A 72,089-nucleotide genomic window follows, 5' to 3' on the forward strand; every position below is an offset into this window, starting at 1 on the left:
AGAGACCATCTTCATCCTACGCCTCCTACGGATTGATAAACCTTAGGTCATCCACTTGAGGGAAATTTGCTACTGTCCTACAAACCTCTGCACTTGGAGGCCCAACAACGTCTACAAGAAGAAGGTTGTGTAGTAGACATCACAGGCCATATTAGAGGTATCACCCCCACCTAACTGGGGGTGTTGGCATCTTCCTGCTCCAGTACGCTGACGACACCATTATCATGGTCGAAGGCTCGGATACGGACATCGCTAGCCTTAAATTCCTCCTCCTCTGCTTCCAACAAATGTCTGGCCTTAAGATCAACTTCGACAAGAGTGATGTGATGGTGATGGGCTATTCTCCGGTTGAGGCCCTTGACATTGCCAACCGCTTCAACTGCCGCCTGGGCTCCTTCCCAACGACCTACCTGGGAACGCCCATTAGTGACTCTCGGCTTACTGTGGCGGACCTTCGTCCTGCGATGACCAAGTTGCAAACGCGCATTGAGCCTTGGCAAGGTCGGTGGCTTTCGAAGGCGGCCCGGATGATTCTCATCAATTCCTCGCTCTCTAGTCTCCTTCTATTCCTTATGAGCTTCTACAGCCTCCACAAGACCCTCCATCACGAGATCGCCAAAATCCAGTCGCACTTCTATTGGGTTGGGGACAATAACAAACAGAAGTATCATATGGTTAGTTGGCCCGACATCTGCAAGCCCCGGGAGCAGGGAGGCCTTGGCATCATGTGCTCGAAGAGCATGAACATTGCCCTCCTCTCCCGCTGGCTCTGGCGTATTTCACAAGGGAATGGAGCTCTGTGGTTAGACATCATCCGGAATAAATACCTGCGTGGCCAGCCTCTGGCCTTCTACCAGCGTTTGGGTGGATCCCAATTCTGGTAATCGGTCATCCAACTGCTCCCCGTCCTCCGCATTGGGACTTCCATCTCGGTCGGCTCGGGCTCAGCGACCTTGTTCTAGTTTGACCGATGGGCGGGTGATGCTCCCTTCGCTGCCCGCTTCTCGGACCTCTTCTCCATCGCCGTCGCCCCTACAATCTCAGTTCAACAGGCCCTTATTGACTTAGTGCGCCTCGTGTTCCGGAGGCCATTTGGGCCTCCGGAAGTGGCCGCTTGGCATGAACTTCTTGATTGTGATTGCTCTCCATGAACCGTCGGTTGATGCGGGCCCGGATGAGGTTCGTTGGTGCCTCGAGTCCTCGGGACAATTCTCCACCAAGTCCCTTTACGCGGCTATCGCCCCATCCTCCGCCCCGCCGCCCCTCCAGGCGGTCTGGTCCATTCGCCTACCCCTCAAAATCCGCATCTTCATGTGGCAATGGATCCATGGCCGGCTGCCGTCTGGAGTTGAGGTCCGCAAGCGCAATGGCCCGGGATCCGGCCTCTGCCCCCTATGTGATACCCCCGAAGACTCGAACCACATCTTCTTCTCCTGCGTGACTGCTCAGTTTGTTTGGAGCTACTTTAGAGAGGCGGTTGGTGGAGATTGGTGCCATTCCAACTTCCCCGACCTATTCGCGGAGCTTCAGGCCTCGCCGTCGCCATCTCGCCACATTAGGTGGCTTGAGATTGGGGCCCTCACGTGGACGCTTTGGACTATTCGCAATAAGCTTGTGATTCAGCGCTCCGCTCTTCGACGCTCTACCGACGCTCTCTTCAAACTGTCTGGTTACTTGCAGCTCTGGCGGCCGCTTAGCCGCCCACGGGACCGGGATGCCATCTCCGCCTTCATCGCCGATCTTCTCTCGATGGCCGTCCGCCTGTCGCCGCCACCACCGCCGCCTCCGCGTGAGCCTGATTAGTCGTCTGTTTGCTCTCTGGCTTTAGCTCCGGCTGAGCCTTTCTTTTATGTCGTGTGTGTTTTGGGCTTGTTGAGCTATGCCCTCAGCAGTACCTTTGGACTTCTCTGTTGTGCGTCTTGGGTGTTTGTGTCTGAACTAGTCCGTGTATGTGCTCTTGACGGTTTGCTTTATTTATAAAGCGGGGCGAAAGCCTTTTTCGGTAATACTATTGCTACTAATTTATTGTTCCTTATTTTTAGTTTTTCTTTCATTTTGTTTCCTTTTCAAGGGTAAAACCATTGCCACTAATACATTCCTTCTTAGAACTGTTTTCGTGAAAATTCCACTATTATATGTTTATTCTTTGATATATTTGAAAAGTGCATTTTGTGTATATTGTGCGCAAATTTTGTCGTTGTTTTTTTATTATTTTTTAATTTTCTTTCTTCTTAAAGGGTAATACCAATGCCATTATTTTTCTTACTTAGAAAACCTTATTATTTTGATTGTGTTTAAGTTTTTATTTCATTTTATTTCTTATTTAAGGATAATACCAATGCCACTACTTCAGTCCTTCTTAGGAATCCCCTTTTTTGTGAAATTCCACTATTATATGTTTATTCTTGAGATTATAACAAAGCACATTTCATGTGTAAATCGTGTGCAAATTCTGGAGTTACTTTTATTATTTTAATTTTGTTATAGTTTTTTATTCACTTTGTTTCTTCTGAAAGAGTAGTACCAATGTCACTAATGTATTCTTCCTTAGAAAACTTCATTACTACGATTTTGTTTTATTTTTTCATTTTCTTCATTCTGGAAGGGTAATATCAATGCCACTAATTCATTTTTTATTACAAAACTTTATTATTTTGATTTTTCTAGTTATTATTTTATTTTCTTTCTTCTAAAAGGGTAATACCAATTCCACTAATTCATTCTTCCTTAGAAAACTTCATTATTTTGATTTTGTTTAAAATTTTTCATTTTCTTTTTTCTGAAAGGGTAATACCAATTCCACTAATTCATTCTTCCTTACAAAACTTTGTTATTTTGATTTTGTTTTAGTTTTAATTTTCTTTCTTCTTCAAGGGTAATATCAATGCCCCTAAATCATTCCTACTTAGAAATCTTCTTTTTGAGAAAATTCCACCATTTTATGCTTATTCTTGCATATTATAAATATGCACAATTCCTGTGTAAATTGTGTACAAATTTTGTTATTGTTTTTTTCTTAGTTGGTAATGCCAATGGTACCAATTCACTCTTTCTTAGAAAGCCTTGTTATTACGCTTGCAATTTTTCTCATTATTTGTTTTTTTGTTTTCTTTCTTCTTGAAGGGTAATATCAGTGCCACTAATTAATATTTCTTAAATAAACTTCTTTATTTTGATTTTGATTTTTTAGTTCTTTTATTTCTTTTTAAGGACAGTATCAATGCTGCCAATTCATTCCTTATTCGAAAGATTATTTTTCTGAAAATTTCACTATTACATTCTTATTCTTGCATATTATGAAAATCACAATTTTTATGTAAATGGTGTGCAAATTTTGTCATTGTTTACTTTTTTTCATTCTCTTTCTTCTTAAAGGGCAATGTAATTAAGGGCAATCTATATGGAGCTACACCATCTTAATTGGACGCTTGATTGCCTTGGCTGCCCTCTCACAACTCTCTGGAGTTAGTTAACGATATGCAATTGCTTTCTCTTGCCTTTGTTCTTGCTATGCTCTTTCTTACTTGTGATACTGTCCAAGGTTTGTGTATCTGTCGCCACATTTTAATCATGCATGCAAAACGGGGCATGATACCAGGATTATTTTCTCCGGGTAACATTTAATTGTAGCACTTTTTTAGGTTTATTTTAATGGAAAAAAGGAGAGCAATGCTGTCTAAGTTGATGTCATTTATGAGTTGAGTTTTTTCTATCCTAGCAATATTGGTACCAAGTTTTGTTAACTTATTTAATTTCTGAATAAAGCGGCACGTTGACCTGATCATACGATGTAGCACATCTACTAGTTAACTAGCAGAGCCATTGATTAGATGATGAAATTAAGGAGGAGCAGTCGCTTGTGTTGTGAGACCACTTGCAGTTGACCAACTTATTATTACAACTACTAGTTGCTAGGATTATTGAACTGGTTTAGCAAGGCCGTGTGCCATAAGCACCAGGTGATGTATAAACAGAAGACTGAATCTGATCTATCTCTGAGGGCATCTCCGGCACTCCTATTATCATCGTCGTTGGTAAATATACCACGTAGGCTGTTTTGATGATGTGACACAAATTAAATATATAGAGAGAAGGAAGCCGTATCATCCTGAACCAATGTGCTGACAGTGCAGACAAGCTACAAGGCAAATTAGCAACAAGGATCTTGATGTTGAGGCTGCTCGTAGTTGAGTCATCTATTTTAAAACGGAGGGAATAGTATCATGATATTGTTGTCCTTTTCTAAAAAAAAATCATGATATTGTTTTGCATGACACAAGTAATGGAACATTTATTATGACACTTTAGCTACTTGTAAGTTGTTTGAATTTTAAATTTGGGTTAGTTGATTTCTTGGCTGTTGATTTTCACTCTGAGATTCGTGCAACATTTTTTTCTCTCTTGGCTTGTTGTTTGTTGTACTGGTTTTTTTTACCGACCCCATATTTAAGAGAAGCCCATTAACCGTGTGATCCAGCCCTCCTCTCTCCCAGTTTGTTTATTTTATGTTTTTTCTCTTTTATGTGCTTTTGCTTTTGTTTTTTTTCTTTGTTAGCTGGTTTTTTTGTGCGGGTATTATTGGGACGTTGGGTGAGTGTACAGTATACACATAAATATGCAATATGTGCGAAAATTACACTATTATATGATTATTGTTTGCATGCTACAAAAAGCTCAATTTTAGAACGAAATGGTGTACAAGTTTTTATTTTTATTTTGCATCATCTTTCTTCTTTAAAGGGTAATACTATTTTCTACTAATTCATCGTTTCTTATTTTGAATTTTGAATTTTGAATTTTTCCTTTCATTTTCTTTCTTTTTTCAAGGATAAAACCGTTGTCACTAATTCATTCCTTTTTAAGAACTATTTTGCAAAGATTCCACTGTTATATGTTTATTCTTGCATTTTTTTAAACGCATTTTTGTGAATATTGTGTGCGAATTTGTTCATTGTTTATTTTAATTTTATTGTTGGTAAGCCCCTCAAATGAAACTGGCGTTTTTTTTCTTTTGAGAGAGGGTTCGATGGATCTTTCCCGGAACCCTATCAAAGCCCACTAGTCCCAGGGCATTTGGTCGCACGGCTCGGGAGCAATTTCCCCACCACTCCACTCCACTCCTCCACTCCACTCCACAGAGAGCACGGGCCGCTCAAAACCCTCGTCCCCGCTGCGGCACTGCCGACGACGGCCATGGACACCGGGGTGCCTGCCTTTCCCATGAGTCCGGGGATGGCGGAGATGTTCCGGCAACTAGGCTTTGACCCAGATCAGGTGGAGGGCTTCCTCGCCCGCTTCCTCTCCTACACCCACTACGCCCTTCCGGAGCCGCCCGTGATGACCGACGCTCGTCTCTTCGCCCTCCTCCCCGACGACCCCGTCGACCGCGTCAGTCGCCTCCCTGTCGCGCTCCTCGGCAACGTCGTCTCCCGACTCCCCATCAAGGACGCCGCGCGCACCGCCGCGCTCTCCCGGCGCTGGCGCGGGGACTGGCGCTCCGCCCCGCTCGTCCTCGTCGACTCCCACGTCCACCCCGCGGGCACCGCGTACGCACAGCGCGTCGCCTACGTCGTCTCCCGCGTCCTCACCGCGCACCCGGGCCCCTTCCGCTGCGTCCACCTCGCCGAGTCCCCCATGCTCACGGCCTGGCTCCAGATCGTCGCCGGCAAGGGCATCCAGGAGCTCGTCCTCGTCAACCTCCTGTGGCCGCTCGAGATCTTTCTCCCCTCCGCCTTGTTCTTAGGCATGGAAACCCTCACCCGCCTCTACCTCGGCCTCTGGATTTTCTGTTCACGTTTTTCAAATTTTGTTCACATTTTTAAAATATATTTAGAATTTCAATTTTTGTTCATAATTTTCAAAATTTGCCCGCATTCAAAAAAGTTCATGTTTCAAAAATATGTTTGTCTTTCATAAATTTATTCATGTTTTCATTTTACTTCCATTTAAAATAATTGTTTGGGTTTTAATAAATTCAGAAAATTTTAGAATCTGTTTACTTTTTCCGTAATATGTTTAAAACTTTGAAATATATTCCCGTTGTTAAATTTCTTTCTCTAATTTAAAAAAATGTTCAAAGGGTAAAAAAAATGTCCTTGTTTTCAACTTCCGTTCACAAATAAAAAAAATGTGCCAAATTTCAACATATGTTATTTTTCCAATGTTTCTTCATAGTTTTTAAAAATAGTTCATTTTTGTTAAATTTGTGTTTAATTTCAATATTTGTTCACATGTTTCGATAATGTTCAAAACTTGTGTTTCAAAATTGCGTTCATGATTTCAAACGTTGCTCACATTTTTAAAAATATTTTTCACATTTTCCTAGAGAATGTTCGGAAAACTTTGAAAAGAATAGGGTTATGTAGGAATTCGCTCTGCGTGAATGTCAGGAGCACTCGCCAGCCCGAGTGGCTAGCGAGAATGCCTCTGATGTACTTTTACATCGCCACAGAGCCTAAATGGCCCGGCCCAGTCGGGGCTCCGTTCGTGTGTCGCGACGGCAATTTGCCGCAGAGCGTGTCACATAGGAGGTCCCTATCTCCCCTTCAGTGAGATGGTAGGAACCCTCGCTGAAGGGGAGACCAAGCTGGGCCGGCCAGGAGCGCGGGAGGCTAGAGCCTCCTTTTTCTGTTTTTTTCTTTACGTTTTCTCTTTCGTTGTTCACTTTATTTTTTGCTTTTTTTATACTTTAAAATATTCTAAATATATATTACCAAAAAACTCAATAAAAACAATTTTAGAAATGTTGACCAAGCATTTGAAAGAAGTTAAATGTGTCTAGAGAAAATGTTTATCACGTATATGAAAATGTATAAAAAATGTGTCTAAAAATTTGATCATGTATTTAAAAAAGTTAATCAAGCATTTGAAAAAAATTGAAAATTTATTTCAAAAATGTCGATCAAGCATTTCAAATTTGTTAAATGTCTATAGAAAAAATGTTGACCATGCATTAAAAAATTATGATTTTTTCATCATGAATATTAAAATATCAATCACGCATTGAAAAAAATCTTGAAACAAGGATTTGAATTTTTTATAAATAATTTGAAAAATGTTAAATGTATTTAAGATGTGATTTTTTTATCATATATATAAAAATGTTAGTTAAGTGTTTGAAAAAAATATTGATCAAGCATTTGAAAAATGTTAAATGTGTATAGGAAAAACTGACCGTGTATAGAAGAAAATGATTCCTTTATAATATATATAAAAATGTTAATCAAGCATTTGAAAAAATATTGAATAAGTATTTCAAAAATGTTAATCAGGCATTCGGATGTTAAATGTGCATATAAAAAATGTTGACTATGTATTAAAAAATGTTAATCTTGTATTTTAAAATGTTAATCAAGCATTCGAAAAGGTTTAAAAGTGTGTATAGAAAAATGTTGACATGTATTCCAAATTGTTAATCTTGTATTTGAAAAATCTTAATCAAGCATTTGAAAAATGAACAAAATGTGTATAGAAAAAGTGCTGACCATGTTTTAAAATAATGTCAAATTTGTATTATTAGAAAAATGTTGTTGACATATACAAAAAATGTAGAATGAAGAACAAAAGAAACAAAGAAAACTGAAAAAGAAACAAAATAAACCAAAGAAAAGAGGAAATTCAAAAACAAAGAAACAAATGCAGAAAGAATTAAAAAAAGAATGAAAACAAAACAAAAAAACCGAAGAAGGAAAAGAAAATAAACAAAAAAACTGAAGAAAAAAACTGAAGAAAAAAGGAGGGAAAAATGAGAAAGAAAAGAAAAAGGGATAAAAGTCATGAAAGAAGCAAAGGGAAACCAAAAGAAAAGAGTAAGAAAAAAACCTAAGTATAACGACAAAAAATCAAATAAAACCGGAGAAGAAATAAGAAACCAAACAAAGAACAAAAGAAACGAAAAAAGGAGAATTAAAAAATCTAGGGTCTTTTCTGTTGAGAATTGTTGCATGGAAAGCAAAAAAAAGTATCTATGCACACGCAATGATATATCCATGGAGATGCATAGCAACGAGGAGGAGAGTGTGTCCACATACCCTCATAGACCGTAAGCGGAAGCGTTTCACAACGCGGTTGATGTAGTCGAACTTTCTTCGCGATCCAACCGATCTAGTACCGAACGTACAGCGCATCTGCGTTCTGCACACGTTCAGCTCGGTGATGTCCCTCACTTTCTTGATCCAGCAAGATGTCGAGGTAGTAGATGAGTTCCGTCAGCATGACTACGTGGTGACGGTGATGGTGAAGTGATCCCGCAGGGCTTTGCCCAAGCACTACGAAAATATGACTCGGGGTGTAAACGGTGGAGGGGGGTGCCGCACACGCCTAACAATTGATATGGTGTGTGCTAGGCGCCCCCCTCTCACATATATATAGGTGGGAGGGAGGGAGGAGCAGCCAAAGGAGGCATCCAAGTAGGAGGAATCCTACCTTGGGGTCCCTCCCAAGCCGTGCCCCCTTTCCTTATTTGGAGTGCGGGAAAAGGTAGCGGAGGGTGGCGCCCCCCTTTCCTTTCTCCCATGAGAGGGAAAGGCAGGAGGGGCTAGCCCCCTCTTTCCTTCCCTAGGGTTGTTCAAACAAGGGAGGGGGCGCACCAGCCCCCTTGTGGGCTGGTATTTCCCCTTCTTTGGCCCATAAGGCCCATATCTTGCCGGGGGGGGGGGAACACTTCAAGTGTCCAAATACCATCATCCTATATATCAATATTTACCTCTCGGCCATTTCGAGACTCCTCGTCATGTTTGTGATCTCCGAACAACATTACCGACAAGTCTCTTTACTCGTTCCGTAATACATCACCTTGTGACTAACACCTTTAGTCATTTTCTTGCAAGCTTATGATGTGTATTACCGGGAGGGCCCAAAGATACCTCTCCGATACTCGGAGTGACAAATCCTAATATCGATCTATGCCAACTCAACAAACACCTTAGGAGATACCTGTAGAGCATATTTATGATCTCCCAGTTATGTTGTGACGTTTGATAGTACACAAGGTATTCCTTCGGTATCCAGGAGTTGCATAATCGCATAGTCGAAGGAATATGTATTTAACATTAAGAAAGTAATATCAATAAAACTAAACGATCATTATGCTAAGCTAACGGATGGGTCTTGTCCATCACATCATTCTCCTAATGATGTGATTCCGTTATCAAATGACAACACATGTCTATGGTTAGGAAACCTTAACCATCTTTGATCAACGAGCTAGTTTAGTAGAGGCTTACTAGGGACATGGTATTTGTTTATGTATTCACACATGAATTTAAGTTTCCGATCAATACAATTCTAACATGAATAATAAACCTTTATCATGAATAAGGAAATATAAAATAACAACTTTAGTATTGCCTCTAGGGCATATTTCCTTCATTTTCCTCAAGTGAACCGTGCTTGCTATAGTACCATCAATGTAACCGTGGCGTGATGGCTGGCAGCGCTTCGCACTACCTGGGCGACCTCGGGTCGAATCCCTGCTTCTTCTATTTTAGTAGCGCTAATGGGCCAGCCTGTTACTGTATCCACTTCAAGCGAGAGATCCTTCGATCTTGCGTAAAGCGAGATATAGTCGTTGCATCCCCGCTTGGCCCTAGCTTGTGGGAATCGGCAAGTGGGAGGTGGTAGCTTTGTCCTAGTTGCTCTCTCTGGGAGTAGGAGGTGTTAGTAGGGTATATATATAGTGTTACTATTCATCACCCACGGTACAGAATAAGTTATTCTTCACCCGAGGTAATATTACAATCATTTCATAATTAAATTACGTTTGGAATTCAAATAGTTACATTCCTATTGATTCACTACGTAAAATTTGACATAAAAAGAAAAATATAGGTCATAAGATAAGAAAATTTGCAGTTTATGTCTATTTTAGACTATATTTTTACGTTTGTAATTTTACATAACATCAAATATTTTTTACGACGATTATATATTTTCTTACGGTCTCTTTTTGTGTCGGAAATAAGACAAAACTTACGGAACGTAAAATTTCGGTGCATTGATGGTAAAATAGAGGGGGGGGGGGTGAAGAATAACTATTCCTCACCCAGGGTGATGAATAGCGTGACCCTATATATATATATATATATATGCATCGACAGAAATCTAACCATTACACACCTTTATGCACAACTCGGTGGGACCGGGTGAAACCACTCGGTGAGACCGACTAGTGCAAAATGTTTGAACTTTTGGCTTTTCGGTGAGACCGGATGAAATAGCTCAGAGGGACCGATGGGTGATGACCTAAGCACTTTCCACACTTCGGTGACACCGATCGAAACCACTCAGAAATTCTGAAGTGAAATCGATAGGTAACAGAAGGTTGGCAGCCGCACTTCGGTGGGACTGAATGCCATCTTCGTGAGACCGAGTTGCTAGGGTTTTGTAATGCCCTGGACACACCCGCCGGTGGTCGTTACTCCTAGCGGGATCTAGACTGTCCCCATAGATCAATACTAGTCTTTTTTGTGCACTTTTTCCTCACTCGTGCGCACCCGAGGGCAATTTCCCGGTCGGTCACCCATCCTGAAATTACTCCAAGCTGAGCATGCTTAACTTTGGAGTTTTGTCCGAATGGGCTTCCGAAAAAGAAGGAATTCATTATTGATATGAGTAGTCTATCATCCCTATTAAGCCAGGCTATCACATACACCCCCACTCAGAGGAACCGACGTCCTCATCGGGCCATAGGAACATTCCCTCTTGGCACATACATCTGTGCTTCCAGTCCGGCACATGTGCCATGCCGTGTGCCATGACGGGTCACAAACGTCATGAACAACATGACCGCACACCTGTCCGCAAACATCCGTGTAACCGCGAGGGTCGACTCTGATACCAACTTGTAACGTCCTAGACACACCCGCCGGTGGTCGTTACTCCTGGCGGGATCTAGACTGGCCCCACAGATCAATACTAGTCTTTTCTACGCACTTTGTCCTCACGCGTGCGCACCCGGGAGCAACTTCCCGGTCGGCCACCCATCCTGAAATTACTCCTCCAAGCTGAGCACACTTAACTTTGGAGTTATTTCCGAATGGGCTTCCAAAAAAGGAGGAATTCCTTATTGATATGAGTAGTCTATCATCCCTATTAAGTCAGGCTATCACGAGTTTAGGAAGTGGATCTATCAAGTGTATATTGGTGGATCCACGTAAAGTGTATCGGTGGTACCGAGATAGGGTTTAGGGTTTTGGACTGATAGGAATATGAGGGTGTGGTTTAGGGTTCTTGGAGTGATATCTCTAAGCACTTGAGCAACTGACTCATGATCAAGACCTCATCCCATTTTAAAGTATTGGCTTTCCTATGGATTTGGATGCCATCTATAGGGATTAGTATCACTAGGTGAATACTTCCTTAAGAGTTGACATGTCCCCAAGGATCCAATGAAGATTTTTGCAATATAATTCCAAGGATTTTTCCCCTAAACTTTGAACTTCCTCTCCCCTGGATCTGAGATTGTAGATACTGGGAGTAGGTAGGGTGAGAACAAACGAGAGGAGTAGATCATATAAAATGATCAAGAAAATAAAATTATAGATCAATTATATGTTTCTCCCCACTTGGAAACATATAGGTCTCTTCCTCATAGTTGTGCATTTCTCTTCATATAGAGAGGCTTTGATGTGTATCTCTCTCTAAGTGAGTCTTTAGATAAGCTTTGATGTGGCATTTCTCATTTCTCTCCCCCTTTGACATCAATTTACAAGAAGGGTTTAGCTTTTGGTCATTGATCAATAGGTAGGGTCCTTGAAAAGCACATCTAGCTGAGATGATACTGAATGCAGTAGAGGGGAAAGAATCATTGAGTGGACTGGAAAATGAACAACACATACATTTTGGCAAAAAATTATTTTTCTAGTGATTTTTGGTGGCTCAGAGTAGGATCAATCGTTGAGTCCAAGGTAACTTGGAATCATAGGCTGATCACATGGGTGGTTTCGAGCCAGTTCACCTCAGTTGGATCGATGAACATGTTAAGCAATGTAATGTCTAGACTCGATGACACCGATGCTATTCTGGACCGAGTTCATGACAACAAGAAAAGCTTGTCAAACTTAGCTCACTTTGCAATAAGATCTCATAGGAATTTGCAATGAATCCAAATAAGATTTGCAACGAATTAACAGAAGAAATAAACTAGCTAACAGAAGAGAAAGAAAGGAAAGGAAAGAAAGGATAAAAGAACTACTAGATGAAGTTCTTTTTTTGAAATAAGCAAGACAACTTGAACACAAGAGAAAAAACAAAGCAAGAAATGAAACGCAAGAGAACTTCATCTAGGAAATGGTGGGCGACTAGTTCACCTATGTTAGAGTCTATTGACTTATGAGTCAAGTGAGAACACTTGATCATAGGTTATACTCATCATTAAGCTCAAAATGGGGTTACCATTTTTCATTTAAGCATTTCAATGTATTCACATCATTTGGAGGTGATTTTGCTCATGACTTGGAGTAAATCGTCTCTAAGATGTGAGAACTTACATTGGGTTTTGTTGTTGATGTCAGCATGTAGTTGAACTTGTGGATGCTCATGTGTTTGAATTGGGAGCTATCCATTCTCCTTTGAAGTCCATCCTCCTACATGGATTAGTCTCGCAAGGAATAACATGTATATCCAAATTTACAAGACTGAAGATTTTGTGTCATACGTTGGCAAAGGATACTTTTGGTGTTGTCTTGTCCCTTGAACACAACAATCAAGATCTTTGATACTTGGCTCATGTATGACTGCTCAATATAGACATTTGGAGAAATATTGTGTAGTGGAGCTTATCCAAGTATCTACATGGGTTAGATGCAATACAAGGGAGCAATGTATCCAGGATATAAAATAGTCATCATAAGAGAAGAATCAAGGATTAGTCAAGAAAGCTCATGCCCTTGCATGCATCCAAGTGAGTTTCTAGTTCACATTGGAAGCATCAATAATGTTTAACTCACTTCCCAAGCAACAAAATATCTTCTGATCAAGAGGTTTAGTGAAGATATTCGTCACTTGCTTATCGGTACAACATGCTTAAGGTTAATGTCACCTTTAGCAACATGATCTCGAAAGAAGTGATGAAGAACATCAATATGCTTAGTTTGAGAATGTTCGACAGGATTGTGTGTAATCTTAATAACACTCTCATTGTCACAAGGCAACGGAACATGTTTCACATGTATCCCATAGTCTTTAAGAGTTTTTGTCATCCATAGTAATTAAGCACAACATGATCCGGTGGTAATGTACTCCGCTTTGGCGGTAGATGAGATACCGAGTTTTGTTTCTTGGAGGACCAAGACACAAGATATCTCCCAAGAAATTGAAAAGTACGTGAAGTGGACTTTATATCAATCTTGTCACCGGCATAATCCTAACCGGAGTAGCTAATAAGATTAAAAGATGATCCTTTGGGATACCATATGCCAAAGTTTGGTGTATGTAACAAGTACCTCACAATTATTTTCATGGCCTTTAAGCGGCACTCTTTTAGTGCCGCTTGGTATCGTGCACACATCCACACACTTAGCATAATATCAGGACGAGAGGCACAAAGATATAGCAATGAACTGATCATTGATCACTGAAGATCGGGGAATTTCATGTTGAAGAGAATAGGAGGAGAGAGGTTTGCTCCTATGTTCAATCACACGTCCCTCCAACCAGACGTAGTTCTTTTGCAGAAGAGTGATCTTGGCTACCAAATAGCATGTTGCCATCGAGCAACACTGGTCATTTCTATCTACAACATTTCTTTCAGTATTTCTGTTAGTTATTTATATGTGTTATTCACTCGTAATCCTATGCGCATATCTTTCTGTACTGTGAAATATTTGTGTTTGCGTTCATCTTGCTATACTAAACGTGATTTATCTCTATGTTCATTTGATTTTCATCTACTGCTACCTTGTCTTACTTCTCGGTTTAGTTATATTAAGTATCCCACATTAGTGTGGCCTAGTTATTTATCTGCAGTAGTTTACCTTTGTTTTACCGCTTATGTTTAGTTAGTTTTCCGCTATGTTGTGTTGAGAGATTTGAATATTTCAAAAGAAAAAATAAATATCCCATTCAACTCCCCTTCTGGTCAATGTACTCTGATCCTACACTCTGAATCCTTGTACCCTGCCTGACTAATCGGGCATCGTTTTCCTCCCTCACTCTATTTAGTGAAGCGAGACATTATCATCTTTTTTCCATCTTTGCACACTTACTTATTGTTTTGAGGGGATGTGGTATAAGAGGTGACAAATGACAGACATGACGAGGAGGTGATTGCCGACAATTGGGGAACCGGAGGCGCCCTGAGAAGTCAGGTCATCATCGCTGCCACCACCTGCGAATACCTGATACGTCCATTTTGCATCATGTTTACCTACTGTTATTTATAATGTTTTTATGCATAATAATGCTTTTTAGAGTAATTCTAATGCCTTTTCTCTCATAATATGCAAGGTTTACACAAAGAGGGAGCATTCCGGCAGATGGAAATCCGGACCTGAAAAAGCTACGTCAGGCTACCTATTCTACACAACTCCAAATGAGCTGAAACTTCCCGAGGAATTTTTATGGAATAACTAAGAATTACTGGAGTGAATAACTACCAGAGGGGCCCCACCAGGTGGGCACAACCCACCTGGGCACGCCAGGGAGCCTAGGCGCGCCCTAGTGGGTTGTGCTCTCCTCGGCCCACCTCCCGTGCCCATCTTCTGGTATATAAGTCATTTTGACCTAGAAAAAAATAAGGAGAGGACTTTCGGGACGGAGCACCGCCGTCTCAAGGCAGAACTTGCGCAGGAGCACTTTTGCCCTCCGGTGGAGTGATTTCATCGGGGGAACTTCCCTCCCGGAGGGGGAAATCATCGTCATCATCATCACCAACAACTCTCTTGATGACCCACAAGTATAGGGGATCAATTGTAGCTCTTTTTGATAAGTAAGAGTGTCGAACCCAACGAGGAGCAGAAGGAAATGACAAGTAGTTTTTAGTAAGGTATTGTCTGCAAGTGTTGAAATTGTAAGTAGCGAGTAGTTTGATAGCAAGGTAATTTGTAACAGGCAAGTAACGATAATAGTAACAAGTATTCAGCAAGGTAGCCCAACCCTTTTGAGGCAAAGGACATGCCAAAATGGTCTCTTATAATAAGCAAAGCATTCTTGGGGGTACACGGGAATTTCATTTAGTCACTTTCATCATGTTGGTTCGATTTGTGTTCGCTACTTTGATAATTTGGTATGTGGGTGGACCGGTGCTTAGGTGGTGTTTTTACTTGAACAAACCTCCTACTTATGATTAACCCTCCGGCAAGCATCCGCAACTACGATAAAAGTATTAAGAATAAATTCTAACCATAGCATTAAACTTTTGGATCCAATCGGTCCCTTACGAAATAGCGCATAAACTGGGGTTTAATCTTATGTCACTCTCGCAACCCACCATCTAATGGCTACTCCACAATGCATTCCCTTAGGCCCAAATATGGTGAAGTGTCATGTAGTCGACGTTCACATCACACCACTAAGGGAATAACAACATACATACTATCAAAATATCAAACACATATCAAGTTCACATGATTACTTGCAACATGATTTCTCCCATGACCTCAAGAACAAAAGTAACTACTCACAAATGATAAACATGGTCATGATTAGAGGAGTATTAAATAGAATAATGGATCTGAACATATATTCTTCCACCAAATAAACCATATAGTAATCAACTACTAGATGTAATCAACACTACTAGTCACCCACAGGCACCAATCTATAGTTCCGGTAACAAGATTGAATACAAGAGATGAACTAGGGTTTGAGATGAGATGGTGCTATTGAAGATGTTGATGGAGATTACCCTCCCCAAGATGGGGGAGTTGTTGGTGATGATGATGACGATGATTTCCCCCTCCGGGAGGGAAGTTCCCCCGGCGGAATCGCTCCACCGAAGGGCAAAAGTGCTCCTGCCCAAGTTCCGCCTCGAGACTGCGGCGCTCCATCCTGAAAGCCTTCCTCTTATTTTTTCTAGGTCAAAATGACTTATATATCAAAATATGGGCACCAGAGGTGGGTCGAGGAGGCCATAACCCACCAGGGCGCGCCTTGGGGGCCTGGCGCACCCAGGTGGGTTGTGCCCACCTGGTGGCCCCCCTCTGGTGTTTATTGGCTCCAATATTTCTTAAATAATCCATAAAAAATCTCCATGAAGTTTCAGCTTATTTGGAGTTCTGCAGGATAGGTGGCCTGACGTAGCTTTTCAAGGTCTAGATTTCCAGCTGCCGGAATTCTCCCTCTTGGTGTGTTCCTTGCAAATTATGAGAGAAAAGGCATTAGAATTACTCTGAGGGAGTCCTGGATTAAAGGGTGTCCGGACAGCCGGACTATATCCTTTGGCCGGACTGTTGGACTATGAAGATACAAGATTGAAGACTTCATCCCGTGTCCGGATGGGACTTTTCTTGGCGTGGAAGGCAAGCTTGGCAATACGGATATGTAGATCTCCTCCCTTGTAACCGACTCTCTGTAATCCTAGCCCCCTTCGGTGTCTATATAAACTGGAGGGTTTAGTCTGTAGGACAACAACAATCATACCATAGGCTAGCTTCTAGGGTTTAGCCTCTACGATCTCGTGGTAGATCAACTCTTGTAATACTCATATCATCAAGATCAATCAAGCAGAACGTAGGGTATTACCTCCATCAAGAGGGCCTGAACCTGGGTAAACATCGTGTCCCCTGCCTCCTGTTACCATCCGCCTTACACGCACAGTTTGGGACCCCCTACCTGAGATCCGCCGGTTTTGACACCGACATTGGTGCTTTCATTGAGAGTTCCATTGTGCCGTCACCATAAGGCTTGATGGCTCCTTCGATCATCGGTAACGATGCGGTCCAGGGTGAGGTTTTCCTCCCCGGACAGATCCTCGTATCCGGCGGCCTCGCACTGCGGGCCAACTCGCTTGGCCATCTGGAGCAGATCGAGAGCTATGCCCCTGGCCATCAGATCATGTTCGGAAACTTAAACTACACTGCCGACATCCGCGAGACTTGATCTTCGACGGATTCGAGCCCATGTCAGGTGTGCGGCATAATCACGACAAGCATGATTTAGCTCTGTCGTCGGACAGTGTTCGGGAGATCACACCTGCAACTACTCCGGCCTTCAATGCGGAGCAAATTGCGCCATCCGAGGATGGGTGGATAGACCCCGCCATGGAGGCCGCACTCTCAGTGGTGATAGAGCCGGATGCTGACTTCACCCCTTACGAGAGCCGTGTTGCTGAACCACTGGATTCACCTCCGACCACGGACTTCGAGCCGCCTACGTCCGTGCCTATCGAATCCGATTGGGCACCGATCATGGAGTTCACCTCTGCGGATATCTTTTTCAGCACTCACCTTTCGGCAACGTGCTAAATTCATTAAGGTCTCTCTCCTTGTCAGGAGAACCTTGGCCGAACTATGTCCGGCTAGAATGGGATGCGGACGACGAAGAAATTCGCTCCCCACCGACCACCCACTTAGTAGCCACTGTCGATGATTTAATCGACATGCTCGACTTCGACTCCGAAGACATCGACAGTATGGACGACGATGCAGGAGACGAACAGGAACCACCGCCCACAGGGTGCTGGACTGCCACCTCATCATATGACATATACATGGTGGACACCACCAAATAAGGCAATGGCGATGAAACAACGGAGGATGACCCCTCCAAGAAGCAACCCAAGCGCCGACGTCAGCGACGCCGCTCTAAGTCCCGCCATAGCAAAAGTAGTGATACTGGCACAAGAGACAATAACACTCCAGATAGTGCCGAAGACGACAACAATCCCCCAACACAATTTAGAGCGGGAGGGTGAACAAGCTAGCCCTCCAGAGCGGGCAGCAGATGGAGAATCGGAGGAGGACAATTACATGCCTCTCTCCGAAGACGAGGTGAGCCTTGGTGACGAAGAATTTATCGTGCCTGAGGATCCCGTCGAACAGGAGCGCTTCAAGCACCGGCTTATAGCCACAACAAATAGCTTGAAGAAAAAACAACAACAGCTTCGAGCTAATCAAGATTTGCTAGCAGACAGATGGACCAAAGTCCTTGCGGCCGAGGAATGCGAACTCGAGCGCCCAACCAAGAGTTATCCAAAGCGCAAGTTGCTACCTCACCTCGAGGAGGCAGCATTGAAACGTGCATCACCAGCGTATGATGTGGCTGACGGACCACCTCGTGGCCAAGACAGAAAGGCATTTCAGCCCGAAGTCCAGCACGCACCCCGCCGCCAATCAAACAAAAATACCAAGGCCCGGGGCAACACGCGGGACCTACGAGACGTATTGGAAAACAAGGCAAAACATGCAAGATCGATCTATGGATCACGGGGGCGCGCACCAATACGCGACGATGATCGTCATGCCGGATACACTAAAAGCAAATCCGGCCGAGCCGAGCACAGCAGACAAGACTCATATGAACCACATCGCGATATAGCCTGGCACAGAGGCGGCGCACACCCCTTATGCTTCACTGATGAAGTAATGGATCACGAATTCCCGGAAGGTTTTAAAACCGTAAACATCAAATCATACGATGGTACTACAGACCTCGCGGTATGGATAGAAGACTTCTTCCTTCACATTCACATGTCCCGCGGGGATGACCTACATGCCATCAAGTATCTCCCGCTAAAACTCAAAGGGCTGACTCGGCATTGGCTCAATAGCTTGCTGACAAACTCCATCGGAAGTTGGGAGAACCTAGCAGAGGCATTCCTGAACAATTTCCAAGGCACTTATGTGCGACCGTCGGACACTAACGGTTTAAGTCATATAAATCAGCAGCCAGGGGAATCGGCCAGGAAATTCTGGACCCGGTTCCTAACCAAGAAGAACCAAATTGTCGACTGTCCGGATGCAGAGGCCTTAGCGGCATTTAAGCATAATATCTGTGACGAATGGCTCGCCCGACACCTTGGCCAAGAGAAGCCAAAATCCATGGCAGCCCTCACGACACTTATGACCCGCTTTTGTGCGGGCGAAGATAGCTGGTTGGCTCATAGTACCAATACATCAAGCAAACCTGGCATATCAGAAGCCAGGGATAGCAACGACAAACCACGACGTAACAAACACAAGTGCCACAAATATGGTGAAAACACCAAAAATACGGCAGTTAATGCCGGGTTCAGGGGCTCAAAGTCTGGTCAGCGGAAAGGGCCACCCAGAAATAAAAATCCGGGTCAATCCAGTCTGGACCGCATACTCGATCGCCAATGCCAAATTCATGGCACCCCAGAAACGCCAGCCACCCATACCAACAGAGAATGTTGGGTCTTCAAACAAGTCGGCAAGGCATGCGCCAAAGACGAAGAGGGGTCTCAAAGCAACAACAACGACGAAGAGCCCAGACCACTGAATACATGAGGGCAAAAGAAATTTCCCCCCATATTCAATCGGTGAATGTGGTAAATACCACCCAAATTGCCAACTCGGACCAGATATGCACCCTTAGGGATGGCGACTCAACGGAACTAGCCGTCCCACAATATAAATTAGGGCCGGTCACCTTCAATCGCACGGATCGTCCGGTTAACGCCAATCAGGGCAATCCAGCCGCACTAATCCTTGACCCAATAATAGAAGGGTTCCACCTCACTCGAGTCCTTATGGACAGAGGCAGCAGTTTAAATCTGCTTTACCAGGACACAGTGCACAAGATGGACACCGATTGTTCGACGACCAAACCCACTAAAGCCACTTTTAGAGGCGTCATCCCAGTGATTATCAAGCACTGCTCGGGCAAACCGCGTTCGCTCGATTCAACGCCGTGCCACATTATGACTACCGTAAGCAAAGGATGCTCGGTCCATGCGGCGTCATCACAGTTCATGGCAAGGCCGAACCTCCCTTCGGCATAAACAAATACACCACTGCCTTAGCAACAGAAACAACGAGCAGCACCTTGCAGCCGAACCTCGAGTCGACTTCCAGGCTCCCAGACACCGTCAAGGGGCTCCGAACTATTTCGCGGAAGGATACCCCGGCTTGTCCAGAGCTCAACTGAACACTCCAGCGAAGGCCATGGCAGGCTGAACTCAGCGGTTCAACCGCCCTCCTGCATGTAAACATTTCTTATATTTCCTTCGCAGGTTCACCTTTGCACCTACCAGGACGGACTACACGGAGGAAGCTTGAACGCGTTAGGGAATCCTCAGACATTCCCCGCAGTGAACGTCCGGCTATAATATGGATCCGCACTCAACCTCTTCCCCCTGGTCACAACAGGTTCTTCTATCACAACTCCTTTTTTTATCACATTACTTGTACCCATACGCATAGATGTATTATTCCAATACAACATGTGGATTTATATGACGTTTACCTGCTGATTATTTCTTATCGAAATCATTTCGTCAAGTGGCATCCATACACAGCGATATGCCTTAAATATACCAGGGGCTTCGTTTTTCCCGTAACACGGCAATAAAAGTCCGAACACCTTCATGGAAGTTCGGCACCTCGAACCTATAGCATTATATGCATCAACTCCGAATCATGTCTTGGGTCAATAGTTGGGTTTGCTCGGCTCCCATGTTTTGGTACCTTACGTTCCGCTATATCGGCTAAGGTAGCACTGGGAGAACTACTGCGATTGTATCCCGGTTCTTCTGGATGAGCACCTCAGTAGAGAAAGCCGAAAACTGACTGTCATGATACGGCGAGAGCTGGTCAGCTGTTCGAGCGGTCACAAAATCTTTAAGGATTTCTCCAGCATAATGCCATAACCAATGCAGCGTGCGATGGATCGGCTTTTTCTTCGATCAGGTGCTTATAGAGCCCCTAGTACGGTCTTCCAAACACAAGGGGCTGCGCCGACCATATTAAAGCTCCTATGGCTAAGTGAGAGTGACAAAGCCCTATAGTCCGATTGCCTGGTGATACGTCTCCAACGTATCTATAATTTTTGATTGCTCTATGCTATATTATCTACTGTTTTGGACATTATTGAGCTTTATTATCCACTTTTATATTATTTTTGGGACTAACCTATTAATCGGAGGCCCAACCCAGAATTGCAATTTTTTTTTGCCTATTTTAGGGTTTCGAAGAAAGGAATATCAAACGGAGTCCAAATGGAATGTAACCTTCGGGAACGTGATTTTCTCATCGAACATGATCCAGGAGACTTGGACCCTACGTCAAGAAACAAAGGAGGAGGCCACGAGGTAGGGGGCGCGCCTACCCCCCTCCCCCAGGTGCGCCCTCCACCCTCGTGGGCCCCCTGTTGCTCCATCGACGTACTCCTTCCTCCTATATATACCTACATACCCCCAAATGATCAGATATGGAGCCAAACCCTAATTCCACCGTCGTAACTTTCTGTATCCACGAGATCCCATCTTGGGGCCTGTTCCGGAGCTCCGCCGGAGGGGGCATCCATCATGGAGGGCTTCTACATCAACACCATAGCCTCTCCGATGAAGTGTGAGTAGTTCACCTCAGACCTACGGGTCCATAGTTATTAGCTAGATGGCTTCTTCTCTCTTTTTGGATCTCAATACAATGTTCTCCCCCTCTCTTGTGGAGATCTATTTGATGTAATCTTCTTTTTGCGATGTGTTTGTTGAGACCGATGAATTGTGGGTTTATGATCAAGATTATCTATGAACAATATCTGATTCTTCTCTGAATTCTTGTATGTATGATTGGTTATCTTTGCAAGTCTCTTCAAATTATCAGTTTGGTTTGGCCTACTAGATTGATCTTTCTTGCAATGGGAGAAGTGCTTAGCTTTGGGTTCAATCTTGCGGTGTCCTTTCCCAATGACAGTAAGGGCAGCAAGGCACGTATTGTATTGTTGCCATCGAGGATAACAAGATGGGGTTTTCATCATATTGCATGAGTTTATTCCTCTACATCATGTCATCTTGCTTAAGGTGTTACCCTATTTTCATGAACTTAATACTCTAGATGCATGCTGGATAGTGGTCAATGAGTGGAGTAATAGTAGTAGATGCAGGCAGGAGTCGGTCTACTTGTCTTGGACGTGATGCCTATATACATGATCATACCTAGATATTCTCATAGCTATGCTCAATTCTGTCAATTGCTCAACAGTAATTCGTTCACCCACCGTAAAATACCTATGCTTTTGAGAGAAGCCACTAGTGAAACCTATGGCCCCCGGGTCTATCTTCATCATATTAATCTTACAATACTTAGTTATTTCCTTTGCTTTTTTACTTTGCTTTTATTTTACTTTGCATCTTTATCACAAAAATACCAAAAATATTATCTTATCATATCTATCAGATCTCACTCTCGTAAGTGACCGTGAAGGGATTGACAACCCCTTGTCGCGTTGGTTGCGAGGAGTTATTTGCTTTGTGCAGGTACGAGGGACTCCTCGTAGCCTCCTATTGGATTGATACCTTGGTTCTCAAAAACTATGGGAAATACTTATGCTACTTTGCTGCATCATCCTTTCCTCTTCAAGGAAATCCAACGTAGTGCTCAAAAGGTAGCAAGAAGAATTTATGGTGCCGTTGCCAGGGAGTCTACGCAAAAGTCAATGTACCAAGTGCCCATCACAATCCTTATCTCCCGCATTACATTATTTGCCATTTGCCTCTCGTTTTCCTCTCCCCCACTTCACCCTTGTCGTTTTATTCGCCCTCTCTCTCTATCCTCCGTTCGCCTCTTTTCCGTTTGCTTGTCGTTATGGCTAGTTCCTTATCTTCTCCGTTGTCTCCCGAGAATGAAATCCTAAATTTTAAGCAAAGGGAGGGAGAAAATCTAAAAGACGCTTGGTATAGAATTTGCAATGCTCAAAATAGATCTACCAGGAAGCAATCTACTTCCGTTCTTCTTCACAACTTTTATGTAGGCGCTACTCCTTGGCACATATATGTCCTTGATACTATTATCGGAGGGAACTTCTTGGGTAGCCATACTTTTGATTCTTATAATGCTATGATAGATTTGTTTGGCTCACCCCCTCTTTTGGTTAATGGAACTGTATTAACTTTGGAGCATGTAATGCAAAGGCTCGAAATTATTGAAAATAAGGTTTCCAACGTAGAGTTAATTGAAAATTTGGATAAAAAGATCCACAACCGAATCTCTCAATATGGATCTAAAGTAGGAGTCACTTTGAAAAATATTAAAGAGAAGGAACCCATAGTTAATGAGAAAATAAATCACGATTCCACTAGGATCGATAAACTTGAGGATATTATTACCAACTTGGGAACCGCTTTTTCTTCCGTAAAGAATACTCCAAGTCCTCCCACTAAAATTGCCAAGCTTATGTATGTTCCTAAAAATAAGCGTGAATCCTCTAGTATGGAAACTGCGGATCTCAAATCTATAAGTATTCATCCCAATCTTTTTGCTATCATTAAGGAACCATTTGTTACAAATGAATTTTTCGATCTTGTGCCTAAAAGTTTGATAATAAATAAAAAGAAAGAAATTCCTAAAGATGGTAGATGCCTCATTGGAGAATTGCCAACCAAAGATGGCAATACCTAGATCTATCCTTGCTTTTTATGCCTAGCTAGGGGCGTTAAACGATAGCGCTTGTTGGGAGGCAACCCAATTTTGTTTTTATTCCTTGCTTGTTGCTCCTGTTTAGTAATAAATAATTTATCTAGCCTCTGTTTAGGTTGTGTTTTTTGTGTTTAGTTAGTGTTTGTGCCAAGTAGAACCGTTGGGAAGACTTGGGGAAAGTCTTGATATCTTGCTGTAAAAAACAGAAACTTTAGCGCTCACGAGAACTGCTGCCTTTTTTATTTGGAAAGTGATATTTAGTTAATTATTTTTGCAGATGATTAATAGATAAATTATTCACGTCCAGAAATTTATTTTAGAATTTTTGGGGTTCCAGATCTTGAGCTAGCAACAGATTACTACAGACTGTTCTGTTTTTGACAGATTCTGTTTTTCGTGTGTTGTTTGCTTATTTTGATGAATCTATGGCTAGTAAAATAGTTTATAAACCATAGATAAGTTGGAATACAGTAGGTTTAACACCAATATAAATAAATAATGAGTTCATTACAGTACCTTTAAGTGGTCTTTTATTTTCTTTCTCTAACGGAGGTCACGAGATTTTCTACTTTAAGTTTTGTGTTGTGAAGTTTTCAAGTTTTGGGTAAAGATTTGATGGATTATGGAACAAGGAGTGGAAAGAGCTTAAGATTGGGGATGCCCATGGCACCCCCAAGATAATCTAAGGACACCTAAAAGCCAAAGCTCTGGGATGCCCCGGAAGGCATCCCCTCTTCCGTCTACTTCTATCGGGAACTTTACTTGGAGCTATATTTTTATTCACCACATGATATGTGTTTTGCTTGGAGCGTCTTGTATGATTTGAGTCTTTGCTTTTTAGTTTACCAAAATCATCGTTGCTGTACACACCCTTTGATAGAGCCATACATGATTTGGAATTTGTTAGAATACTCTATGTGCTTCACTTATATCTTTTTGAGTTATATAGTTTTGCTCTAGTACTTCACTTATATCTTTTAGAGCACGATGGTGGATTTGTTTTATAGAAACTATTGATCTCTCATGCTTCACTTAGATTATTTCGAGAGTCTTAAATAGCATGGTAATTTGCTTAAATAATCCTAATATGCTAGGTGTTCAAGATTAGTAAATTTTTTCTTATGAGTGTTTTGAATACTAAGAGAAGTTTGATGCTTGATGATTGTTTTGAGATATGGAGGTAATAATACCAAAGTCGTGCTAGTTGAGTAGTTGTGAATTTGAGAAATGCTTGTGTTGAAGTTTGCAAGGCCCGTAGCATGCACATATGGTAAACGTTGTGTAACAAATTTGAAACATGAGGTGTTCTTTGATTGTCCTCCTTATGAGTGGCGGTCGGGGACGAGCGATGGTCTTTTCCTACCAATCTATCCCCCTAGGAGCATGCGCATAGTGCTTGGTTTTTGATGACTTGTAGATTTTTGCAATAAGTATGTGAGTTCTTTATGACTAATGTTGAGTCCATGGATTATACGCATTCTCACCCTTCCATCATTGCTAGCCTCTTCGGTACCATGCATTGCCCTTTCTCACATTGAGAGTTGGTGCAAACTTCGCCGGTGCATCCAAACCCCGTGATATGATACACTCTTTCACACATAAACCTCCTTATATATTCCTCAAAACAGCCACCATACCTACCTATTATGGCATTTCCATAGCCATTCCGAGATATATTGCCATGCAACTTTCCACCATTCCGTTTATCATGACACATTCATCATTGTCATATTGCTTGGCATGATCATGTAGTTGACATAGTATTTGTGGCAAAGCCACCGTTCATAATTCTTTCATACATGTCACTCTTGGTTCATTGCATATCCCGGTACACCGCCGGAGGCATTCATATAGAGTCATATCTTGTTCTAAGTATCGAGTTGTAATTCTTGAGTTGTAAGTAAATAGAAGTGTGATGACCATCATTCATAGAGCATTGTTCCAAAAAAAAGAGAAAGGCCAAAAAAATAAAGTCCAAATAAAAGAATATAAAAGGGACAATGCTACTATTCTTTGCCACACTTGTGCTTCAAAGTAGCACCATAATCTTCATGATAGAGAGTCTTTTGTTTTTTCACTTTCATATACTAGTGGGAATTTTCATTATAGAACTTGGCTTGTATATTCCAACAATGGGCCTCCTCAAGTGCCCTAGGTCTTCATGAGCAAGCAAGTTGGATGCACACCCACTTAGTTTCTTTTGTTGAGCTTTCATACATTTATAGCTCTAGTGCATATGTTGCATGGCAATCCCTAATCCTTGCATTAACATCAATTGGTGGGCATCTCCATAGCCCATTGATTAGCATCGTTGATGTGAGACTTTCTCCTTTTTGTCTTCTCCACATAACCCCCATCATATTCTATTCCACCCATAGTGCTATATCCATGGCTCGTGCTCATATATTGTGTGAAAGTTTATAGGTTTGAGATTACTAAAGTATGAAACAATTGCTTGGCTTGTCATCGGGGTTGTGCATGATGAGAGCATTCTTGTGTGACGAAAATGGAGCATGACTAAACTATATGATTTTGTAGGGATGAACTTTCTTTGGCCATGTTATTTTGAGAAGACATAATTGCTTAGTTAGTATGCTTGAAGTATTATTATTTTTATGTCAATATGAACTTTTATCTTGAATCTTTTGGATATGAATATTCATACACAATTAAGAAGAATTACATTAAAATTATGCCAAGTAGCACTCCGCATCAAAAATTATGTTTTTATCATTTACCTACTCGATGACGAGCAGGAATTAAGCTTGGGGATGCTTGATACGTCTCCAACGTATCTATAATTTTTTATTGCTCCATGCTATATTATCTACTGTTTTGGACATTACTGAGCTTTATTATCCACTTTTATATTATTTTTGGGACTAACCTATTAACCGGAGGCCCAGCCCAGAATTGTTGTTTTTTTGCCTATTTTAGGGTTTCGAAGAAAAGGAATATCAAACGGAGTCCAAACGGAATGGAACCTTCGGGAACGTGATTTTCTCACCGAACATGATCCAGGAGACTTGGACCCTACGTCAAGAAACAAAGGAGGAGGCCACGAGGTAGGGGGCGCGCCTACCCCCAGGCGCGCTGTGACGCCCCGAGACCGATGCGCCAGGTGTCTTCCAGTTATTCGCTGTCTTGCCATGTCTTTTGCTTGCGTGTTGCATCTTGCCTTGTCATCATGTTCATTGCATCATATGTTTTTAAAAAACTTGCATCCGTCCCGGCCTCCCCGTTCGTTCCGTTGTCCGTTATGAGTCCAGACACCCTTGCACGCGCCCGCGGCACGTCCGAAATATTATTTTATAAGTGGCCGATGAATGTTCTCGGATTGGGTTGAAAGTTGGCGTGTGGTCTTAGTATAGGGTAGATAGACCGCCTATCAAGTTTCATCGCATTCGGAGTTCGTTTGATAGCCTAACCGTTAACTATAGCGGCAGTATAGCCGGTCTTTTCGTCGGACGTTTTCGGTCTCTGAAAACCGTGCAGGGCTGTTTCTCTCCCCTATTCTCTCAGGCCAACCCGCTCTCCATAGTCCACCTAGGCCCATGCCTACCCCTCTTTGCACAGCGCATCAGACCTCCTCCCGTGCGCGTCCAAAAGCTGTCCCGGACCCGACCCGGACAGTCGTTACCGTTGTGTCCGGATCATCCCCAAACATCTACAAAACATCTTCGTTTTGTTCATTGAACTCCCTAGTCTATTTTTCCAGAATGTCCGATTTTGATCGGAGGGACCAAATCCCCAGCATCTAGTTCCCCTACCTATTTATAACCAGACCAAACCCTAATTTTTAGGAGATGTCCCATCCATCCCATCATGCGCCGCCACCCACTCAAATCTCTCGGGGATCCATTCCCCAACCCAAGCAGCCTCCGACCCCCTCCTGGTTTTCAGTGCAGCCGCACCTGATCCCCTCTCCTCCCTCCATGGAGTCGTCACAGCCGGCGAACCCAGCCACCAGGATCGGCCTCCTCCCTGTCCTTCCTCCTCCTTCCTGAGGTTTCTTCTCCTCTAACCTCTCTCTCCCCCCCGTTCATCTCGCAGGAGCTCGCCGCCGCTGCCATGGATTTGGAGCAGCGCCGCCATCGAGCTTAGTCCGCGGCCGCCGTTGCCCGGATCCAGCGATGGCCGACCTGTTTCACACGTTTCGCCGCCCGCCGGACCTCCCTCCATGCTGCTCCCGTCCTAGGACGCCAAGCCACGCCATGGATGCCACCACTAGGACCTTCGCCTGCGCTACCGGCATGGATTGGATGCGGCCGGAGTGGCTCATCCGCCTCACCTCCCGTCCTCTGCTACCTTCCTCCCCCATGCCTGGATCCGCCGCCGAGCCGTCCCGGAGTCACGCGCCAAGTCTGCCGTCTGGTGCTCCTTACCGCCTCGCTCGTCAGGGAGACGACGAGTACCTGGCTCGTCAACGCTCCAACCGTTGACCCGCTGCCCGATCTCACGCCCGTCATGGGTATGAGCGCCTGACGCGAACCGGCCTCGCCTAGGCCCAGCGCCACCTCGTCCTTCCACTCAGCAAGCTGGCCGTCTCATCACCGACCGGCCTTAAGGCCCGATGTGAGCAGCTCCCCCGCACCTGGGCCAGATCTCAGTTTCAGCCCGTTTCGTGTTTCCTTCATAGAACAATTTTCCTTTTACCCAGAGAACCTAGTTTTACAGGAAACCCCCTAAACTTCATGCATTTAATAACTCTCAAACCATGCATCCAAATTAAACAAACTTAATATGAAAGTTGCTTAGAATTTTGTGTAGTTTCATAATATGTCTTTTTCATCCATGTCTAAAATGTTTAAAATGATGTTTGTTTAAATTTTCTTAAATAACTTGTTAAAATGATTTAATTCATAACTAATTAACCGTAGCTCGGATTTAAATAATCTTTATATGTAAATTGGGTAGAAAAATGCCTAGTTTAACATGGTGGCTTTACTTTGCATGTTTAACAACTCTAAAATTGTGTTTAGGGCAGAACAGTACCAAACCTTAAAATGTGCATATGGGGTTTTACCGGAATTGTTCTTCGTTGTTTCCGGCCTCATTTAAACTTGCCTAGATAGGTAGTTTTGTTGTGCTTCACCCCTTGCCATGTTAATCAACATTTAATATTGTTGGGTACATAAACGAGATTGAACTAAATAACTTGTCGTGGTGTTTCGTCAATATGCACTGTTGCATATTGAGCTCCACTTAATTTGTAGGATTGCTTGTGCACTTTCGCCATGCCATGCTTCATTAAACCGGACATGCATCATACTTGGTTGTGCATCATGCCATGTTTATGTCGTGGTTGTTTACTATGTTGTTTGCTTCTTTCCGGTGTGCTTCTTCGGGTTGGTACCGATAACGTCGTGTGGTGAGGATTCGTTCGACTTCGTCCGTTTGCCTTCTTCATGGACTCATTCTGCTTCCTTGCGGGATCTCAGGCAAGATGACCATACCCTCGAAATCACTTCTATCTTTGCTTGCTAGTTGCTCGCTCTTTTGCTATGCCTATGCCACGATACCTACCACTTGCTTATCATGCCTCCCATATTGTTGAGCCAAGCCTCTAACCCACCTTGTCCTATCAAACCGTTGTTTGGCTATGTTACCGCTTTGCTCAGCCCCTCTTATAGCGTTGTTAGTTGTAGGTGAAGATTGGAGTTTGTTCCTTGTTGGAACATGGATACTTTTGTTGGGATATCACAATATCTCTTATTTAATTAATGCATCTATACACTTGGTAAAGGGTGGAAGGCTCGGCCTTATGCCTGGTGTTTTGTTCCACTCTTGCCGCCCTAGTTTCCGTCATATCGGTGTTATGTTCCCGGATTTTGCGTTCCTTACACGGTTGGGTTATAATGGGAACCCCTTGGCAGTTCGCCTTGAATAAAACTCCTCCAGCAATGCCCAACATTGGTTTTACCATTCGCCACCTAGCCTCTTTTTCCCTTGGGTTCCGCGGACTCAAGGGTCATCTTTATTTAAACCCCCCTGGGCCAGTGCTCCTCTGAGTGTTGGTCCGACCGAGTAGACTGCGGGGCCACCTCGGGGCAACTTGAGGGTTGGTTTTACTCGTAGGATGTCTCATCTGAGTGTGCCCTGAGAACGAGATATGTGCAACTCCTATCGGGATTTGTCGGCACATTCGGGCGGTGTTGCTAGACTTGTTTTACCATTGCCGAGGATGTTTTGTAACCAGGATGCCGAGTCTGATCGGATTGTCTTGGGAGAAGGAATATCCTTCGTTGACCGTGATAGCTTGTGATGGGCTAAGTTGGGACACCCCTGCAGGGATTTGAACTTTCAAAAGCCGTGCCCGCGGTTATGGGCAGATGGGAATTTGTTAATGTCTGATTGTACAAAACCTAAAGTTGATCTTAATTAAAATACACCAACTGCGTGTGTTACCGTGACGGTCTCTTCTCGGCGGAGTCCGGGAAGCGAACACGGTGTTGGATTTATGCTTGACGTAGGTTGTTCTAGGATCACTTCTTGATCATAGTTGTTCGACCGTGCTTTTGCCTTCTCTTCTCGCTCTTATTTGCGCATGTTAGCCACCATATATGCTAGTCGCTTGCTGCAGCTCCACCTCATACCTTTTACCCTTGCTATAAGCTTAAATAGTCTTGATCGCGAGCGTGTGAGATTGCTGAGTCCCCGTGACTCACAGATACTTCCAAAAGCAGCTTGCAGGTGCCGATGAGAACGTGCAGGTGACGCATCCAAGCTCAAGGAGGAGCTCGATGAAGCTCTTGTCCTTTGTGTTGTTTCGTTCTAGTTGATCATTAGTGAAGCCCAGTCGGGACGATCGGGGATCTGTGTAGCATTTGGGGTAGTCTTCTTTTATTTTGGTTCCGTAGTCGGACCTTGAGTGTATTTGGATGAATGTAATGCTTTATTCCTGTATTGTGTGAAGTGGCGATTGTAAGCCAACTATGTATCTTTTTCCCTTATGTATTACATGGGTTGTGTGAAGATTTCCTCACTTGCGACATTGCTTTCAATGCAGTTATGCCTCTAAGTCGTGCTTCGACACGTGGGAGATATAGCCGCATTGAGGGCATTACACGCGCCCTCCACCCTCGTGCGCCCCTTGTTGCTCCATCGACGTACTCCTTCCTCCTATATATACCTACGTACCCCAAAATGATCAGATACGGATCCAAAACCCTAATTCCACCACTGTAACTTTCTGTATCCATGAGATCCCATCTTGGGGCCTGTTCCGGAGCTTCGCCGGAGGGGGCATCCATCATGGAGGGCTTCTACATCAACACCATAGCCTCTCCGATGAAGTGTGAGTAGTTCACCTCAGACCTACGGGTCCATAGTTATTAGCTAGATGGCTTCTTCTCTCTTTTTGGATCTAATACAATGTTCTCCCCCTCTCTTGTGGAGATCTATTCGATGTAATCTTATTTTTGCGGTGTGTTTGTTGAGACCGATGAATTGTGGGTTATGATCAAGATTATCTATGAACAATATTTGATTCTTCTCTGAATTCTTTTATGTATGATTGGTTATGTTTGCAAGTCTCTTCGAATTATCAGTTTGGTTTGGCCTACTAGATTGATCTTTCTTGCAATGGGAGAAGTGCTTAGCTTTGGGTTCAATCTTAAGGTGTCCTTTCCCAGTGACAGTAGGGGCAGCAAGGCACGTATTGTATTGTTGCCATCGAGGATAACAAGATGGGATTTTCATCATATTGCATGAGTTTATTCCTCTACATCATGTCATCTTGCTTAAGGCGTTACTCTGTTTTCATGAACTTAATACTCTAGATGCATGCTGGATAGCGGTCGATGAGTGAAGTAATAGTAGTAGATGCAGGCAAGATTCGGTATACTTGTCTTGGACGTGATGCCTATATACATGATCATACCTAGATATTCTCATAACTATGCTCAATTCTGTCAATTGCTCAACAGTAATTCGTTCACCCACCGTAAAATACCTATGCTTTTGAGAGAAGCCACTAGTGAAACCTATGGCCCCCGGGTCTATCTTCATCATATTAATCTTACAATACTTAGTTATTTCCTTTGCTTTTTTACTTTGCTTTTATTTTACTTTGCATCTTTATCACAAAAATACCAAAAATATTATCTTATCATATCTATCAGATCTCACTCTCGTAAGTGACCGTGAAGGGATTGACAACCCCTTGTCGCGTTGGTTGCGAGGAGTTATTTGCTTTGTGCAGGTACAAGGGACTCACACATAGCCTCCTACTGGATTGATACCTTGGTTCTCGAAAACTGAGGGAAATACTTACGCTACTTTGCTGCATCATCCTTTCCTCTTCAAGGAAATCCAACGTAGTGCTCAAGAGGTAGCACCTGGTTTGTTGTGCTGAGCACCTCCTTCGGAGGACCCAAAACTGGGATAAAGAGTGCTCAGGTTTATCCCGAACACCCCCATACTTCTTACGTGGGGGCAGAAGCCGATGACTGGCCAACTCTCAGTTTTAACATAAAAATGGACGCACAGGAGGGTAAACTTTTATATAACAGGCGACATATAAATGACCTTGTTCAAACATTACAAAGGACAACATGATTGGCATTCATGGAAATATATTGTCCTTGGTGCATAGCTCCGCTGCAAGGTAGGATCCTTTCAGGGCACTCTTATAATATAATTCGGGCTTGCGGTGCTCCTTCCCCTCCGGCGGTCCCTCGGTCACTAGCTTTTCGGCATCCCTCTTCCCCCAGTGCACCTTTGCGAGGGCGAAGGCCATTCGCGCTCCTTCTATACAGACCGACCGCTTGATGACGTCAAGTCAAGGGCAAGCGCTTACAAGCCGCCTCATGAGCCCGAAGTAGCTGCTTGGAATCGGCTCGGCAGGCCATAGCCGGATAAGCATATCTTTCATGGCTAGTTCCACCGCCTTATGCAGTTCGATCAGCTGTTTCAGTTGATCGGCAAAAGGCACCAGATAATTCAGCGCCAAATACTGCGACCAAAAGAGCTTACCGGCGGTGTTCCTTCCCTCGGCTCCATAGAATTGAGCGGCACCTGATATGCTGTGAGGTAGCTCGGCAAATACACCAGAGAAGTCTGGATTCACAATCAGAAACATAGTTTTCCCTTCAAATACTTGCTTTACATGGGAAAAACCTTACCCACCGTGATCTTCCTCGCCTATTGGATCCCCTGCATGGCACTTTGGGTTTCCCCCCGGGCATCGCTCGTGGCTTGACGGGCCTTGGTGAGTTCAGACTCTTTCTCCGTTAAACTCTGCTCCAAGGTCTCGCATTTACTTATGGCCTCTTGCAGCTCCTACTCAGCTTTAATAACTTTGGCCTCGTGTTTCTCATGAAGAGTCTGCTCCGTGGCCGCCTTTTCCTCGGCCTCGGCAATGACCCTTTTGAGGGCCTCGACTTCGGTCATAAACCCTAGCACAAATTATGCGGCTTATTTCATATTGAACATTTATTTCACAATAAATGTGTGCAATGCTTGTGCATACCTTGTTTATCCCTCAACTGTATTTTCAATTGGCCAATTTCTTCTATGGCCCGCTCCAGACTTTGATTCGGTCCGAAGGTCTCCACAGTACGAGAGGCAGCAGCCGCTACAGGTATCTGCTTGAAACAGAAGAGAAATCAATATCATTCAATGAGTCTTCCTGTGATCATCAATGCGATCCCCTGTCCGGTTCTTTCTTTCACCAAACAGTGTATCAGGGGCTACTATCTATACTATGACACTCTTCGGCAACTTATAAAACATACCTCAAAGCCTCTTATAAGGCTGATACAAGTTTCATTCAGTCCACTCTCAGTTGATTGAATCTTCTCAATCACCGCACCCATAAGGGCACGGTGTTCGTCAACGATGGAGGCGTCTCGTAACGCCACCAACAAAGCATCCGACACGTCTGGATGGACAGAGGTCACCGGCGGAACAGGCACGCCCCCTCCAGCCGAAGGAGGCTGCCTTCTTGATTTTGGAGCCATATAGGCCTCTGGAATCGCATCCGGTGGGGAGCCGAACTCAGGATCGCCCCCGCCGTTAGACCCCATGGGAATCTTTTCCACGTGTTCGGCCCCTGCGGTTTGACCTCCATGCGCCGCCTTCATGGTTTCTTCCTTTCCTCCTTGGTCGGGGTCCTTCTGGGACGAAGCCTCGGTGTTATGCACCTGTTTGGAGGAAGGGGCCTTTGGGAGCGTCTCGCTCTCCATAGCATTTGAGCTCAGCAGGTCCTTTGATGAGGATTGTTTGGTACGGGACCTCACCGGACTACCAAAAAATATGGCTTAAGGTTAAAATACTAAGCCACGATGAGTCCGGACGCTTAAACGTACTCGGATTTTACATACTTACGAGTTCACCAGGGGCTGGGCCCTGGGATCCCATGTCAGGCCGCTGTCGGCGGTGACAGTGGATTCCTCCGGAAGAGAAGCCCTTCCCCTTTTGGGCAGTTTGGCCTCCAAGGGTGCGGAGGCCGTCCTCTTCCTTCTTCCCCCCGCAGGGGATTCATCTTCCTCCTCCTTTTCATCCTCTTCGGAGGAGGAATGGGCATCAGAGCCTTTGGGTATTGTGTCCGAAGTGCCGCGATGACGAAGGCCGCCCCGGGTCTTTTTGGCCTCCTTCTCGGCCGTCTTCTTCGGCACCTTGTAAGGCGCCAGGACCATCATCTTCGTCAGAAGTGGGATTGCTGGGTCTTCGGGCAGCGGGGCCGGACAATGGATCCGCTCTGCCTTCTTCGTCCAGCTCTGGGGGAGTTGAATAAACACGCGTTAAGTGCTTCCTTTGGGTCATGCGGATAGAAAAGTTTGATAAACTCACTGAACTTGCAGGGCGGGACAGTTGGTACCTGATAACCCACAAGTATTGGGGATCGCAACAGTTTTTGAGGGTAGAGTACTCATCCAAAATTTATTGATTCGACACAAGGGGAGCCAAAGAATTTTATGAAGTATTAGCAGCTGAGTTGTCAATTCAACCACACCTAGGAACTTAATATCTGCAGCAAAGTGTTTAGTAGCAAGTAATATGATAGTGGTGATAACGGTAGCAAAAGGTAACAGTAGTAAAAGCAATGTTTTTGGTTTTTTGTAGTGATGATAGCAATAGCAAAGGAAAAGTAAATAAGCGAAGCACAATATATGGAAAGCTTGTAGGCAATGGATGGGTGATGGAGAATTATGCCAGATGCGGTTCATCATGTAACAGTCATACCTAGGGTGACACAGAACTAGCTCCAGTTCATTGATGTAATGTAGGAATGTATTCCGAATATAGTCATACGTGCTTATGGAAAAGAACTTGCATGACATCTTTTGTCCTACCCTCCCGTGGCAGCGGGGTCCTTACGGAAACTAAGGGATATTAAGGCCTCCTTTTAATAGAGAACCGGAACAAAGCATTAACACATAGTGAATACATGAACTCCTCAAACTACGGTCATCACCGGTAAGTATCCCGATTATTGTCACTTCGGGGTTAATGGATCATAACACATAATAGGTGACTATAGACTTGCAAGATAGGATCAAGAACACTCATATATTGATGAAAACATAATAGGTTCAGATCTGAAATCATGGCACTCGGGCCCTAGTGACAAGCATTAAGCATGGAAAAGTCATAGCAACATCAATCTCAGAACATAGTGGACACTAGGGATCAAACCCTAACAAAACTAACTCGATTGCATGATAGATCCCATCCAACCCATCACCGTCCAGCAAGCCTACGATGGAATTACTCACGCATGGCGGTGAGCATCATGAAATTGGTGATGGAGGATGGTTGATGATGACGATGGCGACGGATTCCCCTCTCCGGAGCCCCGAACGGACTCCAGATCAGCCCTCCCGAGAGGTTTTAGGGCTTGGCGGCGGCTCCGTATCATAAAACGCGATGATTTCTTCTCCCTAATTTTTTTCTCCCCAAAACTCAATATATGGAGGTGGAGTTGGAGTCGGAGAGGAAACAGGGGGCCCACGAGGTAGGGGGGCGTGCCCTAGGGGGGCAGGCGCGCCCCCAATCTCGTGGCAAGACGGTGGGTCCCCTGGCCTTCATCTTTGGCAAGTATTTTTCTTATTTTCTGAAAGGTTTCTCCGTGAAGTTTCAGGTCATTCCGAGAACGTTTGCTCCTACACATAAATAACACCATGGTAATTCTGCTGAAAACAGCGTCAGTCCGGGTTAGTTCCATTCAAATCATGCAAGTTAGAGTCCAAAACAAGGGAAAAGTGTTTGGAAAAGTAGATACGTTGGAGACGTATCAACTCCCCCAAGCTTAAACCTTTGCTTGTCCTTAAGCAATTCAGTTGACAAACTGAAAGTGATAAAGAAGAACTTTTACAAACTCTATTTGCTCTTGTTGTTGTAAATATGTAAAGCCAGCATTCAAGTTTTCAGCAAAGATTATAACTAACCACATTTGCAATAACGCATAGGTCTCAAGTTTACTCATATCAATAGCATAATCAACCAGCGAGCCATAATAATAAAACTCGGATGACAACACTTTCTCAAAACAATCATAATATGATATAACAAAGTGGTATATCGCTAGCCCTTTCTGAGACCGCAAAACATAAATGCAGAGCACCTTTAAAGACCAAGGACTGACTAGACATTGTAATTTGTGGTAAAAGAGATCCAGTCAAGTCATACTCAATGTAAACAAACAGTAATGAATGCAAATGACAGCAGTGCTCTCCAACTGGTGCTTTATAATTAGAGGGTATAACTCAGCTAAAAGAAATTAGATAGGCAACCTTCATAGAGGAAGGACGGATTGTAAGCTGTCCAGAGTCGTATTTGAAACAGAGGGAAATAATATGTTGAGCGGTATCTTTCTTGTCAACATAACAACTCAGAGTGGCGATTCCATGTATACCATTTAGGCGGTTTAATAGAACGTAAAGTTTAGCTCCTTACACAGCCTCAATCATGGCTTTCGAAACAACGGAGTGCCATCCAGCTACAGAGTCCCATGGCGAGTTTGCGGTAAATATTTTATGAGGTTTACATAAAGCTGGGACCGTGGCATCCCGGTGACACCATTTTACTCGTGTGATAAGCGAGTCACTCGTCTTAGAATGCCTAACTGAAAGGACATGCGGTGCCCCCATGTGTGGTTTTGGTAATTGATGACATTCTCTATGGACTAATGGTTGCATTGAGTTATATTTGAAGGATTTTTCCATAGGCATTTCTTGAAGTCCATGTGTTGGTTTCAAGGAGTTTATGGGTTGACCAAGGTGCTATTAAGGAATTATCCAAAGATTGGTCATGTGAGTGTTGAGCTTATTGCAAGCATGTCTTGAAGAAGAAGATTGTGTGATCATTCATGTTTACCTTCAAGACATCATCCAAACGAAGAGAGTTGGAAAGATTCAAGGTTGATCAAGACTAAGTCAAGAGTGAATCAAGTTGATCAACTCACAAAGAGTAGAAGATGTACCGAGAGGGATCAAGTGATCCCATGGTATGGTAAGCATTGTCCATTGCACTTTGTGTACTAACCCATGGTCTATGTGAGAGTCTATGTGGGGTTAGGTACGTGTCCATGGGCTTGCGTCAAGAGGATGATATCATACAACCCATGGAAAGGATGACATCAAGTGGTGATCGTCATCAAGATTGCCGTGTGCAAGTTCAAGTGGAGATCACGAAGAGATCAAGTGCTTGAAGCTTGCCATCCATTGTGGTGTCAATGGACTTGTGAAGATGTGCCGAAGAGTGGCTCACCCATAGTGGAGTATGGGGGAGCAATCATCTAGTCTCCATCGACCAACGCAATCAAGAAAGGTGGTCCATCTTGAGGAGGACAAGATCGTCATCATCTAGCTCAAGTGGATCATGTGCAAGGCAAAGGTTTGCCCTTGATAGGTTTTCTATTTTACCGGTCTCATGGTGGTAGTTGGGAGACCGGGTTATAGGATCGATTAGCCGTACTATCAAGGGGGGCTCTCAAGTGAGTAGCTTGATCGTATCGTTCGTCGAGAGCTCAAACCATTGCATCCTTGCATCATGTTTCTTGGTTCTTGTTTGGTTCTCTTTGTGAGTCTTAGAGCTTATGGTCATCTTGATGACAAGCTTGAGTTCATCGAAAACGGAGTTTGCACTGCATCTTCTATGATGTTTTCGGTGTTGGAGGTTTTACCGGTCTTATCCGAGGAAGGGTTCTCACCATTTTCTTTTGGGCCTTTTCTCATTTGCTTCTTATTGGTATTTCTATCAAGATTGTGTTAGCCCTTGTCGCTAGCTTTCCAACAAACTTGGTTTCGTCGAATTCGGAGTCCGTTTGCAGAAGTTGGTCAGTTTTGGTGTTCTGAAAAGGCTGCAGCGGTACTACCGCGGACAGGAGCGGATGTAATTTTTTACTACCGCTCTTGGAGCGGTACTACGCGCTCTTGGAGCGGTACTACCGCTTGGAGCAGTACTACCGCGGCTACTTCCGTGGCTACTTCCGCTCGGACCAAAAACTCGTCACAAGTCCAGCGGTGGTAGGCACGGATGTAATTTTTTAGTACCGCTCGCAAGCAGTAGTACCGCTACCCTAGTAGTAGCTACCCTAGCGGTAGTACCGTGAGGTCAAGCGGTACTACCGCTCCGACGGTTCTTCTGGCTTTTTTGCCTCCTCGCTGTTGTGTTTCAAAGGGCTACTACCGCCCTAGCGGTAGTACCGCTCGGTGCGGGCTGTGAGCATAACGGTTGGATTTTCCCCACCTATAAAAGGGGGTCTTCTTCCCCATTGAACCTTATCCTTTTGCTCGTGTTCTTCCCCCATTGTTGACCTTCTTCGAGCTTGCTAACTCTCAATCCCTCCATGATTCTTGCTAGTTTTTGAGGGAAAAGAGAGAGGAGATCTAGATCCACGTTTCCACCAATCACTTTCTCCTCTATGTGAGGGGAACCCCTTGGATCTAGATCTTGGAGTTCTTGGTGTTCTCCTTCTTGTTCTTCCTCTCATTTTCCTCCCTAGCATTAGTTTCTTCGTGGGATTTGGGAGAGAAGGACTTGGGCACTCCGTGTGCCCTTGCCATTGCATTTGGTGCATCGGTTTGAGTTCTCCACGTGATACGTGGAAGTTACAAGTTGAGAAGCTTATTACTCTTGGGTGCTTGGTACCCTTGAGCTTGTTCCTCTTGGGTGCTTGGGCGCCCTAGATGGTTGGTGGTGTTCGGAGCTCAATCATTGTGGTGTAAAGCTCCGGGCAAGCGTCGGGGTCTCCAATTAGGTTGTGGAGATCGCCCCGAGCAATTTGACGGGTACCGGTGACCGCCCCCAAGGGTTGCCAAAGTGTACGGGTTCGGTGACCGCCCCCAAGGGTTGCCATTTGTACGGGTTCGGTGACCGCCCTCAAGGGTCCCTTAGTGGAATCACGGCATCTTGCATTGTGCGAGGGCGTGAGGAGATTACGGTGGCCCTAGTGGCTTCTTGGGGAGCATTGTGCCTCCACACCGCTCCAAACGGAGATTAGCATCCGCAAGGGTGTGAACTTCGGGATACATCGTCGTCTCCGCGTGCCTCGGTTATCTCTTACCCGAGCCCTTTACTTATGCACTTTACTTTGTGATAGCCATATTGTTTCTTGTCATATATCTTGCTATCACCTAGTAGTTTATCTTGCTTAGCATAAGTTGTTGGTGCACATAGGTGAGCCTAGTTGTTGTAGGTTTTGTGCTTGACAAATTAACCGCTAGGTTTATTCCGCATTTGTTCAAGCCTAAACCGTAATTATTTTAAAGCGCCTATTCACCCCCCCTCTAGGCGACATCCACGATCTTTCAATTGGTATCAGAGCCTCGTCTCTCTTTGTTAGGCTTAACCGCCTAGAGAGTAAGGATGTCGACTAGGGGATTAGGATTCTCTGACACTCTTAGTTTCGATGGCACAAATTTTGATGTTTGGGTAATTCGCATGCTTAATCTCTTTAGGGTCATGGACCCAAATTTAGAGCGAATTGTAGATATGGGTTTTTCTCCTCCAATGGATCCCCTAAGATTATCTTTATAGAATGAGAAAAACTCTTATCTCAATACTCAAGCTTCTAATGTGCTTTTAGATGCTTTGAGCAATGTAGTTATATTTCAACTCATGCCGTTCCGGGATGCTCATGAGTTGTGGTCAAAGCTTCAAGATAAATATGGCCTGTCCAAGTTTTGTGGGGATGATTGTTTTGCCTCCACCTCTGGCCGTGTTGTGTTCTCAACTTCTTCTACTTCACCTATGTGTGGTTTGCCACAAGGTAATGATGTGGTGAGTAGTGGTGTTCATTGCAATGATGATAGTGGGCTCATTGTTTATAATCCTTCATCACTTTCTTATTGCAATGCTTCGTCTTTGTACTTTAGCACTTCGAGCACTCCAAATGTTTCACATGCTTGTGTTGATAGTCCTTCCATATCATGTAGAAATTGCTTGACTAAATCTCATGATGATATGCTTGCTATATCTTGTTGCCATGATGAAAATGCATGTATTTCCTCAAGTTGTTGTGCTAAGAATGTAGAGGAAACCCAACACTCCATGGAACAAGATTTGGTCTTGGATGGTGCTTCAAGGGATCCTAAATCATCATCTATTGCATTTTGCCTTATGGCCAAGGCTTCAAAGGTATCTCCCACTTTGAATCCCAATATATCTTGTGATGATATTGATGATGGCAAGAGTGATGATGATGTTGATTATGATGAAGAGAATGATGATGTTGCCTCCTTAAAAATTAAGGGGGAAATGATTTTTAAAGCTCTTCTTAAGAATAAAATTGCTCGTTCCAACTTCATGGAAATCATGTCTATTGCTACTGAGGGCAAGAAATATATTGATGAGTTGGAATCTCGTCTTGAGGAGCATGAGGTCACCATTGATAAAATGGAAGGTCATGAGCGTGATTACGCTAATGAGATTGCGGACCTCTCTCAAGCTCTTGAACTTGAACAAACCACCAAGGAATCTCTTGAGGAGACTTTTGCTCTAGAATTATCTAGAGTGAGGGAATCTCGTGATAGAGCTCTTGAGGTGGCCAATGATTTTGAAACTAAAAATGCTAAGCTTGAAGTTGCTCATGCTAGACTCCTTGAGGATTTTGAGCACCTCGAAAATGGCTCAAGGGTCATTAAGGGTGAGCTCATCAAACTCACCGAGTCTCATGCTCAACTTGAAGCTTCTCATTTAAAAGAGCTTTCCAAGTTGTCCTCTCCTCTTGTTGTTAATGATGATGCTTGTGCTACTAACTCTATTACTTGTGAAGCATCCATTTTGAAGGAGAATGTTGAGCTACGGGCTCAACTTGAGTTGCTATCTAGCAATTATGGGAAATTGGAAGAAAGTCATGAAAAGCTCTCAAGCTCTCATGATGATCTTCTAGTATCCCATAATGTGCTAAAGATAGCTCATGAGGCCATGATTGCTAAGGTAACATCTAGTGAGCCTCATGTGGATACTAGCACTACTTCTAGTCAAAATGCTATATTGCCATGTGCTAGTCCTTGTAATTCATCTACTCACAATGTTGGTACATCTTGTGATGAATTGCTTTCCTTGCCTTGTTGCTCTAACAATGAAGCTTATACTTCCTCTAGTACTTGTGTTGAGACTAACCATGTAGAGGAAATCAAAGAGCTCAAGGCCCAAGTCACTTCTTTGAAGAAAGACTTGGAAAAGAGTCATGAAGGGAAATTCACACTCAACAATATCTTGAGTGTGCAAAAATCCCCCAATGACAAAGGTGGACTTGGATTCAACTCCAAGAAGAAGAAGAAGTCCAAGATGAACAAAAAGAAGGGCCAAGAACAAGTCAAGAATTCGGCCAAGATTGTTTGCTTCAAGTGCAAAGTAGAAGGGCATCATGTTAGATCTTGCCCATTGAAGAAGAAGGCCATTAGTGACAAGCAACAAGGGAAGCGGCCACAAGTTCATCTCATGCTCAACCTCAAGTTGAAGAAAGTCCTCTTCCCAAGAAACCTCAAGCTAATGCTTCTCAAGTTGAGAAATCAAGTGAGAAGAAAGTGAAGAGTAGACGTTGCTACTTATGTCGTGAGAAAGGTCATCTCGCCTCTTCATGCACTAGTGGTAACTTATCCAACCCAATTATTATTGATGATATCTATTCTCTTGGGAAGGATAAGGTTGGCAATGTGTTTGCCAAAGTTGTTGGTACTCAAAGTGGTGTCAAGAAGAGAACCATTTGGGTAGCCAAGCCTATTGTGACTAACCTCTTAGGACCCAACTTGGTTGGGGACCAACTAGCTCAAACTTGATCAATAGGTGTTGTTGGAGGGCATTGGAGACTTGGCTACTTTATGAAGAATTAAGGGGACTTCATCATTCTAATTGTCTCAAGCCAAGTCATTCGAATTATCAAGTTTCTATCTTATATCCAATGTTCTCCATGCGGTAACTCGTGCTTAAATTGTTTACATTGATAGTTACTTACCCCTTTGCATGTTTGGTTTTGTTCCTTGCATGTGTTTGTATATGTTGTGCTTCCAACTTGATTATCTTGAGTAATCAAGTATGTGTGTGTTGGTTTGCACATCATGTACGTGTGTGTCATGCATTGAGCCTTTTGCATCTTGTTCTTTTCTTAGTTGGCTCTTGTGAGAGATTAATGGAATATCCCATTATGGGGGAGTGATGTGCTTTGTGCACCTCACAATCCTATATATGTGTGTACATGAGTAATACCATCTAGTATTGATATTTCAAGATTATCTAGTCGCTATGTGGTATGTCTTCTCATGAGAAATTCAAATTCTATATTGTCCATTAATTATCTCGTGTTGGATCGTTATTTTGCCTCTTGTTTATCTTTATTGGTATCACATTATGGGGGAGTAATATGCTATGTGTATATTACTAGCCTAGAAAATGTGTACATTTGAGATATTGTCACCTAGAATTGATATTGTAAATTATCTTGTTCCTAGGTGGCATGTTAGCTCTACAAGTTGCAATTTGCTTTTTGTTTGGTGTGAAGATGATGTCGGATATCCTTGTTATCTACCACCGGGAATTATTTCCAAATACTTCTTGTCTTTTGACAATTGGTACTCACTTATGTGTGGTAGAAATTATTGATCATCTTTACATTGGCCTTTGCTTTTATTTGCTTTATCTCTTGCCTAGGATTGTGTCAACTCCCATTGTATTCCATACCACTTGTGGATCTTGTTAATTTCTTGACCTTGTCTAGTGTTTTCTAGATATAGTGAAAGTGGTGATCCCACCTCGTGCATTTTGTATTCAAATGAAATTCTCTATAATGCACTAGTCTTGGGGAGCTATCCTATTCTCTATAAAACACTCATCTTGTGATCCTTATCAAGTGTGTGTTTGTGGAAGGCAAGCCGTTTCTTTTTGGTGCTTTGTGCCATCATGAAACTTTGTAGAGGGCTTGGTTTGTTTGGAACCATTCTCTCTTTTGGGAGTTTGACATCTTTCTTTTTGAGTGTATCAATGGATATCTCATTCCTTGATGTATCTTTTATGGATATCCTCCAAGTGATGATTTATTCATTTGGTATCTTTTCTTCGCTTGGTATTTCTTTGTCTTTTGGTCTCGGTTCTTGAAAGTCTTGAGCATGCATATTTACTTCTTGTAGTTTCTTTGGCATGTTTTCTTTCTTTGACCCAATATATAGGGGGAACTCCACCAAGTCTCAAATTGGATGAGATGTGCATGAAATTCATTTTCATATCTATATGCACATATTTATGTGGAGTTTGTCCTATGTGTTGTTGGTTCTCTAACTCTTTGGTCCCAATGAGTTTGGGTACCATTTTGTTTGTGTTGTTGTTCTAGGAACAAGTGGAGATGCATTGGATGCTCGGCTCACTCACAAGGAAGGTGTTGTCACCATGTGCTTATTGGAGTCAAGCTAGGATGATCAATGAACTACTTTGTACCTTCAATTGGTATCTACTACATCCTTCCAATGTTATCTCGGTAACAAGTATCTTCATATACTTCATGCACACATTTCTTGCATCAACCTTGTGTAGGTTGTATCATGGCATGTTATCCATTCTTTCTTGTGATACTTGTTTCCTTTCTCAAAGCATCCCAACAATGATGTCTTGTTGCTAGTTGTGATGTCTTTGATGTTCGTGTGGTTGGAATTCATTTATATACAATAAGACCATATCTAGCCATGTGCTATGCTCTCAAGCAAATATCTTATTGGTATATCTATGACTTCCTTTTGGATATCTTGTTCCTTCGTGTTGTAACTATTTCGGGTGTACATCCTTCTTTGTAGATATATATCATCATGATCTCGTCTACCTAGAACCTTATACACTTGAGAGAAGTTGCATCTCTAGATGATATCCTTTCTTTCACGTCCACCTTGTCTTTCTTGTTATTTTCTTTGGTGGCTCCGTGAAAGCTTTTGCCTTGAGTGCGTGTCTTATCTCGTTGCATCTTGATGCACTCCTTGTGTGGTGAAGATTATTTTCCTCATGCTTATCTCTACGAGGCTTTTGCCATCTTAATTGGTATCCCTCGTCTTGATGAGGCTTTCATCTTCTATCTTCACCATGGGTTGTCACAAGTTGGTTATTCATTTTGCATTTTTAGTATGCTTGTGAACCCTTTTGCTAGTTGGTGTGTGTGGGGAGGACATGTCATGCACCTTGTATCTCCACTATCCAAGACTATGTTGATGCTTAATGCTCTTCTGTACATTAGTCTTCTCAAGTGCATTGCCTTGACTCCACACATCTTTTTGGTTGAGCCCACTCTTAAGTTGCCTCTCTTACTTGTTGCTCAACCATGTGTTTGTTGCAAGTACTCCCTCCGGTCCTTTTTAGATCGCATATAAGATTTGACTGAAGTCAAGCCTTGTAAAGTTTGACCAACTTTATAGAAAAATACCAACATTCACAATCTGAAATCAATACCAATAGATGTGTCATGACTTAAAGTTTCATATTGTATAACTTTAGCGTGGCAGATGTTGATATTTTTTCATATAGATACGATCAAACTTTGTGAAGTTTGACTTCAAAGAATTCTAATATACAGAGTAAAAAGGACTGGAGGGAGTACTAGGCTTAGTTTCCTATATGCTCACTTGCACTTGTTGTAAGTTTCTATTGATTTTGGGGGAGCTATGATACTATTATGTGCACTTTGTATCCAAATACAAAAATTCTTGATGTGCACAAATCATGGCGAGCTTCTCTAGTTTCTTTAGAACACTGCTCCGCTCTTATCATAATATCCTTTATTCATGTGACTCTTGGGATCATTGGCCTAGTTGGTTCAATTGGTATCTTTTGATAGCTTGCTTCAATTGGTATCTTTTGATTGCTTGATTGCTTGTTTCTCTCTTTGATTATGTCTTTGTGGCATATCTTCCTTTTGCAATCTTTGGGCCTCAATATAGTTTGTCTTCCTCCAAGTATTTACCGTTGGATATGTGTATTGCATTCCACTCTCTTGTTGAGAAATACACAATTTATGGAGGAACACAGGCCTTCTAAGCTTTTAGCCCATTTTGGCAATCTATGCCAATGGGGGAGAAGTTTCAGAGAGTTTTGTGGAGAAGTTTAGAGAGTTGTCTCTTCTGGCTTTGGTTTGTTCCTAAGCATACGCATCTCCTACGCATGCATTATTGGTTGTTGCATTGCATGGTGATGCATAATTCCTTATATAAACTCTCTTGAAAGTGATTGTCATCAATTACCAAAATGGGGGAGATTGAAAGGACATGCGGTGCCCCCATGTGTGGTTTTGGTAATTGATGACATTCTCTATGGACTAATGGTTGCATTGAGTTATATTTGAAGGATTTTTCCATAGGCATTTCTTGAAGTCCATGTGTTGGTTTCAAGGAGTTTATGGGTTGACCAAGGTGCTATTAAGGAATTATCCAAAGATTGGTCATGTGAGTGTTGAGCTTATTGCAAGCATGTCTTGAAGAAGAAGATTGTGTGATCATTCATGTTTACCTTCAAGACATCATCCAAACGAAGAGAGTTGGAAAGATTCAAGGTTGATCAAGACTAAGTCAAGAGTGAATCAAGTTGATCAACTCACAAAGAGTAGAAGATGTACCGAGAGGGATCAAGTGATCCCATGGTATGGTAAGCATTGTCCATTGCACTTTGTGTACTAACCCATGGTCTATGTGAGAGTCTATGTGGGGTTAGGTACGTGTCCATGGGCTTGCGTCAAGAGGATGATATCATACAACCCATGGGAAGGATGACATCAAGTGGTGATCGTCATCAAGATTGCCGTGTGCAAGTTCAAGTGGAGAATCACGAAGAGATCAAGTGCTTGAAGCTTGCCATCCATTGTGGTGTCAATGGACTTGTGAAGATGTGCCGAAGAGTGGCTCACCCATAGTGGAGTATGGGGGAGCAATCATCTAGTCTCCATCGACCCAACGCAATCAAGAAAGGTGGTCCATCTTGAGGAGGACAAGATCGTCATCATCTAGCTCAAGTGGATCATGTGCAAGGCAAAGGTTTGCCCTTGATAGGTTTTCTATTTTACCGGTCTCATGGTGGTAGTTGGGAGACCGGGTTATAGGATCGATAGCCGTACTATCAAGGGGGGCTATCAAGTGAGTAGCTTGATCGTATCGTTCGTCGAGAGCTCAAACCATTGCATCCTTGCATCATGTTTCTTGGTTCTTGTTTGGTTCTCTTTGTGAGTCTTACAGATGGTCATCTTGATGACAAGCTTGAGTTCATCGAAAACGGAGTTTGCATGCGTCTTCTATGATGTTTTCGGTGTTGGAGGTTTTACCGGTCTTATCCGAGGAAGGGTTCTCACCATTTTCTTTTGGGCCTTTTCTCATTTGCTTCTTATTTGTATTTATATCAAGACTGTGTTAGCCCTTGTCGCTAGCTTTCCAACAAACTTGGTTTCATCGAATTCGGAGTCCGTTTGCAGAAGTTGTGTGAGTTTTGGTGTTCTGAAAAGGCTGCAGCGGTACTACCGCGGACAGGAGCGGATGTAATTTTTTACTACCGCTCTTGGAGCGGTACTACCGCTCTTGGAGCGGTACTACTGCTTGGAGCAGTACTACCGCAGCTACTTCCGTGGCTACTTCCGCTCGGGACCAAAAACTCGTCACAAGTCCAGCGGTGGTAGGCACGGATGTAATTTTTTAGTACCGCTCGCAAGCAGTAGTACCGCTACCCGTAGTAGTAGTACTGCTACCCCTAGAGGTAGTACCGTGAGGTCAAGCGGTACTACCACTCCGATGGTTCTTCTGGCTTTTTTGCCTCCTCGCTGTTGTGTTTCAAAGGGCTACTACCGCCCTAGCGGTAGTACCACTCGGTGCGGGCTGTGAGCATAACGGTTGGATTTTCCCCACCTATAAAAGGTGGTCTTCTTCCCCATTGAACCTTATCCTTTTTTTCTCGTGTTCTTCCCCCATTGTTGACCTTCTTCGAGCTTGCTAACTCTCAATCCCTCCAATGATTCTTGCTATTTCTTGAGGGAAAAGAGAGAGGAGATCTAGATCCACGTTTCCACCAATCACTTTCTCCTCTTTGTGAGGGGAACCCCTTGGATCTAGATCTTGGAGTTCTTTGTGTTCTCTTCTTTGTTCTTCCTCTCATTTTCCTCCCTAGCATTTGTTGCTTCGGTGGGATTTGGGAGAGAAGGACTTGGGCACTCCTTGTTCCCTTGCCATTGCATTTGGTGCATCGGTTTGAGTTCTCCACATGATACGTGGAAGTTACAAGCTTGAGAAGCTTATTAGCTCCTTGCGGTGCTTGGGTACCCTTTGAAGCTTGTTTCTCCTTGGGTGCTTGGCGCCTAGATGGTGGTGGTAATTCGGCAGCTCAATCATCTATGGTGGTAAAGCTCCGGTAAGCCGTCGGGACGTCTCCAATTAGGTTGTGGAGGATCGCCCCGAGCATTTGACGGGTACGGTGACCGCCCCAGGGTCCGTGACCGCCCCCAAGGTTGCCTTGTGTTTCGGTGAGCCCTCAAGTGTTTCACGGGTCTCGGTTTGTACCCGACGCCAAGGGTTGCCCGATTTGTACGGGTCGTGTGACCGCTCACAAGGGCTCCCGAGAGCTATTGTCTAAACCTAACTTATCAAACTTGTGGAACTTGTCCCTCTTGGGGTGCCCTGCCCCTCCTTATATATGTTGAAGGGGCGGGTTACAAGTGGAGTCCAACTCGTACTTTAACTTAAACTATTCTGACTTCCCTTCCTGGGCTTCTTAACGTCTGTCGGTTTAACATTGTCTGCCGGTTTAACACCAGCTGGTTTACCGTCTGTCTTAGCCATCTGTCTTGACTCTCTGTCTTAACTCTCCGCCGGTTTACCATCCGCCGGTTTACCAAGTCCCAGCCGGTTTACAACTCCAGCCGGGTCATACCACGGGGTATATCCCCGACAGGTCCCTTAGTGGAATCACGACATCTTGCATTGTGCGAGGGCATGAGGAGATTACGGTGGCCCTAGTGGCTTCTTGGGGAGCATTGTGCCTCCACACCGCTCCAAACGGAGATTAGCATCCACAAGGGTGTGAACTTCAGGATACATCATCGTCTCCACATGCCTCGGTTATCTCTTACCCGAGCTCTTTACTTATGCACTTTACTTTGTGATAGCCATATTGTTTCTTGTCATATATCTTGCTATCACCTAGTAGTTTATCTTGCTTAGCATAAGTTGTTGGTGCACATAGGTGAGCCTAGTTGTTGTAGGTTTTGTTCTTGAAAAATTAACTGCTAGGTTTATTCCGCATTTGTTCAAGCCTAAACCGTAATTATTTTAAAGCGCCTATTCACCCCCCCTCTAGGCGACATCCACGATCTTTCAATTGGTATCAGAGCCTCGTCTCTCTTTGTTAGGATTAACCACCTAGAGAGTAAAGATGTCGACTAGGGGATTAGGATTCTCTGACACGCTTAGTTTCGATGGCACAAATTTTGATGTTTGGGTAATTTGCATGCTTAATCTCTTTAGGGTCATGGACCCAAATGTAGAGCGAATTGTAGATATGGGTTTTTCTCCTCCAAAGGATCCCCTAAGATTATCTTTAGAGGATGAGAAAAACTCTTATCTCAATGCTCAAGCTTCTAATGTGCTTTTTGATGCTTTGATCAATGTAGTTATATTTCAACTCATGCCATTCCGGGATGCTCATGAGTTGTGGACAAAGCTTCAAGATAAATATGGCGTGTCCAAGTTTTGTGGGGATGATTGTTCTCCCTCCACCTCCGGCCGTGTTGTGTTCTCAACTTCTTCTACTTCACCTATGTGTGGTTTGCCACAAGGTAATGACGTGGTGAGTAGTGGTGTTCATTGCAATGATGATAGTGGGCTTATAGTTGATAATCCTTCATCACTTTCTTATTGCAATTATTCGTCTTTGGACTTTAGCACTTCGAGCACTCCAAATGTTTCACATGCTTGTGTTGATAGTCCTTGCATATCATGTAGAAATTGCTTGACTAAATCTCATGATGATATGCTTGCTATATCTTGTTGCCATGATGAAAATGCATGTATTTCCTCGAGTTGTTGTGCTAAGAATGTAGAGGAAACCCAACACTCCATGGAACAAGATGTGGTCTTGGATGGTGCTTCAAGGGATCCCAAATCATCATCTATTGCATTTTGCCTTATGGCCAAGGCTTCAAAGGTATCTCCCACTTTGAATCCAATATATCTTGTGATGATATTGATGATGGCAAGAGTGATGATGATGTTGATTATGATGAAGAGAATGATGATGTTGCCTCCTTAAAAATTAAGGGGAAAATGATTTTTAAAGCTCTTCTTAAGAATAAAATTGCTCGTTCCAACTTCATGGAAATCATGTGTATTGCTACTGAGGGCAAGAAATATATTGATGAGTTGGAATCTCATCTTGAGGAGCATGAGGTCACCATTGATAAAATGGAAGGCCATGAGCGTGATTACGCTAAAGAGATTGCGGACCTCTCTCAAGCTCTTGAACTTGAACAAACCACCAAGGAATCTCTTGAGGAGACTTTTGCTCTAGAATTATCTAGAGTGAGGGAATCTCGTGATAGAGCTCTTGAGGTGGCCAATGATTTTGAAACTAAAAATGCTAAGCTTGAAGTTGCTCATGCTAGACTCCTTGAGGATTTTGAGCACCTCGAAAATGGCTCAAGGGTCATTAAGGGTGAGCTCATCAAACTCACCGAGTCTCATGCTCAACTTGAAGCTTCTTATTTAAAAGAGCTTTCCAAGTTGTCCTCTCCTCTTGTTGTTAATGATGATGCTTGTGCTACTAACTCTATTACTTGTGAAGCATCCATTTTGAAGGAGAATGTTGAGCTACGGGCTCAACTTGAGTTGCTATCTAGCAATTATGGGAAATTGGAAGAAAGTCATGAAAAGCTCTCAAGCTCTCATGATGATCTTCTAGTATCCCATAATGTGCTAAAGATAGCTCATGAGGCCATGATTGCTAAGGTAACATCTAGTGAGCCTCATGTGGATACTAGCACTACTTCTAGTCAAAATGCTATGTTGCCATGTGCTAGTCCTTGTAATTCATCTACTCACAATGTTGGTACATCTTGTGATGAATTGCTTTCCTTGCCTTGTTGCTCTAACAATGAAGCTTATACTTCCTCTAGTACTTGTGTTGAGACTAACCATGTAGAGGAAATCAAAGAGCTCAAGGCCCAAGTCACTTCTTTGAAGAAAGACTTGGAAAAGAGTCATGAAGGGAAATTCACACTCAACAATATCTTGAGTGTGCAAAAATCCCCCAATGACAAAGGTGGACTTGGATTCAACTCCAAGAAGAAGAAGAAGTCCAAGATGAACAAAAAGAAGGGCCAAGAACAAGTCAAGAATTCGGCCAAGATTGTTTGCTTCAAGTGCAAAGTAGAAGGGCATCATGTTAGATCTTGCCCATTGAAGAAGAAGGCCATTAGTGACAAGCAACAAGGGAAGCGGCCACAAGTTCGATCTCATGCTCAACCACAAGTTGAAGAAAGTCCTCTTCCCAAGAATCCTCAAGCTAATGCTTCTCAAGTTGAGAAATCAAGTGAGAAGAAAGTGAAGAGTAGATGTTGCTACTTATGTCGTGAGAAAGGTCACCCTGCCTCTTCATGCACTAGTGGTAACTTATCCAACCCAATTATTATTGATGATATCTATTCTCTTGGGAAGGATAAGGTTGGCAATGTGTTTGCCAAAGTTGTTGGTACTCAAAGTGGTGTCAAGAAGAGAACCATTTGGGTAGCCAAGCCTATTGTGACTAACCTCTTAGGACCCAACTTGGTTGGGGACCAACAAGCTCAAACTTGATCAATAGGTGTTGTTGGAGGGCATTGAAGACTTGGCTACTTTATGAAGAATTAAGGGGACTTCATCATTCTAATTGTCTCAAGCCAAGTTATTCGAATTATCAAGTTTCTATCTTATATCCAATGTTTCTCCATGCGGTAACTCGTGCTTAAAGTGTTTACATTGATAGTTACTTACCCCTTTGCATGTTTGGTTTTGTTCCTTGCATGTGTTTGTATATGTTGTTCTTCCAACTTGATTATCTTGAGAAATCAAGTATGTGTGTGTTGGTTTGCACATCATGTACGTGTGTGTCATGCATTGAGCCTTTTGCATCTTGTTCTTTTCTTAGTTGGCTCTTGTGAGAGATTAATGGAATATCCCATTATGGGGGAGTGATGTGATTTGTGCACCTCACAATCCTATATATGTGTGTACATGAGTAATACCATCTAGTATTGATATTTCAAGATTATCTAGTCGCTATGTGGTATGTCTTCTCATGAGAAATTCAAATTCTATATTGTCCATTAATTATCTCGTGTTGGATCGTTATTTTGCCTCTTCTTTATCTTTATTTGGTATCACATTATGGGGGAGTAATATGCTATGTGTATATTACTAGCCTAGAAAATGTGTACATTTGAGATATTGTCACCTAGAATTGATATTGTAAATTATCTTGTTCCTAGGTGGCATGTTAGCTCTACAAGTTGCAATTTGCTTTTTGTTTGGTGTGAAGATGATGTCGGATATCCTTGTTATCTACCACCGGGAATTATTTCCAAATACTTCTTGTCTTTTGACAATTGGCACTCACTTATGTGTGGTAGACATTATTGATCATCTTTACATTGGACTTTGCTTTTATTTGCTTTATCTCTTGCCTAGGATTGTGTCAACTCCCATTGTATTCCATACCACTTGTGGATCTTGTTAATTTCTTGACCTTGTCTAGTGTTTTCTAGATATAGTGAAAGTGGTGATCCCACCTCGTGCATTTTGTATTCAAATGAAAATTCTCTATAATGCACTAGTCTTGGGGGAGCTATCCTATTCTCTATAAAACACTCATCTTGTGATCCTTATCAAGTGTGTGTTTTGTGGAAGGCAAGCCATTTCTTTTTGGTGCTTTGTGCCATCATGAAACTTTGTAGAGGGCTTGGTTTGTTTGGAACCATTCTCTCTTTTGGGAGTTTGACATCTTTCTTTTTGAGTGTATCAATGGATATCTCATTCCTTGATGTATCTTTTATGGATATCCTCCAAGTGATGATTTATTCATTTGGTATCTTTTCTTCGCTTGGTATTTCTTTGTCTTTTGGTCTCGGTTCTTGAAAGTCTTGAGCATGCATATTTACTTCTTGTAGTTTCTTTGGCATGTTTTCTTTATTTGACCCAATATATAGGGGGAACTCCACCAAGTCTCAAATTGGATGAGATGTGCATGAAATTCATTTTCATATCCATATGCACATATTTATGTGGAGTTTGTCCTATGTGTTGTTGGTTCTCTAACTCTTTGGTCCCAATGAGTTTGGGTACCATTTTGTTTGTATTGTTGTTCTAGGAACAAGTGGAGATGCATTGGATGCTCGGCTCACTCACAAGGAAGGTGTTGTCACCATGTGCTTATTGGAGTCAAGCTAGGATGATCAATGAACTACTTTGTACCTTCAATTGGTATCAACTACATCCTTCCAATGTTATCTCGGTAACAAGTATCTTCATATACTTCATGCACACATTTCTTGCATCAACCTTGTGTAGGTTGTATCATGGCATGTTATCCATTCTTTCTTGTGATACTTGTTTCCTTTCTCAAAGCATCCCAACAATGATGTCTTGTTGCTAGTTGTGATGTCTTTGATGTTCGTGTGGTTGGAATTCATTTATATACAATAAGACCATATCTAGCCATGTGCTATGCTCTCAAGCAAATATCTTATTGGTAATATGTATGACTTCCTTTTGGATATCTTGTTCCTTCGTGTTGTAACTATTTCGGGTGTACATCCTTCTTTGTAGATATATATATCATCATGATTTCGTCTACCTAGAATCTTATACACTTGAGAGAGGTTGCATATCTAGATGATATCCTTTCTTTCACGTCCACCTTGTCTTTCTTATGTTATTTATTTGGTGGCTCCGTGAAAGCTTTTGCCTTGAGTGCGTGTCTTCTATCGTTGCATCTTGATGCGCTCTTGTGTGGTGAACATTATTTTCCTCGTGCTTATCTTTACTAGCTTTTTGCCATCTTAATTGGCATCCCTCGTCTTGATGCGCCTTTCATCTTGTATCTTCACCGCGGGTTGTCACAAGCATAGGTTCTCTATATGCTTATTACTAAGCTTGTGAACCCATTTGCTAGTTTTGTGTGGGAATGATAGGCCTTGCACCGTGTGCCTCATTCTTTGAAGACTTTATTGATGCTTAATGCTCTTCTGTACATTAGTCTTCTCAAGTGCACTGCCTTGACTCCACACATCTTTTTGGTTGAGCCCACTCTTAAGTTGCCTCTCTTACTTGTTGCTCAACCATGTGTTTGTTGCAAGTACTCCCTCCGGTCCTTTTTAGATCGCATATAAGATTTGACTGAAGTCAAGCCTTGTAAAGTTTGACCAACTTTATAGAAAAAATACCAACATTCACAATCTGAAATCAATACCAATAGATGTGTCATGACTTAAAGTTTCATATTGTATAACTTTAGCGTGGCAGATGTTGATATTTTTTCATATAGATACGATCAAACTTTGTGAAGGTTGACTTCAGAGAATTCTAATATGCAGAGTAAAAAGGACCGGAGGGAGTACTAGGCTTAGTTTCCTATATGCTCACTTGCACTTGTTGTAAGTTTCTATTGATTTTGGCGGAGCTATGATACTATTATGTGCACTTTGTATCCAAATACAAAAATTCTTGATGTGCACAAATCATGGGGAGCTTCTCTAGTTTCTTTAGAACACTGCTCCCCTCTTATCATAATATCCTTTATTCATGTGGCTCTTAGGATCATTGGCCTAGTTGGTTCAATTGGTATCTTTTGATAGCTTGCTTCAATTGGTATCTTTTGATTGCTTGATTGCTTGTTTCTCTCTTTGATTATGTCTTTGTGGCATATCTTCATTTTGCAATCTTTGGGCCTCAATATAGTTTGTCTTCCTCCAAGTATTTACCGTTGGATATGTGTATTGCATTCCACTCTCTTGTTGAGAAATACACAATTTATGGAGGAACACGGGCCTTCTAAGCTTTTAGCCCATTTTGGCAATCGATGCCAATGGGGGAGAAGTTTCAGAGAGTTTTGTGGAGAAGTTTAGGGAGTTGTCTCTTCTGGCTTTGGTTTGTTCCTAATCATACGCATCTCCTACGCATGCATTATTGGTTGTTGCATTGCATGGTGATGCATAATTCCTTATATAAACTCTCTTGAAAGTGATTGTCGTCAATTACCAAAATGGGGGAGATTGAAAGGACATGCGGTGCCCCCATGTGTGGTTTTGGTAATTGATGACATTCTCTATGGACTAATGGTTGCATTGAGTTATATTTGAAGGATTTTTCCATAAGCATTTCTTGAAGTCCATGTGTTGGTTTCAAGGAGTTTATGGGTTGACAAAGGTGCTATTAAGGAATTATCCAAAGATAGGTCATGTGAGTGTTGAGCTTATATCAAGCATGTCTTGAAGAAGAAGACTGTGTGATCATTCATGTTTACCTTCAAGACATCATCCAAACGAAGAGAGTTGGAAAGATTCAATGTTGATCAAGACTAAGTCAAGAGTGAGTCAAGTTGATCAACTCACAAAGAGTAGAAGATGTACCGAGGGGGATCAAGTGATCCCATGGTATGGTAAGCATTGTCCATTGCACTTTGTGTACTAACACATGGTCTATGTGAGAGTCTATGTGGGGTTAGGTACGTGTCCATGGGCCTGCGTCAAGAGGATGATATCATACAACCCATGGGAAGGATCACATCAACTGGTGATCGTCATCAAGATTGCCGTGTGCAAGTTCAAGTGGATAATCACGAAGAGATCAAGTGCTTGAAGCTTGCCATCCATTGTGGTGTCAATGGACTTGTGAAGATGTGCCGAAGAGTGGCTCACCCATAGTGGAGTATGGGGGAGCAATCATCTAGTCTCCATCGACCCAACGCAATCAAGAAAGGTGGTCCATCTTGAGGAGGACAAGATCGTCATCATCTAGCTCAAGTGGATCATGTGCAAGGCAAAGGTTTGCCCTTGATAGGTTTTATATTTTACCGGTCTCATGGTGGTAGTTGGGAGACCGGGTTATAGGATAGATAGTCGTACTATCAAGGGGGGCTATCAAGTGAGGTCAAGCGGTACTACCGCTCCGATGGTTCTTCTGGCTTTTTTGCCTCCTCGCTGTTGTGTTTCAAAGGGCTACTACCGCCCTAGCGGTAGTACCGCTCGGTGCGGGCTATGAGCATAACGGTTGGATTTTCCCCACCTATAAAAGGGGGTCTTCTTCCCCATTGAACCTTATCCTGTTTTTGCTTGTGTTCTTCCCCCATTGTTGACCTTCTTCGAGCTTGCTAACTCTCAACCCTCCAATGATTCTTGCTATTTCTTGAGGGAAAAGAGAGAGGAGATCTAGATCCACGTTTCCACCAATCACTTTCTCCTCTATGTGAGGGGAACCCCTTGGATCTAGATCTTGGAGTTCTTCATGTTCTCTTCTTTGTTCTTCCTCTCATTTTCCTCCCTAGCATTTGTTGCTTCGGTGGGATTTGGGAGAGCGGGACTTGGGCACTCCGTGTGCCCTTGCCATTGCATTTGGTGCATCGGTTTGAGTTCTCCACGTGATACGTGGAAGTTACAAGTTGAGAAGCTTACTACTCTTGGGTGCTTGGTACCCTTGAGCTTGTTCCTCTTGGGTGCTTGGGTGCCCTAGATGGTTGGTGGTGTTCGGAGCTCAATCATTGTGGTGTAAAGCCCCGGGCAAGCGTCGGGGTCTCCAATTAGGTTGTGGAGATCGCCCCAAGCAATTTGACGGGTACCGATGACCGCCCCCAAGGGTTGCCAAAGTGTACGGGTACCGGTGACCGCCCCCAAGGGTTGCCATTTGTACGGGTTCGGTGACCGCCCTCAAGGGTCCCTAGTGGAATCACGACATCTTGCATTGTGCGAGGGCGTGAGGAGTTCACAGTGGCCCTAGTGGCTTCTTGGAGAGCATTGTGCCTGCACACCGCTCCAAACGGAGATTAGCATCCGCAAGGGTGTGAACTTCGGGATACATCATCGTCTCCGCGTGCCTCGGTTATCTCTTACCCGAGCTCTTTACTTATGCACTTTACTTTGTGATAGCCATATTGTTTCTTGTCATATATCTTGCTATCACCTAGTAGTTTATCTTGCTTAGCATAAGTTGTTGGTGGACATAGGTGAGCCTAGTTGTTGTAGGTTTTGTTCTTGACAAATTAACTGCTAGGTTTATTCCGCATTTGTTCAAGCCTAAACCGTAATTATTTTAAAATGACTATTCACCCCCCTCTAGGCGACATCCACGATCTTTCATGGAAGATACAGACAGCCCTAGTTGATACATGAGCTATTCGAGCATACAAAACATGATATTTATTTGAAGGTTTAGAGTTTGGCACATACAAATTTACTTGGAACGGCAGGTAGATACCGTATATAGGTAGGTATAGTGGACTCATGTGGAATACTTTGGGGTTTAAGGAGTTTGGATGCACAAGCAGTATTCCCGCTTAGTACAGGTGAAGGCTAGCAAAAGACTGGGAAGCCACCAGCTAGAGAGGGACAACAATCATGAACATGCATTAAAATTAATCAACATCGAATGCAAGCATGAGTAGGATATAATCCACCATGAACATAAATATCGTGAAGGCTATGTTGATTTTGTTTCAACTACATGCGTGAACATGTGCCAAGTCAAATCACATAAATCATTCAGAGGAGGATACCACCCTATCATACCACATCATAACCATTTTAATAGCATGTTGGCATGCAAGGTAAAGCATTATAACTCATAGCTAATCAAGCATGGCACAAGAAACTATGATCACTAGTTGTCATTGCAAACATGTTTATTCATAATAGGCTGAATCAGGACGATGAACTAATCATATTTACAAAAACAAAAGAGGTCGAGTTCATACCAGCTTTTCTCATCTCAGCCAGTTCATCATATATCATCATAATTGCCCTTCACTTGCACGACTGAACGATGTGAATAATAATAATAGTGCACGTGCATTGGACTAAGCTAGAATCTGCAAGCATTCAATAAACAGGAGAAGACAAGGAATGGGTTCTTTTGTCAGATCAACAATAATGCATATAAGAGCCACCTCAACAATTTAATTATGGTCTTCTCCTATCGACCCCCAAAGAAAAGAAAAGATATAAAACTATTTACACGGGAAAGCTCCCAACAAGCAAAAGAAGAACAGGAAATCTTTTTGGGTTTTCTTTTTAGTTATTACTACAAGCATGGAAAGTAAACTAATTAAAAGCTAGAACTAATTTTTTTGGTTTTTCCTAAGGTTTATTAAACACACAAGAAGAAAGCATAAAAAGGAAAATAAACTAGCATGGATGATACAATGAGAAAGTATGAGCACCGACATCTAGCAATGAGTGTGTGAGCATAAAAGTAATGTCAGTGGGAAATACGTACTCCCCCAAGCTTAGGCTTTTGGCCTAAGTTGGTCTATGGCCACGGCTGGCCTAGTAGATATCCATAATAATAGTTGGGGTCGTACTGTGATGCAGTAGCTATCGCCTGCTGAGCTGCAGCGTGGCGACGAGCGGCCTCCTCTCTCCTCTCGTACTCATCTGCCTCCTCTCTGGTAATAGTATATCCTCCTATTGCCTGATAATCAAAGAAAGCAGGAACATGGAGAGTAATATGGACAACACGGCATCTGCCAAAGATTAGTCGATACTGGAGAGGTGATTCGTTCCTCTCAACAAACTGGTGGTGAACCATAGCATTAAAATCTAGATAGGCAGGAGGTAATTCAATATCATCCTCGCGCACATCTATACCAAGAAAATTAGCTACGCGGGTTGCATAAATTCCACCAAAGAAATCTCCATTACGTCTATTAAGATGCAACCTACGTGCAACAATGGCTCCCAAATTATATGATTTGTCTCCTAACACAACACTCCTAAGAATACTGAGGTCAGGGACACACACGTGACATGCCTCATCTTTACCATTTATGCATCTACCTATGAAGAGAGCAAAATAATGTATGGCAGGAAAGTGAATGCTCCCTATGGTAGCTTGTGTAATATCTCTAGATTCTCCCACAGTTATATCAGCAAGGAAATCTCTAAATTCAGATTTGCGAGGATCCCTTATACTACCCCATTGTGGAAGTTTGCATGCAGTGGTAAAATCCTCTAAGTCCATGGTATAAGATTTATCATAAAGATCAAACAGGATAGTTAGAGAATTACGCGAAGTGGAAAATTCAAACCTACTCACAAAGGAGCTAGTGAGCTCATGATACTGACTGCACTTCTCTTCCTTGAAGCTCACGAGATCAGTGTTACGCAAATATGCGTTGAATTCTTCTTTTATTCCCGCTTGATCCATATAATTTTCAGAAGGCCACTCACAAGGACGCACTGGAGCGTCTCTCAGTGGCTCTTCGTCAGCATCACGCATTGCAAGCCTGGGTCCTTGCTTCTTTGAAGAACCACCTTGGAACATTTTCCTAAGCATTTTTCTTCCTCTGAAAAATTCTGAAATTTTTTAGTAACTTCAAAATAAAGGTAAACCAAACTCAATAATATTGATAGCAACTACTCCTACAAGTGCCTAGGACCTATATCATGCATCAAAACTACTTGGAACCATATAAATTTGACATGCAAGCTCAAGAACAGGGTCACCTAAGCAGCAAAAATTTGCAATGAATAAAGCACTAGAACAAAAACTAATTGGACCAATGGAGGAGTCACATACCAAGGAACAATCTCCCCAAGCAGTTTTGTGAGAGGTGCTTTGAGCAAGGAGATCGAAAATGGCAGCAAGATGAGCTAGAACTCGTGCTTGAGCTGGATATTCGTGTTTGGGGGAGAAAGATGAATTGTGTGGGTGCAGGAATAAGTGGAGGAGGGCCACCGTGGGCCCACGAGGCAGGGGGCGCGCCCTCCACCCTCGTGGCAAGGTGGTTGGCCCCCTGGTGTGTTCTTTGTTCCATAAATCCTAAAATATTCTAGAAAAAAATCATATTTAATTTTCAGGGCATTTGGAGAACTTTTATTTTTGATGTATTTTTATATTGCACGGATAATCAGATAATAATAGACAGAAAAATATTTATTTTTATTTTATTTAATATAAATAACAGAAAGTAAAAGTGGGGTACAGAGGGTTGTGCCTTCTAGTTTCATCCATCTCATGATCATCAAAAGGAATCGACTAACAAGGTTGATCAAGTCTTGTTAATGAACTCATTCCGAATAACATGGAACCGGAGAAATTTCGAATAACACTATGTTACCTCAACGGGGATATGCACCTCCCCAATAATAAGAATATCATATTTCTTCTTGACAGTAGGAAGAGGAAATTCAAAACCTCCAAATATAATCGATGGAATCTTTCCAATAGAGTTGATATATGAACTTGAGGTTGTTTCCTCGGAAAGTGTACCGTGTGCTCATTACCATTAACATGAAAAGTGACATTGCCTTTAGTGCAATCAATAACAGCCCCTGCAGTATTCAAAAAGGGTCTTCCAAGAATAATAGACATACTATCTATAACACCCCATATGTAACTTGCCATATTTGTATTCCAACTCTTGCCATTTTCGGCACTAAGTTATTTTATTTCCTCGTTGTCAGGTTTTTGTCTTCGTGTGTTTTGTCTTTGTCATGCATCTCATATCATGTCATCATGTGCATTGCATTTGCATACGTGTTCATCTCATGCATCCGAGCATTTTCCCCGTTGTCCGTTTTGCATTCCGGCGCTCCTATGTCCTCCGGTGTCCCTTTCTACCTCTTTTCGTGTGTGGGTGTTAAACATTTCCGGATTGGACCGAGACTTGCTATGCGGCCTTGGTTTACTACCGGTAGACCGTCTGTCAAGTTTCGTGCCATTTGGACTTTGTTTGATACTCCAACGGTTAACCGAGGGACCGAAAAGGCCTCGTGTGTGTTGCAGCCCAACACCCCTCCAAAGTGGCCCAAAACCCACCTAAACCTCCTCCATCATCTAGGTCGTTCGATCACGATCGCGTGGCCGAAAACTGTGCTCAATTTGGAGCCTCCTAGCTCCTCCTACCTATAAAAAGGGCCACTCCCCGAAAATTTCGAATCCATTTCACACCCTAACCCTAAATTTCGCTCCTCCACGCACCGGACGTGCCCGACCCGCGCCGGACAAGCCGTCACCGCCGCCAGCACCCTACCAGGACGCGCCACGTGTCTCCGCCGGGTCTCCCCCGCCGCCGGCCTGCTCAGCCTGGGGAGAGCCCCCGAAGCCCGCGCGCGCCCGCGCCTCCTCTCCGCGCCGCCACGTCTTCTCCTCCCACGCCGGCGAGCTCCGCCACCGGCGCCGCTCTTCTCCGGCGACCGAGCCCCGCCGCCGTTCGCCGCTCCACCCCAGCGTCCGCCGCCTCGCCGCTTCCTCGAGCACCGAGCCCCGTCACCGTCCTCCTCCACGCCGTCAACCCGCAGCCGCCGTCCTCCACCTCGATGCCGGTGCCAAGTCCAGCGACCTCGGCAAGTCCGGCGACCCTTCCGTTGAACCTCGGTCTCCGCGTGCTACAGTAAACGTCGGATCCATATCTGGATCTCGGGTTGACTTTCTCCCCGAACCCTAATTTTTTTTTTGCATTCTTCATCACCTCATAACTCTGCAACCGTGGCTCCGATCGTGCGTGTAGCATATCGAAATGTTCATCTCGACGAGTACTTCATTTCATCTCATTGCATCATATTCATTTGAGCTCATCTTGATGCCCTAAATGTTGTTGGAAGAGTGTTAGTTTCTGTTAGTTTCAGATTCATATCGGTAATTGGACATTTGTCATTTTTGCCATGATTGATGTGTGCCTCCTATGATCTTGAGCTCTACATGAGCTTTGTAGTATGCCATACCATCTTTACAGGGGTGAATTCCATGTATTTTTGTGATCTCTGTAGTGACTAGCACAAGCATGCAAAGTAGCTTACTTAATGTTGCTGATTTCAGGGACTTAGAAATATTCTAAGTCTTTGCCCTGTCATTATTTTTATGCCATATATTCATGTTGCTACCAAGTGATCCATGTCTTTGTTTGCATTTATGGAGCAACCTAGCTTGACTCAATCAAGCTCTACTTTTCCTATAAAATGTTCCTGGCAGAATGTTTACATGTTAAGCATTTTTGCCGAGCTTGTTGTAGTTGATCCGTGCATGCTATGTTGTTGTTCTTGCCAGGTTTAGCTTCCATGCCATGTCTACTTGCTGGGTGTATTCTTAGTTTATCATGCAATGCCTTGTGGTGAGTGCATCGAGCTTGTAAACATGCCTACTTGATATCTGTTTTGCCATGTTCCAGTTTTTCACTAAGTCTGAATCTTTTAACGATAATTGCTATGTTCGCATGGATGTCATTGTATTTTCTAATCCCTTTTGGCTTATGGTCAGTAAGGGAGTTTTGTTGTATGCTTTGAGTTGCTTCATGTCATGCCTTTCTTTGCCATGATATGTTCCTCTAGCATGTAGTTACCTTGCTCTAAACATTGCTTCCTGATGTTAAATTCCTGATTTGTTATTTTCACTAAGTCTGTAACCTGTAATCTTTTGCACTTTTGCCACGCTTGTTTGAGCCTACTATTGAGTGAATTAGCCATAGCTCAGTGTTCATCTTTTGCCAAGAATCTTGAGTGGATCACTGCCATGTATTTTGTTGTCATGTTAGAGTGTTGTAGCATGTTGTTGTTGATGCATTTAGATGGCCTCGTGCTGTTAATCGCAAATCGGTACCATATTTGTTTTGCTTGTCATTCCCAAACCGTGCAGCCGACTCCGGTGATCTTTATATCGATTTCGACCGAAATCAACTTCTCTTTTTAGTGGCACTCTTGGTTTTCCAATTTGAGGCCAGGTTCAATCATTCCTTTCCTAATCATCCATATGCATCGCATATCACATCCCACATATCATGTCATGTTTTGCATCATGTTATTTGTGCATTACACGTGGCTGATTGTGTCTCCTTTTGCTTGTTGTTCTTAATTGGGTAGAGCCGGGAGATGAGTACGTGATCGAGGAGCCCGATGAGTATGTTTACGAGGATCAAGCTAACTTCAACTCGGAGAACTTTGCAGGCAAGATGACCATACCCTCGAAATCACTTCTATCTTTGCTTGCTAGTCGCTCGCTCTTTTGCTACGCCTATGCTACGATACCTACCACTTTCTTATCATTCCTCCCATATTGCCATGTCAAACCTCTAACCCACCTTGTCCTAGCAAACCGTTGTTTGGCTATGTTACCGCTTTGCTCAGCCCCTCTTATAGCGTTGCTAGTTGCAGGTGAAGATTGGAGTTTGTTCCTTGTTGGAACATGTTTATTGTTGGGATACCATTACTATATCTTGTCTATTTTAATGCACCTATACACTTGGTAAAGGGTGGAAGGCTCGGCCTTATGCCTGGTGTTTTGTTCCACTCTTACCGCCCTAGTTTCCGTCACACCGGTGTTATGTTCCTCGATTTTGCGTTCCTTACACGGTTGGGTTATAATGGGAACCCCTTGACAGTTCGCCTTGAATAAAACTCCTCCAGCAATACCCAACATTGGTTTTACCATTCGCCACCTAGCCTCTTTTTCCCTAGGGTTCCGCGGACTCAAGGGTCATCTTTATTTAAACCCCTGGGCCAATGCTCCTCTGAGTGTTGGCCCAACCTGTCAGCTGCCGGTGGCCACCAGGGGCAACTCTGGGATGGCCTACCGGAACCTTGGACAATCCGGTGTGCCCTGAGAACGAGATATGTGCAGCTCCTATCGGGATTTGTCGGTACATTCGGGTGGCTTTGCTGGTTTAGTTTTACCATTGTCGAGATGTCTTGTAACCGGGATTCCGAGTCTGATCGGATTGTCTTGGGAGAAGGAATATCCTTTGTTGACTGTGAGAGCTTGTGATGGGCTAAGTTGGGACACCCCTGCAGGGATTTTATCTTTCGAAAGTCATGCCCGCGGTTATGGGCAGATGGGAATCTGTTAATGTCCGGTTGTAGAAAACCTAAAGATTACCTTAATTAAAATGAATCAACTGAGTGTGTGGCCGTGATGGTCTCTTTTCGGCGGAGCCCAGGAAGAGAACACGTTCTCATGTTATGTTTGATCGTTGGTTGTTCTTGGATCACTTCTTGATCATAGTTGTTCGACTGTGCCTTTGCCTTCTCTTCTCGCTCTCTTTTGCGTATGTTAGCCACCATATATGCTAGTCGCTTGCTGCAGCTCCACCTCATACTTTTACCCTTCCTATAAGCTTAAATAGTCTTGATTGTGAGGGTGTGAGATTGCTGAGTCCCCGTGACTCACATTTTACTTCCAAAACCAGATGCAGGGACCGATGATACCGCTCTAGGTGATTCGACTGAGCTCAAGTGGGAGTTCAATGAGGACTCAGGACGATACTGCGTTTCCTTTCCAGACGATCAGTAGTGGTGACCAGTTGGGGCGATCGAGGACTTTGTCGCTTTTGGGGTTGTTCTTTATTTTGGTTCCATAGTCGGACCTTGAGTGTATCTGGATGAATGTAATGATATTTATGCTATTTGTGTGACGTGGCGAGTGTAAGCCAACTATGTATCTCTTTCCCTTATGTATTACATGGGTTGTTGTGAAGATTACCTCACTTGCGACATTGCTTTCAATGCGGTTATGCCTCTAAGCCGTGCTTCGACACGTGGGAGATGTAGCCGCATCGAGGGCGTTACAAGTTGGTAATCAAATCCTTCCCTGACCTTAGGAGCCCCCCCTACTTGATCGAATCGTTGGCGTTGTTGAGTCTAGAAAAATGTTTTGAGTCATTTAGGATTATATATATAGAAGAGAGTAGGATTCTTTTTACTCCTCAGTCCCTTTGTCACTCTGGTGAGGCATCCTGACGTAGAGTTTTGACTCTTCTCTTCTCAAATTTTACTAAAAAAATTTAGGATCACGCGGGTATCTTGGAATCGTTCTAACGGTTTTGTGACGAGAACATTGTTCTTGGTGCCTCCTGACATTTAGGGGTTGTGGCAGTGTCCCGGGGAGTTGAGCTCCGAGGTGTCGTCGTCACAATTTTATCGTTGCAATTCTGGAATACCTGAGTTTCGCCGACATCGAAAATCTCTTTTATGCAGTTGTTGGTGAGATAACCTCGACGCCACCCAGTACTTGGGCGGGAGTTCGGGAGTATTGCCATAACTCGTATAACGGATGCTTTTCAAAGGTTGAGGTAAATGATTTCTAAAGGTTTCTTGGTTATGTGTTGAAGGATGGATACAGTTGGATGTAGGATTTGCTAGCTTTGGGTGAGATATTATGCTTCCCCTGTATCCCCAACACCTGATTGCATAACCGGAAAGGTTCGGGAGTTTCATAGGTGGGAATTCTTGTAGCTCTAGAATTTCTTCCGCGGATATTTGGTTTGTGATTGGGTAATCCTCACCAAGTATTTGTTCTTGTCTGTACCTTGTTGTTTTATTCTTCTACCTCTATCTAAGTGTCTTCTCAATTTATGGAAGTGTGACCATTTCAATTGGAATGCATTCGTTCATTTTGTTCAGATGTTAAGACTATATGTTGCAATTTCAATCCATTTGATTCAGCTTGAATATTTGTCTGTCATGATGCTAACGGATGTCACCCTCTTCAGGATGGCTCCTCCAACGCGTAACAATCCTGAACCGCCACCACCACCTCCACCTCCAGAGGCATGGCAAGCTATGATGGCTGCTACCAATGCAAACACGCAGCTGATCATGCAAATTTTGCAAGAGCGCAACCAAGGGAATCAAGGCCATGGCAACAATCAGAATTAGTTTGCTACACTCAACCAGTTCCTCGCAAACCAGCCAAAGACCTTCAGCAACTGTGTCGAGGCAACAGACGCTGATGATTGGCTCATGGATATCTGCAAGCATTTCGAGTGCAGCAATGTCCAGCCTGAGGACTTTGTCAAGTTTGCCTCGTTCCAACTCAAAGACCAAGCCGCAGAGTGGTATCAGCAGTACAAAGATTCCAGAGGAGGTCGTGTGATTACCTGGGATGAATTCCATCAAGACCTCAAAGCTCACCACATTCCTCAGAGTGTTGTTGAGAGCAAGCGTGAGGAATTCCGCAACCTGAAGCAAGGCAGCTTGTCTGTTTACCAGTATAACATCATGTTCCAGAAGCTCGCTCGTTTCGCCAAGCAGGACGTCCCCGACGAGAAGAGCATGATATATCAATTCAGAGGTGGCCTCAGAGAAGATCTTCAACTTTCTCTCGTGCTTTTCGAGCCTCAGAAGTACGATGAGTTTTACAACATGGCACTGAAACAAGAGACTGCTCAACTCAAGTGTGATGCTTCCAAGAAGCGAGTCAGAGATGCAACTCCTTCTTCCTCAACTCAAGTGGTGACTAAGCAGCAAAAGTATTGGTTGTCTCCTCCTCCTCCGTTTCGTCAGCCTTATCAGCAGAAGAGCAAAGGTGGCAATGGATCTTCCCACCCACCCAACCCAGGATTTCAGAACAAGACTTCGTCTCAAGCTCCAAGATCAAGTGCTCCGTATCACCATCCGCTCTCGGAGGTCACGTGCAACAAGTGTTAGCAAAAGGGTCACTATGCCAACAACTTCAATCAGAGGTGTCTTCCTCCTCCTCCTCCTCCTCCTCCTCCTCCTCCTCCTGTGAGATCTGCCAGTACCGTAGTGGTCAAGCATAATCCCAAGCACGCCAAGGTCAACTTGTTGAACGCAGCTCAGGCAGAGGACTCGTCAGATGTGATTATGGGTAACCTTCTTGTTAACGATATTCCTGCAAAAGTTCTTTTTGACACTGGTGCATCGCATTGTTTCATCTCGAGACCATTTGCATCTAAGCATGAGTTGGCTTTCAAAGTTTTGCCTAGACCGATAGCAGTTGTCTCTCCGGGTAAACGCATGAATGCTAACTCCATGGTTCCGGATGTTACCATCACTTTGGGTGACTACAAGTTTCTGTCTTCTCCTACGGTTCTTGGTGACTCGGATATTGATTCTTATTCTCGGAATGGAATGGCTTTCTAAGCACAAGGCTCAGCTTGATTATGCTGCCAGGTAGATCCAATTGACACATTCGTCTGAGGATGTAATCGTCTTTGCCGCTCGTGATGATACCATTCGACTGTTTTCTCTCAATGAGAAGGGCGAGCTGGATGCCATCTCTCAGATTCCAGTCATTTGCAAATATCAAGATGTCTTTCCAGAAGAGCTTCCAGGAATGCCTCCGCACCAGCCAGTTGAATTTGTCATCGATCTTGAGCATGGCACGGAACCTGTGTGCAAACGTCCTTACAAGCTTGGACCTGAAGAGTTGAATGAGCTGAAGAAGCAACTCGATATTCAAGAGCGTATGGGTCTCATCCGACCAAGTTCTTCTCCATGGGGTTGTGGTGTTCTTTTCATCAAGAAGGATGGAACGGACCGACTTTGTGTCGACTACCGTCCATTGAACAAGAAGACCATAAAGAACAAGTACCCACTTCCCAACATCAATGAGCTTTTCGAACAACTCAAAGGTGCTCAAGTATTCTCCAAGCTTGATCTCTGTATGGACTATCATCAGATTCGCATTCGTCAAGAAGATATCCCCAAGACAGCATTCATAACAAGCTATGGTTCATATGAATACACTGTCATGTCTTTCGGCCTCGTCAACGCCCCTCCAACATTCTCTCGCATGATGAACTTCATCTTCAACGCCTACACAAATGACTTCGTCTTGGTCTACCTCGATGACATTTTGGTCTTTTCCGAGAACAAGGAGGATCATGCCAAGCACTTGCGTTTGGTGCTGGATAAACTCAGAGAACATCAGTTCTATGCGAAGTTTTCGAAGTGCGAGTTTTGGCTCGATGAGGTTCTCTACCTTGGGCATATCATCTCCGCCAAGGGCATAGCTGTTAATCCTGAGAAGGTGTCTGCAATTGTGAATTGGGAACCACCTCAGAACGTGAAGCAACTCTGCAGCTTCCTTGGGCTCGCAAGCTATTGTCGAAGGTTCGTTGAGAACTTCTCTAAGATCGCGAAGCCTCTTTCCAACCTTCTCCAGAAGCATGTGAAGTATGTCTAGTAGCCTGAATGTGACATCGCTTTCAACACCCTGAAAGAGAAGTTAGTCACTGCTCCAGTTCTGACTCCCCCTGATGAATCCAAACCGTTCGAGGTCTTCTGTGATGCTTCCCTTCAAGGTCTTGGTGTAGTGTTGATGCAAGAGAAGAAAGTTGTGGCCTATACCTCTCGCCAGTTGAATCCCAACGAAAATAACTACCCCACTCATGACCTCGAGTTGGCGGCAGTTGCCCATGCTCTTCTAACTTGGAGACATCTCTTATTGGGAAGAAAAGTGGACATCTTCACTGATCACAAGAGTCTCAAGTACATCTTCACTCAGCCAAACCTCAACCTCAGGCAGACTCGTTGGGTCGAAATGATTCAAGAGTATAATCTGAGTATCGAATATACTCCTGGCAAGGCCAATGTAATTGCTGACGCATTGAGCAGGAAGGCTTACTGCAACAGTTTGATTCTCAAGCCTTACCAACCCGAGCTTTGTGAAGCTTTCCGCAAACTCAATCTTCAAGTTGTTCCTCAAGGATTTCTTGCCAACCTCCAAGTCTCTCCTACTTTGGAAGATTAGATTCGCGAGGCTCAACTTCTTGATGCTATGGTGAAGAAGGTGAAGATTGGGATTGCCAAGAGTCAACCCAAGTACAAGTGCTATCGTCTTGATGACAAGGATACTCTATTCTTCGAGGATCGCATTGTTGTGCCTAAAGGTGACCTTCGTAAAGTCATTATGAACGAGGCTCACAATTCACTCCTCTCTATCCACCTTGGAAGTACAAAGATGTACCAGGACCTCAAGCAGTCATATTGGTGGACTCGAATGAAGCGCGAGATTGATCAGTTCGTGAATGAATGTGATGTCTGCAGAAGAGTGAAAGCAGAACACCAACGACCAGCTGGTCTCCTCCAACCTCTAGCCATTCTAGAATGGAAGTTTGACCATATTGAGATGGACTTCGTGACTGGATTTCCAAAGTCCAAGTGTGGCAATGATGCTATCTTCGTTGTCATCGACAAACTCACTAAAGTGGCTCATTTTCTTCCTATCAAAGAATCTATCACAGTAGCTCAATTGGCAGAGCTATATACCTCCAGGATTGTCTCTCTGCACGGCATTCCGCAGTTGATATCTTCAGATCGTGGCAGCATCTTTACCTCCAAGTTTTGGGATTCTTTTCAGAAAGCCATGGGCACCAAAATTCGCTTCAACACAGCTTTTTGTCCTCAAACTAGTGGCCAAGTCGAGCGAGTAAATCAGATTCTTGAAGATATGCTTAGGGCTTGCGTCATCTCTTTCAGTATGAAGTGGGAAGATTGTCTTCCATATGCCGAGTTCTCCTACAACAACAACTTCCAAGTGAGTTCGGGCAAGGCCCCATTCGAAATTCTCTATGGCAAAAAGTGTCGTACTCCTCTTAACTGGTCAGAGACTGGTGAACGTCAACTTCTTGGAAATGACTTGATCACAGAGGCAAAAGAGATGTGCAAAGTCATTCGTGATAATCTCAAAGCCGCGCAATCGCGCCAGAAGATTTACTATGATAGCAAGCATCGAGACTTGGCTTTCGAGATCGGAGACCATGTCTACCTCCGTGTCTCTCCAATGAAAGGTACTCGTCGCTTCAGTATCAAAGGGAAGCTTGCCCCTAGATACGTGGGTCCTTTCAAGATCATGGAAAAAAGAGGCGATCTCGCCTATCAACTTGAGCTTCCATCCAACTTTGCAAACGTGCACGACGTGTTTCACGTGTCTCAACTCCGCAAGTGTTTCAAGACTCCTGACCGCACCATCAACTTCGAATAGATTGATCTCCCAGAAGACATGTCTTATCGTGAGCACCCAGTTGCTATTCTTGAAGAAACCGAGCGCAAGACTCGCAACAAGTCTATCAAATTCCTGAAGGTCAAGTGGTCACATCATTCCGACCATGAAGCCACCTGGGAACACGAGGATCACCTCCGTTCTTAGTACCCGGAGTTTTTCTAGTCCTAGATCTCGGGACGAGATCCTTTCGTAGTGGTGGAGTGTTGTAACACCCCGTATGTAACTTGCCATATATGTATTCCAACTCTTGCCATTTTCGGCACTAAGTTATTTTATTTCCTTGTTGTCGGGTTTTGTCTTCATGTGTTTTGTCTTTGTCATGCATCTCATATCATGTCATCATGTGCATTGCATTTGCATATGTGTTCATCTCATGCATCCGAGCATTTTCCCCGTTGTCCGTTTTCCATTCCGGCGCTCCTATGTCCTCCGGTGTCCCTTTCTACCTCTTTTCGTGTGCGGGTGTTAAACGTTTCCGGATTGGACCGAGACTTGCCATGCGGCCTTGGCTTACTACCCGTAGACCGCCTGTCAAGTTTCGTGCCATTTGGACTTCGTTTGATACTCCAACGGTTAACCGAGGGACCAAAAAGGCCTCGTGTGTGTTGCAGCCCAACACCCCTCCAAAGTGGCCCAAAACCCACCTAAACCTCCTCCATCATCTAGGTCGTTCGATCACGATCGCGTGGCCGAAAACCGTGCTCAATTTGGAGCCTCCTAGATCCTCCTACCTATAAAAAGGGCCACTCCCCGAAAATTCCAGATCCATTTCGCACCCTAACCCTAAATTTCGCTCCTCCATGCACTGGACGTGTCCGACCCGCGCCGGACAAGCCGCCGCCGCCGCCGGCGCCCTACCAGGACGCCCCACGTGTCGCCGCCGGGTCTCCCCCGCCGCCGGCCCGCTCGGCCCGGGGAGAGCCCCCGAAGCCCGCGCGCGCCCGCGCCTCCTCTCCGCGCCACCACGTCTTCTCCTCCCATGTCGGCGAGCTCCGCCACCGGCGCCGCTCCACTCCGGTGACCGAGCCCCGCCGCCGTTCGCCGCTCCGCCCCGGCGTCCGCCGCCTCGCCGCTTCCTCGAGCACCGAGCCCCGCCGCCGTCCTCCTCCACGCCGTCGAGCCGCAGCCGTCGTCCTCCTCCTCGACGCCGGTGCCAAGTCCGGCGACCTCGGCAAGTCCGGTGACCCTTCCGTTGAACCTCGGTCTCCACGTGCTACAGTAACGGCCGGATCCAGATCTGGATCTCGGGTTGACTTTCTCCCCGAACCCTAATTTTTTTGCATTCTTCATCAGCTCATCACTCTGTAACCATCGCTCTGATTCGTGCGTGTAGCATATCGAAATGTTCGTCTTGACGAGTACTTCATTTCATCTCATTCCATCATATTCATTTGAGCTCATATTAATTCCCTAAATGTTGTTGGAAGAGTGTTAGTTTCTGTTAGTTTCAGATTCATATCAGTAATTGGACATTTGTCATTTTTGCCATGATTGATGTGTGCCTCCTATGATCTTGAGCTCTACATGAGTTTTATAGTATGACATGCCATCTTTACAAGGGTGAATGCCATGTATTTTTGTGATCTCTGTGATGACTAGCACAAGCATGCAAAGTAGCTTACTTAATGTTGCTGATTTCAGGGACTTAGAAATATTCTAAGTCTTTGCCCTGTCATTATTTTTATGCCATGTATTCATGTTGCTACCGAGTGATCCGTGCCTCTTTTGAGCATGATCAGTAAGGATGTTTTGTAGATATTGTGGTGCTCTATCCATCCATGTCTTTGTTTGCATTTATGGAGCAACCTAGCTTGACTCAATCAAGCTCTACTTTTGCTATAAAATGTTCCTGGCAGAATGTTTACATGTTAAGCATTTTTGCCGAGCTTGTTGTAGTTGATCCGTGCATGCTATGTTGTTGTTCTTGCCATGTTTAGCTTCCATGCCATGTCTACTTGCTGGGTGTATTCTTAGTTTATCATGCAATGCCTTGTGGTGAGTGCATCGAGCTTGTAAACATGCCTACTTGATATCTGTTTTGCCATGTTCCAGTTTTTCACTAAGTCTGAATCTTTTAGTGATAATTGCTATGTTCGCATGGATGCATTGTATTTTCTGATCCCTTTTGGCTTATGGTCAGTAAGGGAGTTTTGTTGTATGCTTTGAGTTGCTTCATGTCATGCCTTTCTTTGCCATGATATGTTCCTGTAGCATGTAGTTATTTTGCTCTAAACATTGCTTCCTGATGTTAAAATCCTGACTTGTTATTTTCACTAAGTCTGTAACCTGTAATCTTTTGCACTTTTGCCACGCTTGTTTGAGCCTGCTATTGAGTGAATTAGCCGTAGCTCAGTGCTCATCTTTTGTCAAGAATCTTGAGTGGATCACTGCCATGTATTTTGTTGTCATGTTAGAGTGTTGTAGCATGTTTTTGTTGATGCATTTAGATGGCCTCGTGCTGTTAATCGCAGATCGGTGCCATATTTGTTTTGCTTGTCATTCCCAAACCGTGCAGCCGACTCCGGTGATCTTTATATCGATTTCGACTGAAATCAACTTCTCTTTTCAGTGGCACTCTTGGTTTTCCAATTTGAGGCCAAGTTCAATCATTCCTTTCCTAATCATGCATATGCATCGCATATCACATCCCGCATATCATGTCATGTTTTCCATCACGTTGTTTGTGCATTGTACGTGGTTGATTGTGTCTCCTTTTTCTTGTTGTTCTTGCTTGGGTAGAGCCGGGAGACGAGTACGCGATCGAGGAGCCCGTTGAGTACGTTTACGAGGATCAAGCTAAGGTCAACTCGGAGAACTTTGCAGGCAAGATGACCATACCCTCGAAATCACTTCTATCTTTGCTTGCTAGTCGCTCGCTCTTTTGCTATGCCTATGCTATGATACCTACCACTTGCTTATCATGCCTCCCATATTGCCATGTCAAACCTCTAACCCACCTTGTCCTAGCAAACCATTGTTTGGCTATGTTACCGCTTTGCTCAACCCCTCTTATAGCGTTGCTAGTTGTACGTGAAGATTGGAGTTTGTTCCTTGTTGGAACATGTTTATTGTTGGGATACCATTACTATATCTTGTCTATTTTAATGCACCTATACACTTGGTAAAGGGTGGAAGGCTCGGCCTTATGCCTGGTGTTTTGTTCCACTCTTGCCGCCCTAGTTTC

This window comes from Triticum aestivum, chromosome 6A, assembly GCF_018294505.1.
Source record: "Triticum aestivum cultivar Chinese Spring chromosome 6A, IWGSC CS RefSeq v2.1, whole genome shotgun sequence".
In the NCBI taxonomy this organism is placed as follows: Eukaryota; Viridiplantae; Streptophyta; class Magnoliopsida; order Poales; family Poaceae; genus Triticum; species Triticum aestivum.